General features: G+C 44.4%; 4 protein-coding genes across 5 annotated transcripts in view; all 4 read right to left on the reverse strand.

The window, feature by feature from the left end:
- SV2A (synaptic vesicle glycoprotein 2A) overlaps positions 1-1,713 on the reverse strand; it is a gene marked incomplete at both ends in the record, with an annotated part of 8,509 nt that extends 6,796 nt beyond the window's left edge. The window contains one exon of the mRNA XM_079696960.1: positions 1,092-1,713. Within this exon, the coding sequence (XP_079553086.1) occupies positions 1,092-1,713 (622 nt within the window). The remainder of the gene's footprint in view (positions 1-1,091) is intronic.
- A 12,146-nt stretch (positions 1,714-13,859) lies between these two features.
- On the reverse strand, positions 13,860-18,351 carry SF3B4 (splicing factor 3b subunit 4; the record flags this gene model as incomplete). The annotated part of the gene is made up of 6 exons (XM_079698085.1): positions 13,860-14,263; positions 14,465-14,638; positions 16,154-16,360; positions 16,896-17,438; positions 17,692-17,820; positions 18,318-18,351. 6 exons carry the CDS (start codon positions 18,349-18,351, stop codon positions 14,076-14,078), a joined length of 1,275 nt encoding a protein of 424 aa, XP_079554211.1. The 3' UTR covers positions 13,860-14,075.
- Positions 18,352-19,891: 1,540 nt separating this feature from the next.
- On the reverse strand, positions 19,892-27,438 carry MTMR11 (myotubularin related protein 11; the record flags this gene model as incomplete). Of its 2 annotated transcripts, none has more annotated exons than XM_079697289.1 (17): positions 19,892-20,127; positions 20,430-20,723; positions 21,155-21,337; positions 21,739-21,912; positions 22,209-22,375; positions 22,911-22,981; positions 23,174-23,240; positions 23,701-23,825; positions 23,911-23,999; positions 24,159-24,246; positions 24,497-24,632; positions 24,759-24,837; positions 25,308-25,450; positions 26,074-26,134; positions 26,359-26,480; positions 26,923-26,998; positions 27,373-27,438. In XM_079697289.1, 17 exons carry the CDS (start codon positions 27,436-27,438, stop codon positions 19,981-19,983), a joined length of 2,088 nt encoding a protein of 695 aa, XP_079553415.1. In that variant the 3' UTR covers positions 19,892-19,980. The 2 variants fall into 2 exon arrangements, with proteins under 2 accessions (XP_079553415.1, XP_079553414.1); XM_079697288.1 differs by having other exon boundaries at positions 26,923-27,013.
- A 6,228-nt stretch (positions 27,439-33,666) lies between these two features.
- OTUD7B (OTU deubiquitinase 7B) lies at positions 33,667-54,538 on the reverse strand. Its single transcript, XM_079697422.1, has 11 exons — positions 54,439-54,538; positions 50,428-50,616; positions 48,348-48,575; positions 46,802-46,903; positions 44,948-45,075; positions 40,353-40,465; positions 38,560-38,687; positions 38,103-38,252; positions 37,406-37,520; positions 36,360-36,444; positions 33,667-35,127 (listed from the first exon to the last, which is right to left on the reverse strand). The coding sequence occupies exons 1-11, from the start codon at positions 54,521-54,523 to the stop codon at positions 33,919-33,921; spliced, it is 2,532 nt and encodes an 843-aa protein (XP_079553548.1). The 5' UTR covers positions 54,524-54,538; the 3' UTR covers positions 33,667-33,918.
- Between the last annotated feature and the right edge of the window lie 17,079 nt (positions 54,539-71,617).

Here is a 71,617-nt window from a genome sequence, read left to right on the forward strand (position 1 = left end):
TTCAAAGGCAGAGATGCAGGTATGGGAGATCCCTAGAATTCTCCTCTTTCTTTCCCTCATTCCTTCTTGCTCGCTCTTACTTCTCACTCTCTTGCTGTCACGCACACACATGTACACGCACACACATACATGACACCCCCATCTCTGGCTTGCCTGGAATGAGGAATGGATCTGCCTAGATTCCCAGACCCTCCCAGGGTCCCCTCTATTCTCTCTGCCATGATGCCCTCAAAGCAGCAGGTGTCTCTTATGTTCCCTGGGAAAGAGGCTCCATTGCTTCAGTCTTCCCAGGAAATCCCACCCACAAAATCCATCCTTTACTCTTTCCAGCTCCAGTACTTCTGGTCCTAAAACTCTCCTGTTTCTTCCTTCCTTCATAAAATCAGAGTCGGAATTGACCTTAAAAGTCATCTACTCCAAACTCTGCATTTTACCCAGGCCCAAGCCAAGCTCCAGGGAGAAGGGAACTGCCCAAGATCTCATGCCAACTTGGCGACAGAGCAAGACCTGATCCCTTCTGAGTGAATCTAGGGGATTTCCTCCGTCCGGGTCCCCATCAGGAAGGGCCATTAAAGACCAGTCGCTGGCCCCTGAGCACTCCCAAGACTAACCAAGAGCAAGTGTGACCAGCTTCTCTGCCTGAAGGCCGAGGATTCTTCCCCTCCCCCCACCACCCCAAACTGACTCTCCTCATGTAAACCAAGAAATTTGGATACTGACTTCTTGTTCCCCCCAAAAGGGGAATGGATCAGGATAACAAGAGGGAAGGCTCTGAAGAAACATTAAATGGGGGCCCATCCCACCATGGCCACCTCCTGCAGAACTAAGCAGACCACCACCCAACCACTGGCCCAAGCCCCAGCCCAGCTGCCCTCCCTCAGGCCTCTTGCACAAGCAACCTCACCATGACCCAACCTCCAGAGGAGGGGGTGGGGGTGGGGAGTTTGCAGAGGAACCCTGAACCCTCTGGGGACATCTTGGGAGCAGGGTCCTTAGGAGCCCAGTGGTGAGGACAGGAACAGTTCCCAGGAACAGGAGTGTTTCCAGAGTTTGGGGCAGGATGGGGCTAGAGTGCTCGTTGAGAATCTTACCCAGCATGCCTTTGTTGGAGTCAGACAGGCACATATCTTTCTCAGCACTGGGCAGCACGAAGCCCACCACAAAGACCTCGACACCATCAGCCATCAGCGCCAGACCAAGCACGAAATACAGTGTCCACTGGAAACGGCCATGGCCACACTCCCGTAGGATGGCTTCATACTGCTGGGCCAGTTCTTCCCGTTCTTTCCGCCGCTGTGCCTCTCCCCGGCCCCCAGGGGGGGCCTCCCCATCACCCAAGGCCCCCCTCACTCCAGCCAGGGGTGCCCCATCTGCCATCCGCTCGCCTTTGCCCCCAGACTCTGCCCGGGGGATGCCCTGATATTCCCCCTCGTAGATCTCATCATCCTCGTCATGGCCCTCAGTGGCATCACTAGATGCGCCACCTTCCTCCTCATCCTGGGCCCCTTCCCCGCGGTAATAGCCGTCAGCAGAGGCAGGGAAGTCATCATCATCCTCCTCCTCCTCAAAGCGGGAGTAGGATCTCCGGGAATATTCATCCTGGACTCTGTCCAGGCCCTTCACCACCTTCTTGGCTGCGTGCTTCTTGACTTCCTTGGCAATGTCTTTGGCCCCACGGATGAAAGCTGCCCGGTCTCTGAAACCCTCTTCCATGATGGGGCTTTGGGAATACTTCACCAGATCTCCTACACTCCTGATTCAGATTTTGCTCAAGGACTCGTGGCGTCGGAAAGACCCCGTCCCCCTGTTACTTAGATGAAGTGTGTTCGAGTATCTTTGGGCACAGAATAGGAGAATATAGGGCCTGGCCAGTGTGTGTTTAGGCGGGGAAAGGAGGGAGAGGAGCTTTGGCCCACACCCACTTCAGTTGGGTGCATCGGGAAGGGAGAAGGGGAGATGGGGAACAAGAAGGGGAGGGGGACCCAGCTTGCGGAGGCTAAGCTGGGGAGCCAGGATAACTCAGAAAAGGCTGCTACTTCTCTTCCAGGAGCTTCTGGAGACCTAGAAAAAAATAAGAGGGAGAAGAAGGAGGTTGTGAGGCCTAAGACACTGAAGAAGGCCGACATAGAGCTCCTGCTGACACAGAGCCCCACCTGGGCCATGTGTTACAGAGATGGTCTCCTTGCCTCAAGTCCCACTCGGTAAAAAGGGATGACTACCTGGGCCTACTATGGGCCATTCAGTATAAGCCCTCTTACTTTGACCTTGGAGACTAAACCCATGGGATTTGCTCCAAAGTTACAGTCATCGACCCAGAGCCCTTCTCACGACCCCCTGCCCCACATCAAGATCAGACCTTTTGCTTTACCACCAGCCTGCCAAGAACACCAGAGGAAATAGAGAAACCAGAACTCCCTACTCCAGTCTGGTCTGGGTTTCTTACTGGGGGTGGAGCTTGGGGAGAAGGTAGAGAAGGAGCACTGAGTCCTCCGACCTGTTGCCTTCAGCCCACTGATGGCATCTGAAGGTGGGGCTTCCACAGTCCTTCCCTCAGGTTTCATGTTATAGGCCTCACAGGGAGGGGTCTTCTCCCAACATAGCTCAGTGGGTGAAAGCTCAGCTTCCAGAGTCAGACACACTTGGGTTCGACTTCCTGCTTCAGCACTTACTAGCTAAGTGACCACAGGCATGTCTCTGAACCTCCAAACCTTAGTTGCCTCTTATTTAAGCAGGGAAAAGTAAGGATTAAATGACATAATGTGTGTAAGCTCTTTACCATAATATCTGGCACGTAAAACTTGATGAATAAATATTAGTTATTACTCTTCACAGCGATAACAATGTACGGAGATGCCCTCTACTCCTTCACAAGATGCCAGAACAAAAGCCCTGTGGATGCTCTTTAGGGTGAGCAACAGAAAGGGATACTGGCAAGGAGAAAGCTGGTTCAGTGCAAAGCACATGACAGTTACACGACGTAAGTTGAAATCCCAGCTCTGCCATTTACTAACTGATCTTGAGAAGGTCACTTAACATCTCTAAGCCTCAGAGTCCTTATATTTAAATTGGGGATAACAATCTCTATTTCTCCAAGTTGATGTGAGAATTTAATCTCACAGTAGACATTCTATTAGTTTCCTTCCTTCCTATTAGATTGAAAAATGTGAAAGAAGCAGCAAGCAGCCAGGGCAAAGCAGGGGAGTCATACTTGGATGCTATTGTATCCTCCCAAAACAGAGTCCCAAGACCCCTCTGTCTGTGTGCAAACGAATTCCAGCAGCTGGACCCACACTGTCTCCCTCCAGACAAACAATAGAAGACTCACAAAAAGGGAGATCCGGAACCTAAGGTCATGGAAAAAAAGGCAGATCAAAATCTAAGAAAGAGGTGATGACTGGCTATTGCCACCTTCCTTCAGGATATCATAAATAGGCCCCCCTTTCACTGGTGGGGGTGGGAGTTGAAATGACTGATCAAACACATACATTTCCAACATGGGGGTCTAAGGTCTATGGTTGCACCTCATTCCCCCATGGCCTCCCTTCCTAATCCCCCTTAATCCTTTCTGCTCCTCCTCCAGGAGCCAAGGAAAAGGGAGTCCATAAATACCGCATTGCGTAGGAGGCTGATGTAGAAGGAAGGGGGCCTTGGACCTCCCCACCACAAAAGACATCCTCCAGAGGCAGGCATAGGAGAACCCCCTCTTCCTTCATAGAAGCAGAGGAAGCAGGACTAGATTCTGATCAGAGATCATTCCCCTAAAAACATCCTGCCTCCTTCTGCTCCCACCCATCCAGGGCCTTCATTAAATATCACACACACACACACACACACACACACACACACACACACACACAGTGGCCCTGGCAAAGGGGGTAAGTAATGCTATGTAGTTCAGAAAGAAGCACTGGCAAGCAGAGTCCTACCCCTCAGGTCAGATGTGGGCACTGGACCACGATGACCAGAACCAGTGACCCCTACATCACCTTCTTTTCTTTGTGGTTCAGGACCCAAACCATCCCCCATGAAAGAAAGGGAACAGTGGAATCCCCTTCATGCATGCAATTTGCTTGCCTCTCCTTTCTTTCCCAACTAGAATCTCCCTCCAAACCCTGCAGGAGGCAGATGGACCCACCAGGAGCCATGCCCCTTGTTTGTTAACACTATCCACCCCTGAGAGGTACGAGAAGGGTAGGGAAGGCCCCCAGAGCCACAGCAGGATATGATGGCTCAACAGCCAGCTCCTCCAGGGCCAACAAGCCCAGGAGGTCAGGAGGGACAGAAGGAAGACAAATTCTTTGAGCTGGTGAGGAAGTGGTGTTATTTTTAGCCCCGAAAGCAGCACAGGGTGGCTAAGCCTGTGGGAGAGGAGACAGGACTCAGAGAGGTGGGGGTTAAAGGAGACAAGATTCAGGGTTACAGGGCCCTTTAAGGTTGACTGGCTTCACCTGACCGGAAAATGTGCCCAGGAGATTTTCTGCAGAGGATGGAGGGGCGGGGAGACTCTGAGCAAAAGCTTCCTTTCAGGATAACTGAATCAGCCCTGGATAAGTGGAGGAGGGTCCAGAAGCCCCCTCCCCCCATCAAAACCCCTGACTTTGGAAGCCACCTGGATTCCCCAACCCACCCTAGCCCAGGTGACAAGGTCGTTAAGAAGCAGTCACTTATCAAAACATCCATGGAGGGGGAGGCTCTGGAGCACCCCTCCCCATTACAGCTGGGTGACTGAGCCTCGGTCCCCACCCCAGGACAGCCAAGGCTGCACCTCCCCTCCCTACATGCTACCCTAGGGTTAGGAAGATGGAGTATCTGAGGGAAGAAGATCAAGGTGTCAGCTGAGAATGCCCAAGACGGAATACGGAAAGGCAGGGGCGCAGGGGGAGAACTCCACGCGCACACGCGCAGAGACTGCCCCTGCCATCGTCTGTGGCGACCGTCCCCATCCCGCTCCGCTCTGGTGTAAGAGACGAGCCCCTAGAACGGACTGAACCGGTTCTCTGAGCGCCTCCCCTCACCCTTGATTCTGCTGCTGGACGAGTGCCTACTCAACACCCCTTCCCCCCACCTCGGAGCAACTGCCTCCATCCCCCACCATCCGTGCCCCTAAGCTTATTCATCTACCATCTCTACCTACCCAGCGTTTCCGTTCATCATTCCCTTCGCTCCCTCCTTCTCCTGCCCTTCCTCCACCCCCCACCCCCCACCCCGCCACCGCGCAACTCGAGTCCAGGCGCACAGACTGAGGCAGCATCCATTCTCTGGCCCCAGCCAAGGTCATTTATCACTCATAGGGGGAGGCAAGGAGGCGGGGGCAGATGAGTTGGGAATTGGAGTTTGAAGGAACCCCGTTCCACCTTACAACCCCCCAGCCTGTTAATATCTGAGGAGGGTAGTAGGGACTTGGTTAAGGTAGAGAAAAACACCCCTCCTCCCTATGTGTATATATATATATATATATACAATGTTTTTTTTTCTCTCCTTCTCTGATCAGCACAGCAACCACAATAAACGTCCATTCAAACCACCACCAATTCCCTCAGCCTTAAAGAGGGACGGTCACCCTTCCCACGAGCAAAGCATCGGAGGATAAAATGGCTGCAAGGCAAGGCGAGGATGCTTCTGTCCGGGGCGGGGTAGAGCCGAGAGACTGAGAGAGGGGTCTTACCTGGGCTGGGTCCCCCGGATAAGGGAGTCCGGGTGAGGGCGGGGGTCCCGGCCGTGGGGCTGGCGGCAGCGGCGACTGCTCTGGGTACCAGGGGAAGCGGCAGCGCAGACCTGCCCCCCAGCAGCCTCCGGCCCCGCCTCCGCCCTCCCCCCCCACCCCCCAGCGCCACTGAGCATCGGGAGAGACCATTGTTGGGGGGGGGCGGTGGAAGAAGAAAAGAGGATGGGGAGGGACTCGGGGCTCCACGGAGAAGTGTTGACGGGGCTAGGGGGGCTGTCACAGGGACAGCTGGAGATGACACACAGCCCCTTCTAGTTAAAGACTAAAGGATCTAAGGAAAGTAAAACTGATATCAGGGAGGCAAGTGGGAAGACAAAAAGGGAGATGGTGAACGAGGCAGCCCCTTCCTCAGCGGCCCAATCCCAGAATGGCAGGACCGACGAATTTCAGGGGCTCTCTCTTCCTTCAGATCGCCTCCCTTCCCCTTCCTCACGGTTCCTAGCCAAACTCCTTTGCACAACCCTCTCCCAAATCCGGAGTGCTCACACTCCAAGTTTACCTGGCTGTTTTAGAGGAAGCAGGAATAACAAGGTGTGGTTTCTATCCCGAACTGCCAGAGGCAGAAACTCCTGGATCCCTGCCATCTCTTTCCAGAAACAGTCCAGATTATTTATTTCCAATGCAGACCTCCCTGTCCTCCTCCATTCTGCTGGCGACAGCAGAGGTCGGTTTAACAGGCCTGACCAAGTGGGCATCTATCTCCCCTTCCATTTATTTGCTCCAATGACTCAAAAAAGAACTCCCTCAGTACTCTTCCCCACTTTTTCTTACTACACACACACACATACACACACACACATACACACACACACACACACACACACACACACACACTCTTCTCCTTCCAGGGCAAGAAGGAGTGAATTGGTTTCAATTCTTTCCTTTATCTTTCCTTTGCCCCTGTACCAGTAACCTGGGCTTAGAGATCCAAGACATACCACTTGGTGAAATCTTTGCTCCAGAGGTGCGGGGAGCAGGGTGCTTTGGGGATGTTCATACTGAATGTGTCTACCTATTCTAGGTAAGGTCTTGGGTTATCTACACAGAGCACTGACCAGGGGCTCTGACTTGGGTTCTCACTTCCGATAAGCTGTAGGCTCTTGGTCCAGTTCTCTGCCTCTCTGAACCTCAGTTTTCTCATCTGGAAAATGAGGGGCTTGGACTAGATGCTGTATCGGATCCCTTTTATATTTAATAGTATGTGATTCTGTTCTCCTAAACATGGAGGTTTCAAAATGCTGGGATATGTTACGTGGAGAGGGCTGGCAGGCTGTGTCCCAAGCAACCTCACAGATGGCATCTGTGGTGTTGAATTTACCACTGACAAGGATGTGGGCCTTTGGAGTTTTGCATACTCCAAAGCTACATCTTGGAAATACTGTTTTGTGCCAACAAACTTTACAATTTACTAAAATATAAAACCATAATACATAAGCATTAATTTACAGTGAGAAATTTAACTGTCACTCAGACTGAAGGAAAACTCATGTCTGCACGTCCAGCACATTTTCTCCCTTAAACCAAATCAGAATAATAATGTCAACATATAAATGCACAATGACATAACTGAACAGGAGTAGTTGTATCTTTAATGGCATCTGGCCATCCCCAGCAAGGAGTCGTGCCAATGGGTTCAGAAAACTCTTCTTTGGCTACAGTTCTCCACCCCCATCTCTAAGCTATGGGCAGCCTTGCCAATGCTCCTGGACTACTCTAACTCTGCTGGTTAAGGCACTCTTTCCAGGATGACTCTTGGAAAGGCTGTGCCCACGTGGGCCTCATGGACTCTCCCTTTACTGGCTAGCATTCACTGCTGACCTCTCTTCAGGTTGACATATTCTTTATTGAAATACGTTAATATTTTCAATTAGGTTATAGCCAAGTCCTGCTGGCAGGGAGCCATCTCTTCTCTTTAAGGTAACTTTGCATACTCTCTACTTATCCATTACTAAAATAGAAATCTTGTACTCTTAGAGAGAAAGGTTGTATATATTTTTCAAGTTCTGAGGAAAGACCATCATTTTTCCCTAGAACCAAGGACCCATGCACCTCACCAGCTACTCCTTCACAGGCCCCTTTTCTGGGTCCATTAACATTAGAGTTCCTTAGGGGCTCAGTCCCAGGCCCATCCCTGCGTCCACCTACTCTCTTCTCCTTGATCACTTCAGGTGGACCCATGACCTTAATGCTGCCTATATGCTATTAATTCCCACACTTCTATCTCCAGTCCAGACCTTTCCACCAAGCCCAAACTCAGAATCACCATCTGTCAATTCAACATCATCACATGGGTATCTAAAAAGCATCTCAAACTTAACAGACTATAAACAAACTTCTGAACGAGTTCCTCATCTTTTTACCAAGGTGTTCAGGCCAAAAACCTTACAGTCATCCTTGTTTCCTTTCCTTCTCTTATCCCTACATCAGCAAGTCTAGTCAGCCCTACCTTCAAAATCTATTCTGTATCTGCCACTTCTCCACCACTGCCCCCTAGTCTAAGCCACCATCATCTACTTCCTTAGCTACTGCAACAGTCTCCTAACTGGTTTCCCTACTTCCAATCTTGCTTACTTAAAAACCATTATTCTCAGCAGTCAGGGTGAGCCTTTAAAAACAAATCAAATCTGATCCAACAAATACGCTCCCAAGAGAAATGAGTGCGTATGTCCCATAAAAAGACAAGTACAAGTATTTTTATAGCAGCTTTATCCATAATAGTCAAAAACTTCAAATGTCTATCAGCCAAAGAATGGTTAAACCTGGATAAACAAACTGTGGTATATTCATATAGGAAATACTACGTTACAAACTTTTAAAAGACAGAACTACTATATACAACTGCATAAAAAGATCTCACAAAATATTGAACAAAAGAAGCCAGGGCTTCCCTGGTGGTGCAGTGGTTGAGAGTCTGCCTGCTGATGCAAGGGATGCGGGTTCGTGCCCTGGCCCAGGAGGATCCCACATGCCGCGGAGCGGCTGGGCCCGGGAGCCATGGCCGCTGAGCCTGCGCATCCGGAGCCTGTGCTCCGCAGCTGGAGAGGCCACAACAGTGAGAGGCCCACGTACCGCAAAAAAAGCAAATTAATCTACTGTGAGAGAAAATAGTGGTTACATGGTGGGAATGTGTTACATTTAAATCTAAATGGTGGCTAAAAGGGTGCATACAGATGTAAAAATACACTTAAGATCTGTGTGTCTTTCTGAATGTATTTTATACTGCAATTTTTTTAAAAAAAGCTTTAATGAGATTTTTCCACTGTCCTTTCCTCAGATCCTCCAATGGCTTCTCATTATACTAAAAATTAAATCCAAACTCCTAACCAAGATCTATAAAGCTGTGCATGTTCTGGCCCCTACCTGCTCCCTCCAACCCTCTTTCCTAGGTCTCTCCCAGGCTTCAACTCTGCTTTACCTTCACTGGTCTCCCTGCTGTGCCTCCAACATGCCCACATCTGAGGACCTGGGCAATGGGGGTCCTGCTGCCACTGCTGGGAACTAGTCTAGACTTGTTCTTACCTCCCCCCACCAGACAGCTCTCCCCCACAAATGGCTTAAATTGGGTGTGGTAAATAAGATTATGGAGTAGAAGGTGATCAACGAGTGTATAGTAATGATGTTTAACATTGTCAGAGCATTTACCTGACTTGGGCACTTTTCTGACCACGTTACATTAACTCACCCCACCTCCTCATTAACCTATGAGATGATCACCATTTACAGATGAAATTGAGGCACTGATTAGTTAAGTAGTAACTTGATATAATCACACAACTCAAAAGTGGCAAAACTAGGATTTGAACCAAGGCAATATAGATGCAGAGCTCTTATTCTTTTTAAATGCATCCATTTTAAGTGTATAGTTCCATGTGTTTTAACAAACGTATACACCCATGTAAGCAACCTTTTGATCAAGATAAAGAACATTGCCCCTAAAAGTTCCCTTGTGCCCTTCTGCAGTCAATCTCCCCATCCTTGGCAACCACTAATCTCCTTTCTGTCACCGTAGATTAGATTTGTCTATTCTAGAGTTTTATATAAGTAGATTCATACGGTATATAGGTCTCTGGCTTCATAGCTCTGGGTTTAAGAGCTTTCCAGGGTTTTTAACCACTGCCTTATACTACCTCCTGGTGTAGCTTCTTTCACCACTTACCTATCAAATTGGCTACTCCTTAGGACTTCCCTGGCAGTCCAGTGGTTAAGACTCTGTGCTTCCACTGCAGGGAGCATGGGTTCGATCCCTGGTCAGGGAACTAAAGATCCCACATGCTGTGTGGCATGGCAAAAAAAGTTTTTTTAAATGGCTACTCCTCAACATCAGCCACCCATCTATATCCTATCACTGCTTTTACACACGCCACTCCAAGTACACGAGACTGTCAGAATGGGGAGTGTAAAGAGGGACAAAACAGGGTCAGTGACAGCCCCTCTAAGATACCATAAAGTTCCAGTGAGAGATGCTAACAAGTGAAGCACCAAAATTCCTATCCTTGAAGAGCTTATAATCCAGTTAAAGAGAGGGAATAGCTTATATATAAAGCCAATAAGTCGCAAGGCAAAACATTCATTCATTCAACAAGGACTTATTCAGTAAATATAAAATAGTATAATGTGACTAAGCGATTGGCTCTGGAGTTCAGACAGATCTTACTTCATCTACCACTTCTTAGCATGTGACCTTGGTCGAGTAAATTAGTATCAGTTTCCTGATCTTAAAATTGTCATAACAGCAAAATCTACCTAAGGGGTTGTTTTGAGGATTAATTGAGATAATGCATACAAAACACTTAGTACAGTACCTAGCACATAGTAAGAGTTCAATAAATATTAGCCATTATTATTTTTACAATTATTGTATATGTTAGGCACCTTTCAATACTCTCGGGAGATACAGATTAATAGAATGAGATTCATTAAAGGTTCTTAAGGGATTCAGTTTAGTGCAGGGATACTTAGACCGGGATCCATGAAACTTCTGGAATTTTTGCTTCAGGATATTGGATATATATGCATGTATGTATTTTTTCTTGGGTAGGGTCCACAGCTTTTGTCATATTCTCAAAGGACTGTCCCATGACCTACAAAACACTGAGGACCCATCGTTTGGAGCATGCATTCTCAATGGGGGTGGTATCACCCCCACAAGAAGTCAAAAATTGGCTCAGGGATGGGAATCTTAGATATTACAATGTTATGTCCTTCCAAAGGGCCACAGTACATATGCAGAGACACAGCATATTGGTGATATTAAAATTTCATGCATAGGGGGAGGGCAATTAGGAAAAAATGTCAGAGGATGCGCAAAAACTAAAAAACAGGTGTGCAAACTGAAGTACCTAGTACAAGCAATACTAACTCTGTTCAGAGAATTGCTGAGTACTAGAGTCTGAAAGAACCAGAGGGCGGAGAGATAAAGGAGAGTTTAGGGGAGTCAAACTCAGTGAGTAGAGGAGGCACTCAAGAATCATTGAACGAAGAAAAGCTCAGAGATTCTGAGAATGAATGCCTGAGAAAAAAAGTGGCTCCAAAGAGAGAAGTAAGGAATTCAGCAAAGGCACTAATTTACTCTATGATGGTGTGAATTCATCAACACGATATCAGATAACAGCAGAAAATACCACATAGGGGGAGTTCCCTGGTGGCCTAGTGGTTAGGATTCCGGGCTTCCACTGCCGTGGCCCAGGTTCAATCCCTGGTCGGGGAAGTGAGATCTCAGAAGAGTCCATTCATTTGATAGGTAACCTGAAGACAGAAAGGACACAGAGACTGAAAAAAGCCTCCCACCACCTGGGCCTGCTTCAGTGCTGTGCCGCGTTCCAAGTGCTCCTGGGACCTCAGCTTATGACCACATACAGCAGAACTCTGAAATTAAGAGGTCAGTTCGTCCCATTATGACTCAGAAGACTGGCATCCAGTCATGATGTGAAACATCACATCTAATCTTCCGAGTTTTTTTTTGGCTGTGCCACGCAGCATGCGGGATCTTAGTTCCCCAACCAGGGATTGAACCCATGCCCCCTACAGTGGAAGCGGGGAGTCTTAACCACTGGACCACCAGAGAAGTCCTTCCCCCAAGCTTTTGACATATGGAATCAGACATCCACTAGACAACCCAACCTGCATATCTCACAACACACCTCAAAGTCGACATATCCAAAACTGAACCTATCGTTTTTATCCTGCCCCCCTAAATTCTTCCTGCTGCATACCCTCATCCTTGATGCCACCCTCCCCTTCATTCACTGTATCCAATCTAATACCAAGTCCTAATTTGCCTTTTAAATATCTCCCCACTGCATCTCTCCCTTTTCTTCCCTACTTCTGTCACAGCCCTCACTTAGCCCTCATCTCTCACCTGAATTGTTGCCAGATGCATAACTTGTGACCTTGCCCCCAGTCTTCATCTCCCCCATATCTACTTTCTACAGTGCAACCATGGTTCTAAAACACCAATTTGTCATCCCCTTGCTTAAATCCCTACTGTGGCTTCCCATCATGGATAGCAACTTCCCAACCAGTGTGCCTTGACGATGCTCAGTTATTAATTCCCTCAGCACTTTGGACTGCTAGGCAGAGCCTGGGATAGCTAGAATTCTTAAGCCAAGAGCCTCGAGCCTGAAGAACCCTCCTCTCTTTACCTCAGTGTGTTGTTTGAAATGGTTCTGTGCCCTGATGTGAAAAAGGGCTGAGAAGCACTGATCTTTGGGAGCTCCCTAACTGGCTCTGACCTCCTCCTGCCTCCAGCACCGAACAGTGTTATTAGCTTTAGCGAATTATATACCATGCTACTCGTCAATCTCCACTTCTGCTCAGAAACATCCCATCCACCTGCAATGAGCTTCCCTTCATCTTTGTCTGAGAAGCTTCTAACCTTCCTTTAAGATTATATTCAAGTATCACTTTTTTTTCCAGGAAGTTTTCATGGACTATCATGCCAGGTTAGATACCCTTCCTTACGGTCCCCAAAATATTTTGTTTCCTATGTGTCAGTGTACGCCCTCGGTAATGATCAGACAGCAGAACCGCCTTGCTCATCTTTGCATCTTCAGCGGCCACCAGCACGGAGCCCTTGTATGTACCATGTTACATGAATGAGAATGATGCAAAAGAACAAGAGAGCTAGGCTCACCTTTTCTTTCCTAGAGTTTAGTTCGTGGTTACATAAGAGCTTCAGAGAAGGGGGTGATATAACAGGATTAAATGTGGCAAAGAACAGAATAGGCCATTGGATTTGGTCTAGTTACTGCTCTAGTTACTGAAAGTCTGAGCACAGATTTAAATATGATGGAAATCAGGTCTGGAAGGACTGAGAATGAGGAAAAAATAGGAATAAGATACAAATCCCTTACCCAAGATACCTGGTGGTATGAAGAATGAAAGAAAATGACGGCTTACTGAGCTCCTACTGTCCCATTTCAATTGTTTTGCAATCATTTAAGCCATTTATATGGTTCCAAAGAAAACCACATTAACATAGTACACTCAGAGAAATCCAGTTTCCTCCATATCCCTTCCCTTCCCCCAGTGGTAACAACTTCCATTAGTTTTTGGTTTATCCTTCCATTTTTAAAATATAGACAAATGTATATATTACGTGTCACCCCTTAGATAAGGAAACACACTATACATTCTGTTCTGCATGTTAGTTTCTTCACTTAACATATCCTGGAGCTCTCTCCAAACAGTAATGTAGAGTCTCCCTCATTCCTTTTTTACTGCTGCTCAGTACTCTACTGTATAGATTTACCAGTTTATTCCACCATTCCCTTACTGATGGATACGTGAGGTGTTTCCAATCTACTGTTATTACAAATAGTGCTGCAATGAATAGCCTTGTGCATGTTACTTTATATTTTTGCCATCATATCTCCAGGAACTTTACTTCTGTTCTCACTTAATACTCACAATAACCAACGCCATGGATACTGGGTCTCCATCTTGTGTATAAGCTTGATGTAAGGAAACAACTGCTGTAGTACACAGCAGTCCAGCAACTGCAACAGCACATTACAGAATAAGCCCTTAAAACATGGAATAAACACCCTCACTCCCACCTTACCATTCTTCTCCCAATATACACCTCTTCTTAGAGAAAAAGAAGTTATTTTGCCAAGTTAAACACCACAAAGAATAAACAAGGAGTTTAGTTTTATTTTCTCTGTGCATTTGCAAAACACTTAGGACCAACACAGAAAAAAATAAAACCTCCTGTGAAAAAAATTACACTTACAAAAGGAGGCCGGAGAGGGATTAGCGCCTTGGCCCCTGGGAGCTACAGCAACTCTGATTGGTCCAAGGAAGTGAACAGATATTGGGAGGCTATAACAAGAGGAAAGGCAATGAGAAATCACTGAGGGAGAGGGCCTCGAAGTGGGCCTCGAGGGGGAACTGGAGGCCGGGGAGTGGGTCTGGGTGGAGGGAGGGGCCCCCGCTGGTAGCCGTAGGGTGGAGGTCGTGGAGGGCCAGTGTATCCATGAGGGGGCATCAGCGGAGGAGGTCCACGCATACCATGCGGAGGCATAGGACCTGGGTGACCTACAGGAAGAAAAGGAAAAATTAGTAAAAACAAGAAACAGGAGACAGTTCACACTGGGACAATGCAGAGAGGACAGACAGGGAGACAGTGAAAAGGAACCTAAGAAAGAAAAGTAAGGAAGTGCAGTGGATAAGAGGTGTGACAAGAGAAGCTGCAAGAATGCCACGTGAGGATGAGGGAGGTGGCTAGAGCCTACTCACCCATGGGAGAGCCGAACGGAGGCCCTCGGGGGGGCATGCCCATTGGAGGAGGTCCAGGATGAGGCATTCCAGGTGGTGGTCGGGGTGGTGGCTGCCCCCCAGAGCCAGGGGGCCCAGCATGGGGGTGTCCTAAGCCATGAGGGCCATGGTGGGCCAGCTGCATCTGAGACATCCCTATGAGAACAAAACAGACACAAAGAGAAAGGAGACAAAAGGAAGTTAGACAAGGGGGCAAAGGAAACGAGACAGGAAGAGAAGAAAATGGAGAAGCAAGTGACATCAGGAAGAAGAGCATGGAAAATAAGGCTGGTAAAAAGTGCCCTTATCCTTGACTCCATTCCAAGAGAACAAACCAACCAACTACCCAATCAACTCGCTGCCCCCTGCAGCTCACTTGCTCCTTCCATGATTTAGGCACTGTAATAGTGCTGCAACAGTACATAACAAATGGCGTGATTATTCTACGGAGTAGGATTTGCGAAGGTAACAAAGATGCTGTCTGAGCGAAGGTCTAATTCTAAAGGATGAAAAGGAATTTTTCAGGTGGACAGCAGAATGGGAACAGAACATTCCAGGCAGAAAAGATTAGCATGTGCAAAGCACGTGCATGATCAAAAGCATAGTATGTGAAAGGAAATCCAGTAACTCAGTAATCAGGAGCAGCGTGCAGTCATAGGAGCAAGGGGCAGGAGTCAGATGGTGAAAAGCCTAGAATGCTACGGCAGTGAGTTTGGGTTTCACTCTGTAGATAAAAGGGAGCAACAGAAGAATTTTGAGCAAGGGTGTGTGAACATCTGTATTTTAGAAAAATTACCCTGTGGAAGTCGATGAAAGGTAGAGATAATTAGAGTCAAAGTGTCAGGATATTACTATAATAAATTAGGTGTGAAATAATGAGGATATGAGAGCCTGAACTAGGGCACTGGCAGTGGAGGTCGATGCCAGATATAAATAAGACTTGGTATTAAGAGTGGGGTGACAGGGAATAGTCAAACATAACTCCTAGATTTCTGAATCAAGCACCTGAAAACAAAGAAAACTGGAGAAAGAATAAGTTTGAAGGGGAAGGGCAGAAGAATGGAGCTGTCCATTAAACAGCAAGATTAAGGGTATGGAATGTTAATAACCATGGAACAGAGATACAGATCCCGGAGGCATCAGTGTACAAATAATGGAACTATGCAGAAAAGAGAGCCAAACACAAAAACCTAGGTACAAGCAGGGAAAAAGGAGCCTATTAAGGTGGATGAGATTGAGGATTCAGAGATAGATGGAGAATCCAGAAAAATCAAAAGAGACAAGATTTTCAAACAGGAGGACATGGCCAGTTTCAAGTATAGCAAAGGTCAAACCAGATAAGGAGCAGAAGTGTCCCCTAGACCTGGCAATTAGGTCACTGCTTTTGGGTGGAATTCAGAGGAGAGAATGGAAGTAAAAGTTAAGGAAACAAAAAATAGCAAGTATAGTTATACTCTTTGGTAAAACTGAAATAAGAAATGAAGACAGGGTGGTAGTTGTTACAGTAAACAGAGTAAAGTATCTTGTATTTACTTTTACAAAAGAATGTCTGAAAGAAAGGAGAACTCTGGGGCTATTTATTATTGCTGAAGGACAAAGAGCAGCAGCATAAGTGGTGACAGAGCTCCTCTACCAAGCTCATCCCTCTCCTTCCCAGCAAAGAACACTCACCTGGATGGGGCATCCCACCCGGTGGGAATGGGTGAGGATGTGAGTGTCCATGTCCAGGATGTCCAGCCCCTGGGGTTCCTGCTGATGGGGGGCCATGTCCTCCAGCTCCAGGAGGCATAGGTGGTGGGGGCATGGCTGGGGGTATCCCAGGTGGAAGGGCTCCAGGAGGCGGTACTGGGGGTGGGAAGGAGCCAGGAGGAGGCATGCCTATAGAGAAAATGTAAAAAGAGTTAACGACAGTGAGAAGAGAGTGCCTTTAGAGAGCCTGTTCCAATCTGGCCTCTCCAGGAATGATGAGCTCTTTCCCCCTCCTCCCAGCTCTCTAAAGTCAGAAGCAATGCTAGATGACTCAAACAACACCTTCTGGAGAAACTCAACAACTTGCTTCCCTCCACAATCATCACCCCTCAATCCCTTTCTTATCACTTATTGACTCAATGTCCTTCCCTTTCCAGGTTCTTTCTCCTTCTCCCTACCTGCCAGCCCCCCAACCCAAGACAAACATATATATATATTTTTTTGTGGTACGCGGGCCTCTCACTGTTGTGGCCTCTCCCGTTGCAGAGCACAGGCTCCGGACGCACAGGCTCAGCGGCCATGGCTCACGGGCCCAGCCGCTGCACGGCATGTGGGATCGTCCCGGACCAGGGCACGAACCCGTGTCCCCTGCATCGGCAGGCAGACTCTCAACCACTGCACCACCAGGGAAGCCCCCAAACATATTTTTTATCAAAAGCTTTACCTGGTGGAGGAAGCCCAGACCCCAGTGATGATACCACAGGATTCGGAGCAGAGGGTGGAGGGGGTGCATCTGCAAACAGCTGATGAGGGCGGTCAGCCTGGGAGAGTGGGTTCTGTGCTGCCAGAAGTCGTTCAGCGGCTGAGCCATGGCGTTCACCCTTGGAGTCCTTCTTGAAAGCATAGGACACGGTGATTGGGCGGTTACAGAGGTACTGCCCATTCATGGCCTCAATCGCTGCATCCGAAGCATCAAATGAAGCAAAATTAATAAAGGCATAACCTTTGGAGTTGCCTGTGTCAGGGTCCCGCATAATCTTGGGGGTTTGTAAGATGACCCCAAAGGCGCTAAAAGTATCATAAAGCAACTTCTCATCGATCTCTGGGTCCAGGTTCCCAATGAAAATGTTGGCCCCCACATCCAGGTTTTTGTTGTGAGCTGATGCCTTGTTCACCCGTATTGGTTTCCCATAGAGTTTGATCATGTTCATGATCTTAATGGCATAGTCAGCATCTTCCTCACTCAAGAATTCCACAAAGCCATAGCCTGGGGGAGTGGAAAGAAGAGGTTAACAAGTGATTCAAAATGAGGTATAACTCATTTGCCTTCTGAAGCACAAAGAACAAGCAATAATAATCTCACTTCAACTGAGAATGGTTCCAGAAACAAACTGTGAGTTAGGCTTAAGAGAAAAAAATCCTTAGTTTGCTCATTCCAAGACAGTTATGAATACTGCTGGGGGCCTCCTGGAGCAGCCTGTCCCCTCAAAACATAACTGCAGTTCTTGCCATGTACTCACCTTGGTGCTGACCGGTGACTCTATCCTTTGGCATGTGGGTGTTGACTACTGGCCCTGCCTGGAGAAATAGCTCCCACAGCAGTGGTTCGCTAACCTTCTCATCGAGGCCCCCCACATACACAGTGGCATCTGGAGGACAGGATTAGGAGGTTAGGGCAGAGATGAGAGGAAGTAGGGAGGGGACGGGAACATGAAGATGGAACCAGGCAGGGGATTTGGGGGTTGAGACAGGGTATAGGAGCAAAGAGGGAAAGAGAGAAAAAAAAAAAAAAAAAAAAAAAAAGACGTTAGCTTAAGCCCTTACACCTCCTCCTTTCCAGAAAATAGATAACCTTCTTAAGTCTAACTTAGAGTTATAGTGCAAATTCACTTCGTAATTTTTCTTTTTCTTTTCTTTTCTTTTCTTTTTTTTTTTTTTTTTGAGTGGGAAGGCAGCAGGGGATTGGACATAGCATCACACCTACAGGCCTCAGCCTGCACCCGTCCATCCCGTCCCCAGCAGACATCGGGGCAGGTCTGGCACCCTTCGGAAGGGTCAATCTCCCTCCCCGGAGTTAACACTGCTGACCCTAATCGGGGCCTCCCAAACTCCCTGAGTTCATTCCGGGCTTGTCCCCTCCAGTCACCCTGGTTCCGCTCGGAGATCGGCCCGGCCGCCATGGTGAAAAAGCTCCCGCCGTCTCCAGACAACGATCCCGCCCCCTGACCTCAGTCACAACTTCCACTTCCGGGGCGAAAGCTGACTTAGAGGCGGTGGGCGGGCCCTAGTCAGGGGAGGAGCCGGAAGCGGCCGCGGCCATCTTAGGAGCCGCTGAAACTTGAAGCGGCGGAGGTGACGGTGTTTGAAGTGCGTCTGGGAGTTGTCAGGGCGGGGCGGGCGAACGGAAACGCTCAGACCCTCCTAAGGCAGTGCTAGACGTTAAAGGGTCACACTGCTCCCGAAAATGTCAATTCAAGAGCTGGGAGAACAAAACTTCACTTTTCATGTATTTTGTAGCCTTCTTTCGTTTCCCAGAGAAGGGTGTGCTGAGGAACCCCCCAACGCAAGGCGTGGAGGCAGCTGTCCACCCCGACCCGCAGCCTTTGGACAGATGCGGCCTCACAGCCCCGGCCTGGGCTTGAGGTATTTCGTTTTTCCTCAGCGAGGGGATTGCGGAAGGTCTGAGCTCGCCTAGGCGTTATTGCATAGAGAGTGAGGGGAACCTGAGGCTCAGAGGTGGAGTGATAGCAAAGCTGAAGGGTGGTTGACACAGAAGCCCAGAGCCCTCCGTCTCAACGTCCAGAGCGCGCACCCTGACGCCCAGCAACCTCTGAGTGTGTTTTGCCCCATCTGCACGGAAGAGAGAACCCAAATTGCCTGTGAATTCTGCAGAGCCTCCCCTGACCCATCCGCTTATTTCCTTAGCAATAATATGGTCGGTACCTTCCTCTCTTGGGTCACACCCCCTTCGCCCACCCCCACCACCACTCTCTTACCTAGATTCCTTTATTCAGACACAAGAAACAATACCAGCAGCGTGTATAAATACTGTGCTTTAATGAACTCCTTAAATAGAAATGTCACGACAAAAATATACAATTGGGGGCTTCCCTGGTGGCTCAGTGGTTGAGAGTCCACCTGCCGATGCAGGGGACGCGGGTTCGTGCCCCGGTCCGGGAAGATCCCACATGCCGCGGAGCGGCTGGGCCCGTGAACCATGGCCGCTGAGCCTGCGCGTCCGGAGCCTGTGCTCCGCAACGGGAGAGGCCACAACAGTGAGAGGCCCGCGTACCGCAACAACAAAAAAAAAAAAAAAGAAAGAAAAATATACAATTGGAAGAGACAGGGTGTCTCCCATCCCCATAGAAAACTGTAAAGGAAGAAGTAGAAATCGGAATTAAAGGAGCAGCAAGAGGAGGTGAGAAGGAGGTCTGTAGGCCATCTTGTTGACACTGATAAATGGTGTCTCTGATCTCACAATTTACCAGCTCAGTATCCAAAATTTCCATCCAAAAGGGATGGCATTGCCCTGAAAAAAAGATGCGATCATATTCTGGATTGTTTTTGTTTGTTTTTGTTTCTTAATTCTTCAAATCACAAGAAACTATTTAAACCAAACAGGGCAGGGTAAGAGTTGGATACGGTTAGCACCACCCATCTGCAATGGAAACTCAAGTCAGTGAGCTTGTTTAAGGGCTGGTGTATGAAAGCTGAGGCAGCAAGACCAGGTAAGAAAAATTGAAGGATTAGACAAAACTCTCCCTCACCCCAGACCACCCTCTGCCCTGCCCATGAGAAAGTCAGCAATTTCAACGGGACTGGGAGAGAACGGTATTTGGATTTCTTTTCTTGGAGTGATCCTCAGGAGATATTCTTGGTGTCCATTTCCTTAATAACTCCTGAAGATGGGCTAGCTCAGCCTGAAGGCCAGAGATCGTGGGAGCTGAGAGTCCCATCTGGGGAGGGGGTGAAGAGAGGCAGAGAGGAATATTATTTGAGCTGTAGCTCTCTGCTCCTGGCATCCTTAATTCTCTTTCCCCCTCCAACTATGCCCTAGTTTCCACTTGATATTAGTCGCAAGCAGTTTCCCCACACTCCCAGACCTATCCACTTTGATACCAACAAGAATGGTACCTCACCTCCCAGACCCCCAGCTCTTTCCCTTTCCAGCTCCTGGAAACATCTGGTTTCTCCTAGAACTTCTGGTTCAGCAGTCAGGCCCCTTCTCCCACTCCCAGTCCCTGTTTTTCCTTCTCACCTGGACCTCAGGCCTTCCCCTCAGGTAGCAGCGTCTCCAGAGCCTGATTTGGGGTCCCAGATATCCAGGCAGCAGCAGCCCCGGGGGTAAAGGGCAAGCTCCCCAATGTGAGGGGAGCCCCCACTCCTGATCAGCCAGGCTTTCAGAGGAGATAGCAGGTCGAGGGAGCCAACGAGAAGAGACTGCCAGCAGGGAGGGACTGTCCCGCCAAGGACAGAGCTGATTCAGGGGGGTCAGGGCCCCTCTAGAGAAGAGCCACACAGAACTGGGGGGCCCAGGAACCATGAAGCTTGGCTAAGGAGGAAAGGGAAATCAACTGGCAACCTGGAAAACTGATGACCCCAGTTTCCCCAAACTGGGTCAGGAAGGAATGTCCAGCTGCCACCCACTCAACACTGCACGTGTGATCAAATTACAAGCCTCCACCTGAGAACTCTATCTGCTCTCCTTATTAGCCTTCAGACTAGGCCTCAGGACTGATTAACGTTGATTTTAGGGAAACATAAAAATGTTTGCGTGAGACAGGAAGACTAATAAGGATGAGGAGGACAAAAAAGATGCCTATGTTAACTTTAGGATTTCTGTCTTCCTGGGGACAGTCAGGGACTATAAATGACAGCTAACAGAAGAGGAGTGAGGAACTCAGACACTGTCTTTTCACTTCTCATCTAGTGAGATGAGCCTGTGAGAGAGTCAGAAGAATTTAGGAACTTTAGACACCTCACCTGCTGTCTAGGGAGCCATGAATCTGGGCAGTATTCTGGGTCATAGCCAAGATTATGGAATTGTAGTATCTGTTCCTTGCTGTAGCGTAAGTCCCAGTCCCAGACAGATAGCTGTGGGTTAACAGAGTTCCCAGCTGGGGGCTGGGAGTACCCTGCAGTATAGACTTGTGTATAGGTGTTGAACTGGATAGAGGAAACAAGAAAAGGATGGTTAAACAAGCAAAAATATATAATCCTTCTCCCAAGTCTAGAGAGAAATCATGAAATTCTCATCTCTTAAGAATCAGATATAGGGTGAAAGTCCAGTCCTGAAAGTGAGCACCAACCTCCCCCTTTCCCATCCACAGACCTCACTTTTCATAATCAAGACTAAACTTCAGAGAGTAGTGGGGTTTTTTGGGTTTTTTTGGTAGGGGGGCGGGCGCACTGCACAGCTTGCAGGATCTCAGTTCCCCAGCCAGGGATTGAACCTGGGCCATGGGAGTGAAAGCCCCAAATCCTAACCAGTAGTCCACCAGGGAACTCCCAGAGAGTTCTTCTTAATGGGGGGAAAAAAAGACAAGTCAAAAATGGAACTCACTGACCTGTCCACTCTGCTTTCCACGCTGCCAGGGAGTGTCTCTCAAGAATGTAAGGGTATCAGGAACCCTGACGCTGTCATGAAGAGCAAGAAGGAGGAACTCAGAGAATTCAAACTCAGCTGGAGACTGCTGGAGGAGCTGCCAGACGCAATCAAGGAAGAGGAGAAACACTGGGGCCTGAGAAGAGGGAAATTAAGAGGTTGGAAGGGGTTATGGGGACCTAAATGGGGAGGATGACAAAATAACAGGGAATGAGGGGCACAGGAACAGAGGACACTAAGGAGGTCAGGGAGTGGAAATCTCAGTTGAGGTAGGGGGTTGTGGTCCCTCACTCATCTGGGTCTCCCTTCAAGCTTAGCCCAATCTCAGAACCCATTGGACCTAATTCACCTCCGATGGATTTTACTATTTAATTTTCTCATCCCTGTACTTCTTAATAATACTCTCCCAGTACCCTCCCCAAACATTCTCACCTCTTCACTGGCCCCAGTTCCCCCAAGTCGGGTCAGGAAAGGATGTCCAGCTGCCACCCACTCTCGCTGCACTAGTGATTGGAAGCCAAGCAGTGTTCGGGCTTCAGGGGCTGAAAGCAGCTGGACGAGTGAAGAGAGGAGGCCATTGAAATCACGATCACCGCGCTCTGGGTCATAAAGAGGGATAAGGGACAAAGAAGGAAGGCCAAGAAACTAGGGCAGAAGAGAGTGAGAAAAAGAAACATGGCAAGAGGAAGTGAGCAGCACAGAGGGGGAAAGTTTGGGGTAGGTAGGATTGAGAGGGCACATAAAAGTGAAGAGAAAACAAAGACTTTGAGTGATTCACTTCATACACTCCACCGAGATAGAAATACCCAGCGTCACATGTAGGAAGCAGAAGCATAAATGTCCAACCAGCTTCCACATTTTCCTTCCCACCCCAACCCCAATCCCCATCCAGTGATGGAAGGACAGGAACAGAGGGCTGAGAACCCTTCTGTTAGGGACCACAAGCTTACTGGGGAGGCAGAGGTAGCACTGAAGGATGAGTTAGAGCTGATGGGTAGTTCCTAGCAAAATGAGAGGGTGCTAGCACTGGGAGGGGACAAGGAAGCTTGATAGGTCTCCCTCCCTGAGCAGAATCCAGTCAGATGAGTAAAGAAAAAAGGCGAGGAATGGAGTGGGTTGGCCCAAGAAACTCACCTTGAAGTACTACAGAGCGAACCCTGGATGTCACTAAGACTGAGATGTCACTGGCCTTTCGAAGACAAGACCTGGAGGGGTGGGTGAGGAAGAGAAGGGGAGAACAACAAGCCTGGAGGAAGGGAATGATGGGTCAGGGGATACAATAGAGACAGACTCCTAATTCCTGCCCCCTCTCCTTCTAAGGAGCAACAAATAACAGTCTTCTTGGGGAACCAAGGAGAAGAGTTCATGGAAGACCATTTAGGAGTCAGAGGGAGTACCTGACGTAGTCCAACCATCGTGTTCCATCCAGAGCTGAGAGCCATTTATCCTCAGCCACAGATGAATCTGAGAGAGAGCAGAGGAGTCAGAAGGGCAAAGAGATCAGGAGAGCTGGGAGGTCAGGATCCAGAATGAAGAAGGATTAATAAGAAGTTGGGTAGTGGTTGCTTAGGTCTGGGGATAGGAATGAGAAGTAACTATAAATGGCTATGAGGTTTCTACAATTAAGTTGTGGCGATGGTTGTACAACATTGTAAATATAATGAAATGTATTGAATTGTACACTTAAGATGGGTGAAGGGTGAATTTTATGGTACATAAATTATATCTCAATAAAGCTGTTTAAAAAAAAGAATATCTCGGGGTCAAGAAGACAGGAAATCAGTAAGTCTGTGGGAGATGGGAGTTGAGTAGAAAACTAAGGATCATTGGGTTGAAGGGGTACTCATCCACAGCAGGCAAAAGGGTAAACCAGGTTAGGGTCAGCAGACCTAGAGATGGGGTAAGGGGTCAAAGTTTATCTCACCAGGCAGGCAGAGGGCCCTCAGTCTCAGGTGGGCAAGTTGGACATCTGCAAGACTGGGGAGCTCATCCATAGTGTCTACCAGGACAACGTCTGAATGCCCAGCCTGGAGCATCGACTCCACTACTCTGGAGGGGAGAGAGTCAGAAAGTAAGGGAATGTGTCTGCCCTGAATATCTAACGCTTGATTCTTCTCATCAAACCTCCCCTCACCTGATATCATCCTTGTTGGGGTCACTGGCTGTATAGAAGCCACCACAGCGGAGAAGATCACTACCCCCAGGGTGATGCCAGGACAGGCGCTTCACGTGGATGAGAGAAGGATCACTGAGGGAGAAACTCCTAGCCCCACCCTACCCTTGCCCCCACGCTGACCTCACAAGGATCCCCTCCCTCCACAATGACCCATAACCTCCCATGACCCTCTAATTCCCAACCGTTACCCTCACCCTCACACTGACCGGTCCACGGTCCTGATGGAAGTGGCCAAATGCTCTCCTGACCTCACTGTCCAGAGTTCGGTTAGGGACCCAGAAGTAACGGGGGAGGCTGTGAAATTGAGAGTTATGTCACAGCTTGGCTCAGTGACCTCATTATAATGCAAACCTGTTATTACAAGGAAGCTGCTTAGGAGGGGATCATTCCAAGCGATCTCAAGTTTAGAGATCTAGGAGTTAAAGGGGATAGCTTTGCGGATGTCCTAGAAGGCTGGAGTTTGTGGGAAGTCCTAGTTTTAGAGGATCGGAGAAGTGTGGGAAGATTGAGGGGGCAGGAGGGGTTGGGTGGACTGGGGGATCACCTGGTGGCTACGTCGAACCTCTCGTTGACAGTGCTGACCCTCCAGCCCCTGGCCCCCTGCTTTTTCCGCTCAATCTCCCAGTCTTCTGATGTCTCCAAGAGGGGAATAGGTGGTTTTCTGGAACCAGAACTCTGGCCTAGGGCAGGAGGGAGGCACAGAGGAGGAGGAAGAAGAACCAGAGCCAGCTCAGCTCTTTTGTCTTCAGCCAGCTTCTGCTTTTTCAGACTCTACCCTTTCCTTATCCTAAAGCCTCCACACTTACCAGCCTTGCTCAGGGTTATCCCTGCATACTGCTGGGCTTGACTGTTCTGAGCTCTGGCTTGGACAATGGCCATGGTCACCTGTAGAAGAAAGGACATCCCATCCTTTGTCTCAGACTGAAGTGAAAGAAGGAAATAGGGCTCATGTGTTGCTCCACTGTCTTTGCTGCCAATAGAGAAGAAAAGCGAAGGCAATCCCTAACGAAGGGAGCCTCCACAGGTCATGGGGACTGGAGTCAGGGGAACACGTTTAGGACCACAGAATGACAGAATGGTAATTCTGGGAGGAATCTTGGGGATAATCTTATGCAACCCTCCCTGTTTTTCAAAGGAAGAAACTTGTCTGCAGTTACACTCCTGATAATTGGCAGAGCTGGGCTAGAATTCAGGCCTTTACTCTCATTATACTATCACTTTAGTCACTCCTTGAGAAGAGAAGCAGAGAGAATGACGAGAGGGATCTTGGGAGACAGGGGACTATTGGGAATTTCCAGGGAAAGGATGCCAAGGTTCTAAGGGGAAGAGGGGTACTTGGGCTGGAGGCCTCTTACCTGAAAGGCCTGTGGCTCTAGTCCTCCAGCCTCAAAACCAACTCGGAGTAGCCGGAAGTCTTGGCCATGAATCAGAATCTCCTCAGGGATAAATTTAAGCAGGGACCCTGGACGGAGGAGCTGGACTCGGGACAGGCCATTCACTGAAGTCAAGAGTTAGAGAGCGGAGTGAAGTAAGTCAGAAAGAGAAAAACAAATACCATATGCTAACACATATATATGGAATCTAAGAAAAAAAAAATCATGAAGAACCTAGGGGTAAGATGGGAATAAAGACACAGACCTACTAGAGAATGGACTTGAGGATATGGGGAGGGGGAAGGGTAAGCTGTGACAAAGCGAGAGAGTGGCATGGACATATATACACTACCAAACGTAAAATAGATAGCTGGTGGGAAGCAGCCGCATAGCACAGGGGGAGATCAGCTCGGTGCTTTGTGACCACCTAGAGGGGTGGGATAGGGAGGGTGGGAGGGAGGGAGACGCAAGAGGGAAAGGATATGGGAACATATGTATATGTATAACTGATTCACTTTGTTATAAAGCAGAAACTAACACCATTGTAAAGCAATTATACTCCAATAAAGATGTTAAAAAAAAAAAAAAAAGCTAGAGAGCGGTATAGCCATGGATCAGGGTCCCTCTAGGAGGAACTCCTCCAGCCCATCCCACTCCATCCACTCAGGCTGTCCTCTGAAAATAAAGGAAGGATGAGGAGGGGTTCCGACACCCCCAGTGAGCCCCTTCACCAAGCTCCCACACTTACCAGCCTCTAATCGCCCAATGTTGGCCAGGGAAAAATCATACTCACTGCTCAGGGGAGTCTCCTAGAGGAAGCACATGAACTGATGCTAAAGACATCTGAAGTCTCATTCTTTGTCCTACCTTGGCAGCCCTAACCTCCCTAGAGATGGTCCCCATGGACAATCCCTGATACTCTCAGAAGACAGCCCTTCAGCATAACTCTCACCTTGTCACTTCCTGTCTACGTCTTCTAGACTCACCTACCCACTTCCCACTAGTTGTCCTTTGCACTGCCCTACCTTCTCACCTCACTCCGCTGCCATCCACAGGGCTGGAAGGTGACCCTCAGGTTGCTGCAGATCAGGGTTCCAGGCAGTTCAGGTTCCAGCCCTTTCCTCACCCCTGGGGCCCATGCTAGGATCTGCTCCCCTGCAGGGCAAGAAGGGAAGCCAGGTTATGACTGTTCCCAGTGCTGACCACACTTGTATACACCCACTCCTCTCAGACAGGAGGATCTAAAGAGGGAAGATTAAGATCCTCCCCTAACCCCGCTAGAATGAAAGCTTAGGAGGAGAGAATTTATATTCTTTTACTCTAGAGCCTAGAAAGTGCCTGGGACATAGTAGGCACTCAAATATTTATTGATTAAGTAAATGAGAAGAGGAGTAACAGGGTCAAGAAAACAGAGGGACCATCAAGGTCCAAGCTGCCAGCCAGCCCTGGACAGAGAAGAGAGCAAACCTCAGGCAGAAGCACTTTGAGCCAGGAGAGGAGTACAGAGGTACCTTTGATGAGGTTTGAAACAAGGTCTGAGGAGCATGAAATTTGGAGGAGTCTTTGGAGATCAGAAGTATTGGAAGGGCATTATTACCTGAGAGGCATCCAGAGGCCAGGCAGCTGCCAAGCTGATGACTCCTGGGCTCTGGCATCCCACTCCCCTGGACAGACTTTGGTCCGGAGAGCTGCGAAGAGTGTAGGGTTAATCCCTAGGCCTCTCCAATCCTGGGGTCTGGGGTTACTTCAGCAACCACCTCTGGAGGCCTACACTCAGACACTCAGGATAAACTGAGATCAGTGGCTGTGGGGAGCTCAGCACGGGGTGGGGGGGGGGGTTGGCAGATAGTTAAGGGAGGGGCTGGTTAATGGATAATGAGACAATGAACTTGAAACTGCAAAAAAGACCAAGCTCCATCAACTGAGGTTGATATGAGACACACCCTCCTCCTCCTCTAGATCCTTTTCTTCCCTCTTTCTCCACACCATCCCCATTCACACCCTGTTGCCAACGCCCCCCTCGCGCAAGCCCATTTCCTCTCCTTACCCCCATCTCTGGCTCCTCCTTCTGGGGGGCGACGTTGAAACTCTGGCCCCGGCCCCCCCACCACATTTCTCTGGCTCCATCCGGGGATGGAGCGGTCAAGGGTGGGAAACCTCGAGGATGCTCAAGCCCCTTGGGGACAGGCTGAATCTTGTAGATGGGAGGAGGGAAGTCAGGGAGAGGGGCAGGAGGAAGATTCAAGGCAAAGGAGCATTTGAGGTGCAAGGAGCACGCTTTGGGGTCTTTTGAAAGGTGTGTCCAGCCCAGCTAGAGAAGGCTCCTCGGAAACTTCAGTCGACTCTGGAGAGGGCGGGAGAGATGCCCAGCCTCTTAAAGGAGAATACACACAATTTTGGAAAAGTGGAGAGGAAGTGGAGGAGCCTAAGAAAGGTGAGGAAAAAATAGGGAAGTGAGAAAATACCCAGATTCCCCGCTTTACCCCAAACCCACATCCTGTTGTCTTCCTGTTCGTGAGCATTGGAGACTGTTTGAGGGGAGCAGCAGTGCCAAGTATTAAACTGGAATCATTGGGCCATTTCCCTGGACTCTCACTGATGGCTTCCCTGGGAAGCTGGGTTTGTATTTTTGTCTTCTTAAAGGGGGTGGGGGTGGGGGGAATGTTAAAGTAGTGCAGACTTCCTTGCTGCCTCCCCTTACAGACTTAACAGAAGTGGTTGAGAAGAAATTTATTAATGGAAATTGGCCCTCAGGATATTTTTGCCTGGGGAGGGAATTAGGGAGGGGGGTGAGTTAAAGTGTTTTTGTGTATCCTTCTCCAGAGAGCACGAAATATATCTCATGTGAAGGGTCCAGTGGAAAAGTAGGGAGAGAAATTGAAACATCTGCAGGATACAGACACAGGTACAGGTATGTTTACATGCAAGTTCTAGTGGTGGGGGTGGGAGGCTCAAGGAAAAGATCTTACCACTTAATCCAACACACACACACACACACACACACACACACACACACACACGCACACAACCAACCAGCTGGAAACTAGAGCCCATTCCAGGTACAGGAGCCCTCCCTCCAGCCCAGACATCAGATCTCCAAGTTAATGATTCATGTTAAGGACTTTGAAGGCTGAGGGTTGGAAACCTCTGTTAAGTGCAACAGTCCCTTCCCCCCACCCTCCCCCTTGCAACCCAAGAAGCAAAGATGGGTGGGGAGGGCACTAGGAGGGAAGTAAAGGAACTGTAGGCAATGGTGACCGGGTAGGAATGCAAAAATCTAACTTTAAGTATGAAAAAGACAGAAAATAAAATACAAAGTAATGAATTCATGAGCTGCTGTTTTATTGATTTTGAGTTTGTACAGAGGCAGCAATTCTTAGGTGGGGGCCCCAGTTTTCCAGTGACAACTCTCTGTTCCCCCACCCCAGCACACACACCCTTCCGGCCTCAGCTTTAAAAGTTCCCTGTCTTGGCTGCAACTGTGGAAATAGTGAAGATATTCTGAGGCAGGGAGTCAGTCTGGAACAGAGAGGCATACACCTGCTAGGAAGGTAGCCCAGAAGCCTAATTCTAGAAGTCTTAAAAGCTACCAAGCCCTGCCACCCCCACCTGCATTCCATCAGCCTCAATCTCTTGGGGGGGAAGAAAATATTTCCCAAGGTCTGTGGCAATAGGAAGAGCTGTGCACCACAATTTAAAAATCCATCATCCGCTTTCCTTCTCCCCACCACCCTTCATTCAAGAGCCTCATTCTATTCTTTAATACTTGAGGTGTAGGAGCAGCAGAGGAATACAGAGAAAAAACATCAGGGAAATGGTGGAAGGTCAGAGGCAGAAAATAGATGGGTGACTTGGATCAGCGCCTCACCAGGAATGCAAAGGGGGCAGCAGCTGAGGGTTAAGTAGCAGGAGGACCCCCTCTGTCCATTCTCCACACACCCAGTAGAGGTTTAGTGGATGAAAGGAGGGGTGAAGAGGCAAGGGGCTGTATCAGATTTTTCCATTTTCAGAATCCTGGTCTGGTTGCAGGTTTGTGCCAGGAGTGAAGGCTGCTGGGAGGGGCAGCTAGAGGAAGGAGGTGGAGCTGAGTGACTCACAAGATGAGTCACAGATCCAGTTATAAGCACAGAAAAGAGGCCAAGGTCCTCCCCACCCCCACTCCTCTCTGCGCCACTGTCAGCCAGCTTCCCTTTCTCTTTTCTACTGCCCCTTACCCAAGTGGCTGGTGAAGGGAGGTGGCATGGAGAAAGTCTCCATGGGGGATGTCACGATCTTTTGCTAGTCAACTTAAGTTCAGCAGGCAAAACAGCCTGTAATTTGCAGACCAGGTATCTACAGAGTGAAAGAGACAGACTGCCTACATGAGTCACTGAATCTGTTGTTGAAGGGCCTGGAGGGAAAACGAAATTAGAAAAATCTGGGGTGCAGGTGATTCCAGGCCGAGAAGGGGCTTCTGATTCTGTCTTCTCACCTGTGGTTGTGTGTCTGGGGCACTGACTCCTTAGAAGAGGACACAGAGTCCAGAGGTGTCCGAGTAACTGGGGACAGTTATCTTTGAACCTCCTTTATTGGGAAAGATAAAATGTGACTGGAACCTTGGACATGTGGCTGTTTAGAAAGTAGTAAGAATAGCAAAAGCTAGGTTCTTAGAAGTCATTCAGAACCAGCTCCATTCTTTCCAGCTCAGTATCATTCCCAAATATACAACAAAAAGTCATTGCTAATTTCTGTTGTGTTGGTCTGTGAGCTTGTTTCACTTGAGAAGAAACAGCCAACAGGAGGGGGAAGGAACTTCCCTCCAGGCCCTGTACAGCACTGAGTTAAACACCATCCGCACTCCATAAAGAGACTGAATCTTTAAAAAAAAAAAAAAAAAAAAAAAAAAAACTTTTAATATAATCTTTTACTTTTGTTGTAGAATCCAGTGTGAGGGAAAAAACGTTTGGTTAAATCTTGTAACTCTCAATAAAAACAGCACAGATTAAGGGAGGAATCTGGAGGCCTCTCCTATAGTATACTTGCTCCATCAGGGCTGAGATGGAGAACGTAGGGTGGAGGGGTAGCACTGTCTTAAATCAAAAGGGGAAAAATAAGAGCCCTGAAAAATCTTCCCTCTCCAATTAAAACCTCAGTAGGTACCCCAGTGCCTGGAGTAAAGGAACTAGGTGCACTTATTTAAGCCTGAGGGATATCATCCCTCAACCAGGGTTGAGGGGTCTGCCTCCCCGCTTCACCCACACCCTCCGTAACTAAGGAATATGGCTCATTTTGAGTGCACATCATGTACCCTTCTCCTCCCTTTTCCCCAACGCAGTAGTTGCATGAGCTTGCCTCTTCCACCCCCTCATCCTCCCCAAATACCATAAACCAACCAGAGTCTGTCTTCATTTTGCAGGCATTATTTTTTCACCACCCTCCCATTCCACAGCCCTCTCAAAGGATGAAGCAAAACAAACTTTACTCATCCCTATGGAAAAACATCCATTGACTCAGCGTCCCTCATCTTTAGAATAGAGAGGGTGTTTTTTTTTTTCTTAATGTGTCAATAAATAGTTACCTTCCCAAATTAAAAAAAAAATTATTTCTTAATGAAAAAGCTACGGGCCTAAATAAAGCCCTATTTTACCATATTCACCTAGGCCACCCACCAGAATTTCCACCGTTTTTATTTGAAAAGAAGTCAAAAGCAATTGGGATTGGTTCATTTATAAATCAGAACAAAAGCAAACATGACACAAGGTTTCCGTTTTTGTTCATTTGTCCTCAGTTTTTAAAAACAAAAGTATTAACTAGAATCTAATAACAGGTCAAATCCAAACACAGCAGTCCAGTGGAGAATCAACTTTCCTGGTTTTATTCTCTGGGAAAATCCCTGGTCTGTTTCCATTTCTATTGGTCCAGGCCAAAATCCTATGATATAGATGGATGCCTATGGGAAAGCTAGGTGAGCTACGCAGATTCTCGGTGTGAGCTTGAGCCACCTGTTGTTTGGGTGCATGTTAGGGGACGAAGATCATAAGGTGGTGGTCTCACCAGTGTTGTTCTAACCCCGGAAACAGGGTAAGGTGAGCAAGGCACTCACTTTGGGCACAAAATTTAAGGGGTGCCCCAAAACCCAGTAACCAAGATACTATTTTAACACAGTATATTTTGAAAATCAAAACTAATGTAAAAAAATCCACAATGAATAAAGTATCAAAATTTTAAATAAAGACAGGATTCAACCCGTACTTGCTCAATTCAGTGTTCCTTCCCTCACTCTAACCCCAGTCCTGTTGGATTCTGTCTTTTTTAAGATTCTGATATTTTGCTCATCATGGATTTTTTGCATTAATTTTTTAAAATACTGCATTAAAAGTATTTATCTTGATTACTAAGTTTTTGGTATCTCCTTAAGTTTTGAACCTGAGGGGCCTGCTTGTCTCACACTAGTCCCAGTCCTGCCCAGAAATATATACATACCCTCCACCCTCCTTTGGAACCTATCTCCTTTGACCTCATTGCTTCCTTAACACCAGGTTTGTTTTCAAATAAAAGCCTAAGAATTAACAGCCATGGAAATTATTAAATCAACAATCAGATTTAGAAAATAAGTGACTTTTCAAGTTTGTTGAGGAGAAAGGAAACTTTCTAAATTGTGAGCAGTTCCAATGAATAGGACAGTCTTGGCTGGCTTTGTTACCAAGGGGGAGATGGGATGACAACTTTCCTGACTGGGCAGAAGCAACACAGGGCAAAAACGATTCCCCCTAACACACACACCCAGCCCATGTCTGCCTTGGATCAAATGTGGGGATCACATTCCACAGGATGGTTTATGAGTACATACCTCAAAAGAGAAATCCAAATACAGAAAAATAGCCCCAATTAACACTCTGGACACTTAAGTACACTTATTCCCCTTCCTCATATGCACCCAGGAGTGTATACAATTGCATAGTTGAGTTTTTTTTCCCCCAGAAAAAAAAAAATTCAAAGAAAAGGGAAAATTGGCCCAGGATAGGTCCTCCAGTTTAAAGCTCTTAGAAATGGTGCTGGCCAGAGTATAGGCTGTCCAGACTTGTGCTTTGTGCAAAATGCAAAGGAGCTCCCCCCTACTGTGTCCACAGACCCACTCCCACCCTCTGGGGAAAAGGATGGGGGGGCGGGGGGGGAGGGAGAAATCCAAAGACAGATCAGCTCATTGGGAGTAATCTGTGATCTGTGGTTATAGTTCACTAAAATATATTTCTCTACCTTTTTATAAATTGCCCCTAACCCTACCCCAAGTTTCAACATCAGTCCTATTATCAAAAATATCTCTTCTTACAAAGTATTTTTATTATTTTAATAAACTAACCACAGATTAAGGTCAGCTATGGCTTAACAAAAGAAGCCGGGACGTTAAGTTCATTCTCCAAAAGTAGAGAGGAAGGAGAAAGAATCACTTAAATAGGAGGGAAAAAAAATATTTTTTAAAATGTTTTTGCTTGCTGGGGTCTTTTTGTTTCTTTTCTTTAAAAAAAAAAAAAATTCCAAAAAATAAGTTGCTTTCTACAGAAACACAGCAGCAGAGGATGGTAGTGCTCTATTTAGGTTTTTGGTTTTGTTTGAAACAGTCTGGCCAAAAGTCTGTCCTCCTCCCACCCCCCTCCCAAGGCGCACTCAAACCCCAATATGTGGTTATTGCTAGTAGTTAAAAAAAGATCACCTGTGCACCAATTCACCTGGAGAAAATTCCACACACACAGCTGCTCTTATCATTCTCTTGCCTTCCCCAGAGGGAACTTTTGTTGTTGTTGTTTTTTAATAAAATTAAAGTCTTAAAAAAAAATCACAACCTTCTTAGCTCAGCCCTCAAAAAGGATGAGAAAAAGATAGGGGGCAATTGGCAATCTCCTCTCGAACTAGAAGGGATGACAGATAGCTGTTTAGAAGGAAATCAAACTCAAGAGGAAGAAGATTCCCCTTTTAAGTTCCTCCCTTTCCCATCTCACTAAACTGATTTAAGCCAGCCCCCTCCTAATAAGCATCCATAAGCACACGTTACTGCCTTGTCTTTCCAGATCCTTCAGGAGGAAAAATTTATCCAACACTAAATTTCTACCTTAATTCAACTCAATAGCAAATTTGACTAATTTCCCAGTTTCCCTCCACACTCCCAACTCCACCACCATGTGTTTTCCAACCTAAAAGAACTTTGGTCTGTTTTTTCTTTTATTGACTGAGAACCTCCTTTGCCAGTTCCTCCCCCAGACTTCTGCCCACCTCCCCACCCCCTCACATCAAATCTTCCCTTACACTTTCCCTTAGGTCCTGGGATGGACCCAAGGGGTTATGACACAGAATTACCATCTTTCCCCCCTTGTACCTCCTCAGTACCATTAAGTCAAGATGGGCAAAGGACCAGTACAGCCCTTGAGGCACCATCCAGCCCTGACCTGCTCTTGCCAGCCTGGCAGCTCTCCAGAGCATACACACTTAAAAGTTTCTGGCCAGGCTCACACAAACATTACTGCATTTGCCCCATCAACATGGGGGCTGGGTCTTATGAGCCAATTAATTGAGCTTAACTTTCTTTGTTTAGCCCCCTTGCCCTCCAGGGTTTCCCCATTCAGAACCTGTGCACCAGCAGCTCCCCACCCGGTTCACGTTCCCTTCTCCTCAGTTCTTCCCTGTAACAGCAGGAGCAGAAGTTGTTTGTCTCAGGGTGTCCATAGAAGCTGCAGTTCGGTTGTTTGCATTTGGTCTGGGTTGGGGGAAGCCCCCGGGGACCTCCAGCCCATCCATCTGGCTCAGGGGGCTCTCTGTAGCCGTTGCTATAGGAATCAGCCACGCGGAAGTGGGGTGGTAACAATGCACCCCTGTGAACTCCATCCTTGGAGTGACTGCCTGGCTCCAGAGAAGGGATGCTGTCCTGATGGGGGTAGGGTCGCCCAGGAGGGCACTGTCTGGGGAAGGTGGCATATGGTGGCAGGCCCCCCCCACATGGCCCCCCTGCCATCTGCCTCCGGGGCTCCTGGCAGTGGACTCCACCCCCAGAAGGCCGAGGGATAGTAAAGCCACCAGGGTAGCCAGTAGACAATGCCACCGCCTTGGACTCTGCTGGAGGGGCAGTCAGCAGCTCCTCCCCGCCATCTGGCTCTGGCTTTTTGGCTGGAGGAGGCCCACTCCCTACCCCTCCATTCATGATCTTCCTCTCTGCCTCCTTCTGCTTCTGCTCTGCCAGGAATCTCTCCTCAGCATCAGAAAGGTAGCGTTGGATCATCTCCTCCTGATATTGGTGACGGTGACCCATCTTCAGGGTTCCAACAAAAATAAACTTTCCCTCCCCTTGCATTGCAATCCTCAAAATGCTCAGGCTTTGCATCACCTCCTGGCTATACTTGCTCCCTCCATTACCAACAGACTCAGATGTGGGCTTCTCAGTTACAGGCCCATCCCCAGCTGCCTCCTCCTTGCCACCCTTCCAACTCTTCAGTGAGTTTTTCTTCTTCTTCTCCAGTGTCTCAGTGCCACTGCTTACCCCCGACCCTGTTCCCATCCCTCCAGGCTTAGAACCCTTGCTGTGCATCAGGCCTCCCATGTTCTTCTTGAGCTTGCTGCCCAAGGTTTTGCCAAAGCTGCCCAGTTTGTTAGCCACAGAATCTGCTCTTTTCTTGTCCTTTTCCCGATCTCGTTTTGACTTCTCTTTCCGCTTGCTGCCCTCATTGCTGGCAGAACTGCTGCCAACTGACTCCTTGTCTGATTCCCCAGACTCAGGAGTGGACCGGGGCTCATCTCCAGCTGAGGCTGTCGGGGACTCAGGCTGGGCCAGGGGAGCCTGGAAGAGACAAGAACGTGGCTGACAGATATAGGATGGATAAACAACAAGGTCCTACTGTATAGCACAGAGAACTATATTCAATATCCCGTGATAAACCATAATGGAAAAGAATATTAAAAAACAATGTGTATATGTGGATAACTGAATCACTCTGCTGTAAAGCAGAGATTGGCACCACATTGTAAATCAGCTATACTTCAATAAAAAAATGATTTTTAATTTAAAAAAAAAAAGAATGTGACTGACAGTTATCCCATTGGTCTGGGTTGAGGGAAGCCCCCAGGAACCTCCAGCCCATCCATCTGGCTCACGGGGCTCCCTGCAGCTGTTGCTGTAGGAATTAGCCATGTGGAAGAGGAGTGGTAACATCCCTATGAACTCCTTCCTTGGAGTGACTGCCTAGTTCCAGAGAAGGGTTGCTGTCATGACAGGAGAAGGGTCACCCAGGAGGGCACTGTCCTTCCCCAGCTCATCAGCTCTCCCATGAACCAGGGAAAGAGGTATCTAATATCTAACTTTTATCTCACCCCCGGCAATTTGATGCCCTTCTGTAATAAGGAGATACCAAAATGAAGCCTGGATTTTGCTCTTCTAGAACAATGAGCAACTATACAAATATATGGCCTCTGGGTGAGGAGGGAGAATATTCTATAGACACTAGAATGGCCTTTATTATAAATTTCTCTATGCCAAATTCTGCTCAAAATCAATCTCAAGGAAGTCTTGAATAACCACCCCAAGTCTTAACCATTCTGCATCCCCTCAAGTTCTAGACATTCAGCACTGGAGTCCACTAGTTGGCCCTTGCTCCTGTGTTCCTGTTCTATGGATAATTATAACATCCTCAGAACCTACTGTATCAGGAGCTCTTTAAGCTATTCTGTCTCCTCTGGTGCCCAACGCAGAGGTCTATGTACAGAGGGCTTGGAACAAAGTAATAACAACCTCAAGTTCACCAAAAAGTTCAGAAAACTTTTCTTGAAGAATGTGTTTTAGTATCAGAAACAAGAGCCTGGCCGGTGAGAAGATATAGAAAACAAAGGGCACTAACAGGTAGAAAGGCAAGAAAAAGTGTTGTTTGGAATTTATCTGATATTTTCTAGTTATTCCTAACCTTGAATCATAAGCCACTACTCAGAAGAGACTCAGAAGGAACCACCACCAGATTTCCTTGTTCTCCCTGACATGAAAATGAGGACACGCAAGGGTTGGGTGGGAGAAGTCCTCACCTGTGCATCCGAGGACACTGGGATCCACTTCACATTCATGTAGCCATGCAGCAGATGCAATTTGACCTCTAGGGACAGGATTACACTGTGAAAAGGAGAAAAAAAGAATTTCAAAATACTGTGACCTTTAAAAGGCAGAGCAGTGTGATCCATTTGGGAGGTAGGGTGGGAGAGGGCTACATGGCTGGGAACTCAGGGCTGAGTTTGAATTAGGGCTCCACCAATTACTAAGCTTTATGACCGTGAGCAAGTCACTTCAACCTCCCTGAAACTCAGGGAGGGGTTGATAATGGGTATAGATAATAATATCTATCCTGCAAGGTTGCTGTGAAGATTAAAATAGTATTTGAAAAGGGCCCAGCACAGTGTCTGGAAACTAGGAAATACTTCCTAAACGGCAGCCACTATTATTGTTGTTGCTGTAAGTATTACTCTGAAGGAGCTTTTCATAATTAGGTGAGAACTTATTTAAAAAGCCATAAGCGCTGGGTTTTTAAATCAAACCGTCCCAGTTGGGTTCAGTTTTAGGAGCCCGAAGAAGGCGGCACTGGCTAAGAGGTAAGGGAGGAGCTTTTACATTCATAAGCTCTTACAGGAAGTTTGGAGGCAGGAGGAAGCCAACTTCTGGGAGGTGGCAGGAGGGCGGAGAACATATTTTTCTTGCTGTTTAAGTTCCAGAAAGGCAAAAGCCCAGAGCAAACTGTTTTGGTCAGCTATTTAAAACCCTTCTCATTTGGGCTGGGAGAAGAAGTGTGATTTGATTATCTTGATTTTCTGAACACTGTTTTGGGGATTCTGCAAGAACACTCCTCATACTGTAAGGAGATCCCAGGATTCCCTTGTCTTTCACAGGGAGAAAAGGCAGCTGCAAGAGTCCTGGTGCCCAATCTGTCTCCCTCCTCTCCATCTTCCCAAAGACACTGGAACTAGGATGCGACTGTCTTTGCCTCTGAGCTGAGGAAAAGTCCCCAGGAGACGGACATCGGACATCGTATGTGGAAGAGATCGCAGCTACAAAGCAGATAGAAAGGCTAGGCTTGCCTCACCTGGCCAATCGGACATTGTCATTGTCATCTTTGCCCCACTCCCAGCCCTTTCCAGGGTCCACAGCAAAGTGCAAGGGCAGCAGCTTATGCTCTGAATCTGTAAGTGGGATCACAGCTGGGAAGGAAAGAAACATGATCAAGGAGTCTCCTTGAGGAGAGAGGAAGGCAACTGAACACAGACTGACTTCAGTGAAAAGGAGGCTGAACCATACCAAAGGTCTCTAACTGCAGTCACTTCTCAGTTCGTAACATGTGAATTACCTTAGCATTTAAAAACTTAACAGGGAGGTTTTCCCTTGTAACCCAGCATACAATTTAGGCCACTAATCTCCATGACTTCCCACCAGTCAGCTAGCACCCATGATGTTCTTGCCAGTTAACAGAGATTCAGGGAATTCAAAGTCATTATCAAGACAAATATAGCAAAGCATCATTTGGAAGGTACTATGACCTTACTGTATTAGCTCTTTACTCCAGAGCAGGGAATACAGGCTGTGTTTTTCTCCAAACCTTTTTTTTTTTTTAAATTTTAAAACCTCTGTATATCTTATAGCTTAGTAAAACAGTATCAGCATGCACTGTCTGAGCTTGCATGTCACTTAATTCTTTCCTCCTACATTCTCTCTCATTTCAGTTTTTCGAAGTGAAAATAAAGCAGACCAAAAGACACCAGAGACACAGACATTGCATTCCACACCTTGTTCCTTGGCATTCTCCTTCTGTTCCATGGACACAAGTGCAGAAAAGTGGGCCTGATCGTAGGCGAGCACCAGAGGGGAGCGGTGACACTGGCTGGCTGGAACCTCCAAGGGCAGATAGATTCCCCCAAAGGGAATAGGGGCGAATGCTGCAGGAAACCACGGAGATTATTATTAAGGCTATATTCTTGCCTAGTGGGAAATCCCTCCACCCCACTCTGCCAATTGAGCCCCCTCTCATTCAAACCCATGTTTAATAATTCTTTCCTAAGAAGCCACATCAATTAACCTCAGCTGCTTTACTCTGAATCTCATGAGAATTTTGCCTTGTTCTAATTTACACCTTGTTTTTTTCCCAAGGGTCTATATAACCCCTTTCCTGCCTTCCTTCCAGTGCTTAGCCCAAGGCTCTGCAAATAGGGCTGCTCAGGGTAGAGTGAGGACTGACTGACTCACCTTCCCCTCCAGAGTCCCTCAGCATGGTGTCTGCCACAACGACTATGGGCCTCCTAAGCACGTGGGCAAGGACGAAAACATGGAATTCTTCTAGGCTCTCATACACAGGCTCTTCTGAACTCTCCACCCTAGAGTTGCAGGGGGCGAGAGAGTGGAAGGGGTGCAGTGGAAGGGAGAGGGAAGAAAACAAAGCAAGAGACTCATGAAGACCAGCTCTGCAAAGAGGAAAAACCAACGTCCCTTCCTTGTTTTCCAGTCTTAAGGCTGCCACACACACAGCTGATTATTTTATGCTACCATGGCTGTTTCTACTTCCGTTTCACAGATGGGTAAATACAAGAAAAGAAATATGAAGGTTCAAGAGTAGTGTTAGGAATCAGCACGTAATCCCTCTCTTAATACCCATCTTGTTCAACAACCTTCCCCAATTCTTTGTCCAGTAGCTCAGTGTACAGCTGTGTAGCTTCATCCTGCTTATCACTTTACACACCACAACCACCCACACATCACACCATGTCCTATCAAAACAGGACAAAACAAAACACAACAGGAAAGAAACAAAAATCCCTCCTTCTATGTTCACTTACTGGAAGAACAGCCTCACCCATCTGCTTAGTAGCCTAATCAGAAATCTGTGAAATATTTACTGTTCTTTATATTTCATCTTCAATTAATCACCTGGCTTGACCAATTCCATCTTTTAAGTGTCTCTTGTAACTGTCTCCTCTGGCCTATCTGCAACCCACCACTCTTGCTCACACCCATTACTACTACTCCCCTCCGCTTCATCATCCACTCTGCTGTCAGTGTGTTCAAATACATGAATTTGCTCCCGTCACTCACAAACTCACAATTTAGTGGCTTCCTGCCCCCTAAAGCAATGTTATTCAACATTGGGTGCTTGCTACAAATGCAGATTTCTGGGCCTCACCTCAGTCCAACTCAACTGGACTTCCTTAGGGTGGAAGTCCAAAAATCTGCATTTTAAACAATCCTCCCAGATTATTCTTATGCCCAATAAAGTTTGGATAGGTTATAGTTTTTTTTAACTTTCTAACTATAGAAAAATTTAAATTTTTAACATATTCAAAACTAGAAAGAATATTATACTAAACTCTCATGTATCCATCACCCAGCCTCAACGATTATGAACACATGGTCAATCTTGTTTCACCTAGACCTTGATATATTTTCCTAGGGATGGCCCCCACACCCACGCCACCCCACCAGATTATTCTGGAGCAAATCCTAGACATCATATAATTTCATCCATGAATACTTCAGTTTCAATCTCTAAAAAATAAAGGACTCCTTTTAAAAACGGCCACAATACCATCAATACCACACTTTAAAAACTTAACAATAATGTAGACATTATTCACATTTCCCCAACTGTCTTATAAATGTCCATATATTCCAGCTGGTTGATGTGTCTCTAAAGTGTCTTTAAACTTAGGTTCTTTCTCCCTTTTTCTTTGTCTTTATTTATTGAGGAAACCAGGTCATTTGTCCTGCAGTTTCCCAAAGTCTGGATAGAATACAATTTTAATTCCTTAGCATGGCACACACAAATCTGGACTGCCTAGCCTCATCTACTATTCTGCGCCACATACTCTATATTCTGGTAACACTGAACTACCTGTATTTCCTAGAACGTACCATGCTGTTACACCCTTCTGTGCCCTTGCCATGGCTTCTTTCCTCTCCTTCTAACATCCTCTTAGCACAGAGCTCTTTGGACACTGAGGACTCAGCAAAGATTATTTCCTGCTCCTCCAGTTAGACACACTTACCCACCACAGTTGGCTCCATTGGTACCTAGATGCATGCGGGGTTCACTTGAGGCAAGCTTGATCAGCTCATTCCATTCCTTCTGCCACTCATCCTCTGTGTATACCAGCCCCGACTGTGTGAAAGACAGGTAAGGAATATCAAGCAATTAGAGGCTAGGTTCAAGAGGCAATTGCCATTCCAACTCACTCGTGTTACTCCACTCCCTATTCTCTTACCACCTGGCTAACAATTTGTACTACAAAGTCCAATCTCTTCTCCCTTTTATAGTCAGGATCCATGAAAGAATGTCTATGATCGCTCACACTTCTTCCATTCTTTTCTGACCCACTGCAGTCTAGCTTCTGTATCTGCCCTCCAGCCTATGCCCCCTCCCTCACCCCCACAAACTACTTCACCTAACTGACTCTAGCAAAGACAATTACCTTCTAATTGCCAAATTCAGCACACTCTTCAGTTCTCATCTTTCTTAGCCTTCATGTGGCATTTGATCTCCTCAAACTGTCTTTTCGCTTAGCTCACACAACACTACTGTCTCTTACCTCTCTGAACTGTCTACCTCAAAAATATTGATGTTGCATCAATGATTTTAGCCTTGGTTCTTTCTAGGTTATGTTTTCTACTACTATAATCTCATCTACTGCTATCTACATGCTCAGGATTCAAAAACCTTCTTCTCCAGCCCAGATTTCCTCTTAATTTCTATGTTCACATCCAGCTACCTACTGAAGACTGCCACCTGCCCATGACTACCTCAAACTCTGTGCAGTCAAAACTGAACTTCTACCTCTTCAAAAACCCTCTCTTCCTGTTTTCCTACCTTTGTAAACAACACTATCACCCAAACACCCAACTAGAAACCAGGGGGTTATCTACGACTCCTCTCCTTTCACCCATCCCATACCTGGATCCTTTAGTCAACAATTATTAAGCATGAACTACTGCAATGGACCCTTAATTGGTTTTACTACTTCCAGTCATACATTCTTATGATCCATTTTCTACAATGCTACCAGAAAGATTTTTCTAAAATTAAAATCTGATGATGTTTGCTTCCTGCTACAAATTCTTTTAAGACCCGTCGTTACCTATTAGATACAGTTCAAACTCCTTAAGCATAGCATAGACTCCACTTCCTGGCTCCCAACCCACTTCTCTAATACCGTTTAATTAGTCATAGTTCCTTGAATGCACTGTGTTGTTTTATACTTCTGAGCTTTTGTCTAGGTTGTGCCTTCTGCCTGGAGCAGCCCACTCCATATCCACCTGGTGAATAATTTCTCAACTGTCAGGAAAGAACTCAAGTATCACTCCTCTATGAAGCCCTTCCTAAATCTCCCTGGTACATCAACCACTCACTCCTTCCTTTGTGCCCTCCCTCCTCAACTGCTATGTAGACTTCTATCATAGAAGTCATAACCTGTTAATTTGTTGCAATTATGTATTTACATGTCCATCTCCTACTACTACTCCTAAGAACCAGGACCATGTTTTATGCAATATGCCTAGTACCTACTATGTGATCAGTAATCAGTAAATACATGCTCAGTAAAACTATTAATTTTTATTAAAGGAGCGGAAGGAGTAGTACAAACAATCTTAAAATACCATATTGGCTTTAGGATGTACATGATGATTTGGAAGAAATTCTATATTATTAATTATATTTGGCCTATATAAGTGTTAAAATGAGTTTATACTTTAAACACACATTGACATAGTAGAAAGAATCACACTGCAAACATGAGAGGTATCAGAACAAATTTAACAGGAATTAAAGAGCTATTGTGACCACATTTTACTTTAACAATAAAAAAAAGACAAAGCTATTTTCAATGTGTAAAATTCTATCACAGATTTTTTCAACTAAAAATACAAAAGAACAATGCACAGGTTATATATGGGGTGCTCTGGTCACTCTGATAAATGGTCCCTGATACACATTCATGAGGATCTGTCTCCCTCTTGCTCTCACCTATTTTTGTTTGCTGTTTTTATACACACAGCCACTAGGTGGTGTACCCTCCTAGGCTGAAAATGTTCTTACTGTGTTTTACCACCATTTTTAACAACAAAACAAGGAGGCCTGGGAAATCAAAACCAATTTAGTTTGTTTGGTGTTTGGTACTGGCTAAAAGTAGCTCCCCAGTCCGTCACCCACTTCCCCACCCCACTATAATGCTATGAATGGTCTGAGCTAAAACAATTATCTCGTTTCCATATGGAACTTTCAATGTGCTGAGCAAAAGGAGTAAAAAGATCGCTCCTTCAATATCTACTATCCTCCAGGCATGTATTTCCATTTGAGGACTTTGAGAGGGAATAGATGGCCGATCAAGAACAGGACTTGGGTATTTCTGGGTCTCCTGGCTAAATACCATCATAATCTAACCTCACCTTTAAAATAGTAACTATAACAGCTTAATATAGCTGGAATTGGGCCTACCTATCCTCCGACTGTGGCTCTCATGCCTACTTTACTAGCTGGCATGATCTGGTTTGGTGTTTTCCTGTCTCTAAAGTGGTCAAATCTAAGGTTCAGCCTGAATTCAACAATGAGGAAGGCAAACTCTAGGCTGGCTCTAGCTCAGGCAAAAAAAGCTCTCCACATAGTCCAGCTCAGCTCACCAGACTGCCAGGGGGTTTGGTGTCAATAAAGAATGCCGTTTGGGGCTTCCCTGGTGGTGCAGTGGTTGAGAGTCTGCCTGCTGGTGCAGGGGACGCGGGTTCGAGCCCTGGTCTGGGAGGATCCCGCGTGCCGCGGAGCGGCTGGGCCCGTGAGCCATGGCCGCTGAGCCTGTGCGTCCGGAGCCTGTGCTCCGCAACAAGGGAGGCCACAATGGTGAGAGGCCCGCGCACTGCGATGAGAGGTGGCCCCCGCTTGCCACAACTGGAGAAAGCCCTCGCACAGAAATGAAGACCCAACACAGCCAAAAATAAATTAATTAATTTAAAAAAAAAAAAAAAAGAATGCTGTTTACTTGGCCTTGCCCCTGTGCATTTCTTTCCCTCAGGAATCTTCTGGGGCAGACTGGCTGATCAAAGACCAGATTCTGATCTTAATATCATCCTAATTTTAAGGTTGAGTTCTTTATTTTTGAGAAAGAAACATAACACATTCTACTTCCATATTTCAAATCTTGAGAACATAAAATTCTAATAACTGAAACAAACAAAAATCTGTTAGTTCTATATTATGGCCAGTTATGATAGAGCAATAAAAAGAGAGGGAAAAGAAGCTGGAAATTAAGTTTCTGAAGAGATATTCCCATATTAATGCCAGAAACACCCAGCTTTATATACACGGCAAAAATAAAAAAGATATACATGAAGAGCAGGAGATAAACATAGAAGACAGAGAACCAGGGCAAAAGGAAATAGGAAGACTCATTATCTTTATTTAACTGTATAACGTCATTATTAAAGGGAAGGGAATTGGCAAACTTTTTTCTGTTAAGGGCCAGACAGGAAATATTTTAGGCTTTGCAGTGGGGCAATGTGCAGCTTCTATATTCTGCTGCTGTAGCACAAACACATGTAAATGAATTGAGTTGGGGAGGCCGTGTTCCAATAAAAATATTTTTTTAACAGAACAGTTGGTGGGATTTGACCCACAGGCCATATTTTTTTTTTTTTTTTTTTTGCGGTACGCGGGCCTCTCACCGTTGTGGCCTCTCCCGTTGCAGAGCACAGGCTCAGGACGCGCAGGCTCCAGACGCGCAGGCTCACGGGCCCAGCCGCTCTGCGGCACGTGGGATCCTCCCGGACCGGGGCACGAACCCGCGCGTCCCCTGCATCGGCAGGCGGACTCTCAACCACTGCGCCACCAGGGAAGCCCTACAGGCCATTATTTTGCCCAGCCCGTTTATAGGGGTGGAAAGTACAAACAGTCCAGTGTTGCTTTTTTTCTGTTTTTTTTTTTTTTGGCTGCGTCGTGGTGGTGGGGACTGAACCTGGGCCATGGCAGTGAAACCGCCAGAGTCCTAACCACTGGACCACCAGGGAACTTCCCAGTGTTGCTTTCTTATACGAAAGCAGCCTCAACACTTACTAAACCCCTGAGAAGTACCAATTAAACTCAACTCAACATCTGCTGAACTTCTAAGAAGTACCATTCAAACTCATGCCTTTACAATTTTTTAACAGATAAACTGAACATACGAAAAACAAACGGTATATATGGCCAAAACTATTTTTATGCATTAACATTTCTATAATGGTTGAAAACATAAGTCCTTAAAAATTGGTCTAGCCTTATTATAAGCAAAAAAACAAAACAACACAAAAATCCTATGAGCTTGTCGTATTTCATTTTGCAAAACACTGCCACTAAAGGCTTATTGAGTGCCTATCGGGTAGAAAAGCACAACGTTAGATACCTCCTCTACAAGTCTCCACTTCCCCACACCAGTTCTCATAACTCTATCAGAAGGCATGTACCCTATGGTGGTATCTGAATTTTCAACCATTTCCAGGATTACAAGAGGAGTAACACTGACCTAAGCACCTAAGTAGGAGACATTTCCTACTGGTAGGCACTGAGCATTTCCCCTAGGTAACTTTGGGAAACAAGGTTCTCCTGACCAAGCTCCCTCACCTCTTTATTCTGCTGAGTTTGCTGCCACCTCCAGCGCCGTTTTAATGCTTCCTTCTCCGCTCCCTTCTCCATTAGTGCATACAAAGCTTTCCGTAGCATCAAGTCCCGATCATGGAAACCCCACATCCCTATGGCAAGAAAACATGATGGTTAAGACACCCTACCTTGACTCAACTCCACTTATTAATTATGATACACAGACCCTGGCATGAAGGAAATCAGGCTGAAGCCCAGGTTCAAAGAAACCCCTGCTGTGACTTGGGGGAAAGGTAATCAAGAAAGAAAAGATGTTCCTATTCTGGAGGTTCAGAAACTTTGAGAACCTGAAAGTGGGGTATATACCACATCCTACAAACTCCTGACAAGACGCCTTTACTCGTGATACCAAGTCTAACAAATTAAAATACAGAGTGGGAATTCCCTGGCCATCTAGTGGTTAGGACTCCTCGCTCTCACTGCCAAGGGCCTGGGTTCCATCCCTGGTCGGGGAACTAAAATCCCATAAGCCTCGTGGTGCGGCCAATTAAAATCAAATTTTTTTAAATAAATAAAGTAAAATACAGAGTAGCAGCAGATAAGATGGGTCTGGCACATGGCAATCAGCATCAAAGCTTGAGGGGTGGTTGGAAAATGGGGACTTTTTTTAAAAGCTAAGGCAAATAATATATTGAATTATAAATAGGTATAACAATTTAAAGAAAACAAGTCAATAATTATGTAATATTTTTGTATGGTAACTACACTTAACGTGGTGATCATTTTGAAATATATAGAAATACTGAATCGCCATGTTGTGTGCCAGGGTATAACAGTGTTGTAGGTCAATTATACTTCAAAAACAAACTCATAGAAAAAGAGAACAGATTTGTGGTTACCAAAGGCAGGGGGAATTGGATGAAGGTAGTTAAAAGGTACAAAGTTCCATTTACAAGACTATTGAGTACTGGGGCGCAATGCACAACATGATAAATATAATTACACTGCTGTACGTTATATATGAAAGTTGTTAGGAGAGTAAATCCTAAAAGTTCTCATCACAAGGAAAAAAGAATTTTTTCTATCTCTTTAATTTTTTTTTTTTTTTTTTTTTTTTTGCGGTACGTGGGCCTCTCACTGTTGTGGCCTCTCCCGTTGCGGAGCACAGGCTCCGGACGCACAGGCCCAGCGGCCATGGCTCACGGACCCAGCCGCTCCGCGGCATGTGGGATCTTCCCAAACCCGTTTCCCCTGCATTGGCAGGCGGACTCTCAACCACTGCGCCACCAGGGAAACCCTCTCTTTAATTTTGTATCCATGAGATGATGAATGTCCACTAAACTTACTGTAATCATCTCATAATGCATGTAAGTCAAATCACTATGCTGTATAAAACTTATACAGTGCTGTATGTCAATTATATCAATAAAACTGGAAGAAAAAAAGAAAGAAAAATACATTATTCTAGATTAGACATACATTAAAAAATAATAATAAACAAGTTTCACAGGGAACTGATGAAAATGTATCTTTTTTATATACCAAAAGAATAAATACTTAGTGGAATTATATGCATACACATACAGTATACTGCTTGCTTACTGCTGCGCATTACTTCTGGGGGCCAGTTCTCAGAGTGGGACTTGTGCTAAATCCTATGTACTCCATACGATTTCTCAGCAAGACTGAAAAACCAGGGCAGGGCTCTCTTCCATCTCCTCCTGCGCCAGTGAGCGTGCACGCACACACACACACATAGCCTTGCTCTGAGCCATCACTTCTGTGTGAGATCAAGAATGGTTGGATCAAGTCCTTCACATGAGATTTAACTACTGCTTCCTTTCTATGAGGGAATGAAGGACCATTTTCAAGACTCACCAAGAGAGGCTGCGTGCAGGAGGCAGTTTCCATCTCCAGTAGTTGCCAAAGGAAGGAGCCTCTGACAGGTGGGGTCCACACTCACCCACCAGTTCAAACGCCCTACAGAAACAGGAGGAAAAGGAGAGGAGCAGATGATGCATAAAGTTCTCCCTACTTCCCTATTTCTAAAACAGACTCCAAATTTGCCTCCTCTAGGAAGCCTACCTAAAATCAAACCATCACTCTATTACTCTGTGTATCTTCTTCACTTATATCTGGTTCATCAGAATCTGGTGAGCACAACTGGTTAGATCAGTGGTTCTTAAGTAGGGACAATTTCGTCCCCAAAGGGACATTTGGCAACGTCTGGAAATATGTTTGGTTGTCACAAGTGGTGGGGGGATGCTACTGCCATCTAGTGGGTAGAGGCCAGGAAGGCTGCTAAACACAATATAATGCACAAGGCAGCTCACACAACAAAGAATCATCTGGTCTTAGGTGTCAGTAGTGCTAAGATTGAACAACCCTGGGTTGGATGATGAGGCCTAGGTCATAGGTCGAAATCTGTGTTGGCTACTTGGTCTGGCTCTGATTTCTTCACTCTGGTCAGGAGACCAGCAGACACTGTAGCAATAAAGGTCAGCACAAATCCATCATCAGTAAAAGAAAAACAACCCAACACGTATATTCAAAGTGTCATGCAAGTATCATCTGCATATATGACAGTAAGCATGTCATCATGTATGTGGTACGACTTTAAAGACATGAGCAATAAGACAAAGTACTTAAAATACCCAAGAAAATGAGTCTCAGTTCTGTATATAAGGAAAATATTTTATGAATGATACTTAAAAGTTTTTTTGAATTACTGGACAGTCTACTGAAAGAAAAACTGGGCTATAATCACAGCAGTCAGATAAATGCTTACTACTTAAAAAATTGTAAATAGATGCACACGATTAGTATAGAAGGGCACAAAATGAAAAACAAGACCTTCCTTTCTGTGCCCCCACCTCCCACACCCAATCCTTCTTCCATGGGAGGTTTTTAATAACTGACTAGCTTTCCCAGAAATCTCAGCTGCCTCACCCCATCATACTAACAAATTTTAAATATAATTTAAGACAAACAATTGTAAAGGTAAATAAGTCTTTTGGGAAAGGTTCGTATAAATAAATGTGACTTAGTTTAATCACCACTGTGCATCATCTACAGCATTGGTTCTTTCTGTCCATAAGGTGTTCCAGAGCCAATTATAATTCATTTGTATTTTTTTCATGTATTGATTTTTAGGTATTGATCTGTAGGCCTTTCACATGTGTATCTGGTTTCCCTTCAATCAAACAGAAAATTTCCAGATGAAAGTGTCTTATTTGTGTCCTTTCTTTAACTTGAAGAAGCACCTAGCTCAGTATATGTCTCTCTGACTGACTGCCGAGTTTGACTGCAATCAATCAGATCACAGGCTTAGACTAGAAGCTGCTTGTCAAGCCCAGCCCCTCCACGTGGCTGCCTAGAGGTGGAGAGCAGAGGGAAGAGCATGGGAAAGGAAGTACTCACTGACCTGCCTGCTCCAAGGCAACCAGCATGGACTGCTCAATGAGGTCTCTCTCTATGAAGCTGCGAAAGTCTTCATTGTACACAGTGAGATCTGGAAGCTGGAAGGCACAGATGGGCATTTCCAGGGGGTGCTCACTGCTCCCCCCACCCCCACCATTGGAGGAGACATGGGACCGGGCCAGGGAAACAATGCTGGAGCTGGCGTGGGAGATGCCCCTAGACAGGCGTTTTTCTGCAATGAGAAATGGAGTCACCTTAGAACAAACACAACCCACTCAGAGAACTTTCCACTCATGAGGTGATGGTTACCTCTTGACAAGGTTTCCAGTCAGGGAAAAACTGTAAGTCTAACTGGCTACCAAATTTCATGACCCTCTTTCTCATGCCAAATACAGTTGGAGAAACACAGAAAGTGGCATTTTCACAGGCACTCACATTAGCACCAAATATACATTCCTCTTTCTACCCTTTTGCCTGAACTTCTCTCCACGACACTGTCTTCTTCCACTTCCATTTCCCAACATAATAGGGACCCTTCATTTGGCAACTTAGTCATTGTTTGGTGGGAGGAAGAGGGAATAAGGGAAATGGAGTTTCATTTGGCTACATTGAGTCAAATAATCTCTCTGATAATTTTCAGGGCCTTGGAGAATGTAGAAACGGATTTCCATTATAGAAAATTAATGACAAATCTTACACATTCAGGAACTTTCTTATCTACCATCAATAACTTTATTTACATTATTTACTACTTTTCTTGATACTCATATTTATCAGAAATTTATAGGTACAGTCAATTCTTACTTAACATACTACAGAGGAAGGTGGTAATACAGATAGTGCCCCAAATTATTTCATTTGTTTTGAATACATGGCACTTATAATTCTCCAGCAGATATTCCAGTGTGATAGTAATTTGCTCAGTATAGTATTAAAATTCATTTGCATGGCTTGAGTTATATAATGACTATCAGAAAGAGCTAAAAATTATATTGGGTATCAGGTCTTAATCCAATATCTGCCAGGGATGATGCATAAAGTAAGTAAAGTTATTTTATAGTGTTATTTTTTAAACTCTTTTTAAAGGTATTTTAAAAGTACCACATGCCCATGGTAAAAAATCGAAATACTACCAAAAGGTTTGAAGTGTTACAAAGAAGTGTCCCTCTCATTCAAAATTCCTGATCCCTTCCCCAGAGGCGACGTTTTGTATCCTTCTAGAATTTTTTTGCCGTGCCGTGTCTTAATTCCCCAACCAGCGATTGAACCCATGCCTCCCTGCAGTGGAAGCACGCAGTCCTAACCACTGGACCACCAGGGAATTCCTAGAATTTTTTATGCACATAGAAGCACAAATAACTTTTATAATAATTTTTAAAAACATAAACAGGAACATGCTATATATACTGTCCTGCATCTTACCTTTCTCAATAGATTTTAGAGATTTTTCCAAAATAGCACATCAAGATCTACTTAATTCTTTCTAATGGCTGCCAAGTATTCCATAATATGGATGATTACAATTTATTTAACCACTCTTCTACCAATGGATAATTAAAAGTTGTTTTCAAGCTTTAACTTTCAAGCTTTACACTACATGTCTTTGTGTCTATTTATGAATTAGGTATGTATGTATTTATTTAAAAGGATACACACCACACACAGACACACACACACAACACATATATGATAAATTCCTAGAAACAAAATTGCTGAGAAAGAGTATACATGCATTTAAAAATTTTGACAGATACTAATAAATACTAACAAAATGTCCTCCAAAGGGGTAGATGATAGTGATCCTTTGAATTCTATCTTTATGTGTACCTTATCTCAACAATTAGATCGTTATTCTTCTTCCTCTATCTCTTTGAAGAAGGCATTTATACAGGATGGCACTCAAGATGCAGAAAGTGAGGGGTTCCAGCATCTGGACAGACTGAGGTCACCTCTGATCATTTGGCTGGGGAGGTGGGGGAGGAAAGGAATCATCTCCGAAAGATCACTAAATTCTCTGACTGGTCAGCAGCTGCCTCCCTTTCTTTCTACTCCGCTTACGGAAACAGCCCTCAGCACCCGAATACCTTGAACGATGTCATCCTGCCGCTGTAGGGTGGGTCGGGGAGGGCGAGTAGACTCTCTATCAGAAAACCCTTTCTCAGGGGTCCTGGAGCCACCACTCCCCTCACTAAAGGGTGGGGGCAGGTTCCCAGCATGGACCTGACGTAGCTGTTCAAAATCACTGAGGGCGGCGCTCACATCCCAATTCTTTCCTGTCAGGACACAAAGCAAAAAGTGAATTGGGCACTGAGAGTATAGAAAAATTGAGGAAAGATACAGAACCACCATTCTAAGCATCTTATCAAAACCAGAAAGCATATACTCATGCACACTTCAGTCATTCTCCTTTTCCTTCCCTTACTTTAATTTCCTTCATAACACTTCGATCTGGAATACCACAACTTCTTTATTTACTTATTGTCTATTTCCTAAGAAAGCCCCGTGTGCATACAGAATTTGTCTCTCTGAATTGAAAGGGCCCTTGGAGACCTAGTAACATCATTTTACAGATAAAGGAAATGAAGCCTAAAGAAGTAGAGTTACTTGCCCCAAGTCACGGGTAGTTCACACCAGGCCCTCAGCTGGACTCAAGCCCAGGTCTCCTAATTCTGAGATCCAGAGAGTTGTGAGCCTAGATGTGCTCTGGGGTGTCCTAAACCACCTGAAACTGTATACAAAGTTATAGGTATGTGCGTTTTTCTAAAGAAAGAGCTGATAGCTGCCATCAGGTTATCAAAGGGAATTGTTAATTCCCCTCAAATTTAAGAATCACTACTCTGCTGAAGAAAACACCCGAAGGATACATCTGTCACAGCAGATTTTTCAGTTGCTTTCTCCAGTTAAATTAGTCAATAAATAACATATTGCATAATTGTTCACACTTCTTTCTGTTCTATTCCATTTGTCACCACCTTAATTCAATTCCTATATCACCTACTGTCCCACCTCCAATCTACTCTAAAGGATCCCATGAGATTAATCTTTCTACAGCACAATTCTGATCATTTCAGTTCCATAATCAAATTTTTAGTGGCTTACCACTGCCTACAGAATAAAGTTTAGCCTCCTTTGTCTGACGTTCAAGGCTTTCTATGACCTAACCTACTTTTCTAACCTTTCCTCTGTGCTTCAACTTCCCTGGCTATGAAAGTGGAGGTGATACCACATAGGGTTGTTAAGAAGATTAAATTAACTGAAAGCACTCAAAACAGTGCTTGGCATACAGAAAGCATTATATATGTATTTACTGCCATTGCTGTTATGCTTCTTGTTATAATTATAATTCTCCAGTTAAGCTGTATTAATCATCCACGCCAGATGAATTTACTTCTGAGCCATTAGATTCACCACCTGCTCCAACTCCCTTTGCTCACTCTGGACTCTGCGTCAGTCATACTGGCCTCTTTGCTGTTCCCAGAAACGTGCTAAGACTGCTCCCACCTACAGCCTTTCCACCAACTATTCCCACTGCCTAGAAGGCTCTTTCTCAAATATATCTACACAATTCCTCATCTCCTTCAGATATTTGCTCAAATGTCACACTCTTAATAAGGCCTACCCTGACTACCCAACTAAAAATCACAACCTACCTCATCATTCCTCTTACCATTTTCCACAGCATCTAACACCTTATACTATGTACTTTACAATTTACTTGGTTATCATGTTTATTGTTCATTGATGATCTCTCAGGCTAGAATGTTAGGGCAGAGATTTTTGCTTGTTTTGTTTTGTTCAAGCATCTAGAAGCTAGTGCATAATAGGTACTCAATAAATATTTGTTAAAGAATGGAGGACTTTTGTTCTGAACCAATGAATGAATAAATGATTTGTCTTGAGCACTGGATAGTTATCTCCAACTGTCTGCTAAAGTCCTTAAAATCAGGTCCTCCTAACAGTCAACATGTCTACTGAACGTCCATCATCTTCCCTCCTAAAGGTTGCTTCTTCTCCTTCTTCTACAGTCCCTAAATCAGTAATGGCATCACAACCCCTCCAGGCCAGAAACCACAGTCATTTCAGCTCTTCACCATTCCTCAGACCCCACTCCTCCTCTTCCCTCACTATCTACTCAGTTCTCAAGGTTGTTTGTACCCTTGAAACATTTCTCAAATCTATTCTTTCTTGTCCATTTTTATTGTCACTACCCCAATTCAGGTCCTCATATTTTCACCTGGTCTTTTGGGAGGGGGCTCCCTAGCCTCTCTACTCTTAGTCCCTCCCCTCTATAATTTGTTCTTTACACTACAACCAGAGTTAACTTTCAAAGGAAAAAGCAAGAGACAGAAAGATGGAGACAGAAAATGAGGATCAGGTCCTTTGGTTCTCTTTCTAAATTATACCTTAAATCTACCCACTTCTCACTCTGCTGTTACCACTGTAGTCCAAGTCACCATCACCTCTCACCTGAACTATGGCAACATTTGTAACTGATTTTACCACTTCATCTCTGGCCACCTTCCAATCAGTTCCATATCTTTTATCAGTACACTGTTCAGAAACTCAAACGCAATCATTTCACTCCCCTGATTAAAATCCTTCACCAGCTGCCCACCGAACATACACTGAAATGCACAACCCTTACCATGGCCTACAAAGGCCCCCCATATTCTGCTTCCTGCTTATCTAACCAGCTTCCTACCACTCTTTCTTGTACTACTCTTCCTACCTCGCTCACTATCAGTGCCAAACTCTCTCCCACCTCAAGGTCCTTGTATAAGCTACTTTTCTTTACATAAACACTCTGTGCTACATCCCTTTGTCTTGCTACTCCTGTGCATCCTTCTGTGTTCAGTTCACATGTCACTTCTTCAGAAAAAGCCTTTCTGCACTCTATATTCAAATTAGGTTTCTCTCTTAAACTTCCACAGCACCCTCAACTTTTCTTTCATAGTATGAGTGTGTGTGCACATGGGTGTGTGTGAGAGAAAGAGAGACGACATGCAAGAATTTAACTTCTTGGACCTCAGTTTTTAAGCGGTAATACTGGGATAATAAAACATATTTTGCAGAATGGTTGTGAGAATAAAGTAATATATTTCAAGTGCCTCACACATATTGAATATTGAACACATAGAAGTGTTCAACACATGTTACAAGAGGAAGAGTAGGCATTTGAGCTGAATCTGGAAGGATGAGGAGAATTTCAAGAGAATAATGGAGGAAAGCACACTACAAACTTAGGAGACAACTTAATATGATCAGGGAAAGGAAACAGGTCAGGCCTGGCTGGAGCACAGAAACTGTGGGAGAAGGTAGTAGGAGATGAAACTGAAAATACAAGTTAAGGGCAAAGCCATACTGAATTAGCAAACTAGAATTTAAACCCTGATCTTCCGTTTCCAAACCAACACTATTCTCACAGGTGCTTAAGTAAATGTCGTATTGCCACACCTTACTAAGGGCTGAAAACCTAGAAAATTACCTATGTGTGCTAAGAACTTGCTCCTTCCCCCACAGGCTCACCTATTTGCGTCATTATATATTTTCACCAAAAAGCATCTGTTAACTATGACTCCAAACAAAGAATCCTACTGACATGATGCCAAGCCTAAAGGACCTTAAAATCTAGAACATTCACACTTACATATACATACAGAAATAAGTAAACAAAAGCAGCTAAATGAAAACATTAAATTAATCCACTCTATATAGAATGACCCATACAAGTTAGGGAAGGAAAGACAAAAAACATGAATGATCCCAAATATGAAAATCTAATCATTTATACATAAAAAGGAAGTCTTACACATCTAAAATTATGGTTTTAGTGGACTAATATCAAATTTCACTTGCATTACCTGAGCTTAAATTGACAGTGGAGAAAGCTACCCAAAAATTCAAGGTGAAAAGGGAATTTTGCATTTTAAAATTATGGTGGGTCATACACAAAGTAGATTATTAGAAGTAACTTAAATGTAAGGCCTACCATACACAAAGTGTCTTTCTGATCACCTTAAATGTTCCAAATCATCCTAACAATAAATATCACATCTTATTTTCTCTCTTCTCATTCTCCCCCAAAGACTCCTTACCTTCCAGGAGATCTCGGGCCAACCCTGGCTCTGCTCCTGTGGAACGGACAAAATCTGACAGGACAGCATCCATGTCCAGGGTCATGTGATCATTAAGTGCTTCCAGGCAGCTGATGTAGGGAGGACATAGATCAAAATTCAGGCCTCCACCTGAGGAGGAAATAAACACATAAGGCCCAAATTACACTGGAATGGGATGATCAGAGCCCAATTTCAGCAGCTTCCTAACCAAAAGGGGAAACTAATTATCCTAGCTCATTCATTTCAGTAGAATTTATTATAAAGAGTAACATTTAGTTTCCTAATTTCTCATTAACATTAGTTTTTTTTCCTTTTATTATATAAGTTTCAGGTGTCTAGCATTACAGTTCAACATCTATAAACACTACAGTGATCACCATCACAAGTCTAGTTACCATCCCTTACATACAGTTCACCCACTTCACCTATATTAATTTCTTAACTGCTACATTAACCACAAAACCATAATACCACTCCAAATAATGCTCTTCCTCTACCTTTCTAGAGTATTACATTTCTACTCATCAGTTTGCTTATCCAAACTAATGGAAGGAAGCAACAGACTACCACCCTGAAGAATTCCCCACCTGCATTATTCTCTTACATAGCGCCTGTTTATTTCCTTCTTGGCACTTGATATACCCTGAAATTATTTTAGTTGGTTGCTGTCTAGCCTCCTCCTCCAACATAAAAGTTTCTTGAAAGTACAGAGCTTGTGTGTTTTGTCCACTAATGTATCCCCAGCATGTATCCCTTGGCACAGTGCTTGGCACACGGCTCTCAGCAAACATTTTACTGAATGAATGAATGAATACTATACACTGAATAACTTTAGAGTTGTCTAGTACTCTGAGGAAATGGAAGGAGCAAACTGATATCTAAACTTACTCAAAATAGGGACTTCCCTGGCGGTCCAATGGTTAGGACGCTGCGCTTCCACTGCAGGGGGCATAGGTTCAATGCCTGGTCGGGGAACTAAGATCCCACAAGCTGAGCAGCGTGGCCAAAAAAGTTTTTTAAAATAAGACTACTCAAAATAAAACAATCTGTGATTATGCAAAGCAGAGTGGAGATCCCAAAGGTTCATAACAAAGGTCAATCTTTGTCCACTAACTTCATGAACCCAGGAAACATGCCTTTCTCCACCCAGGACAAATGACCACCAAGTAAGTTCACCTGAAAAAGATCGCTTCTTTCAGACTTGACTTTGGCAGAAACTATGTCCCTGACCTGTCTGCCTGGCACCAATCCACATTCCTCTGAAGTTAGCAGTCCCAGAGGAGGGAGCAATAACCGAGTGAAGAACAACTTCTCACCAAAATCTGCCACTTCAGACAGGTTTACAGTTCTCTGTAAAAGAGGACTTGTTGGTAAAGTCACCAGGCACATACCTGCCCCACCACAGCCACCAGTCCCCTGCTTTGGAGGAATACCGAAAGTAGAGTTCTCAAAGGCAACAGGGTGGCTCAGGTGACTGTCTCTTCAGAAGCATCTCCTTCTAAACAACCTAAACTCTAAGGGTAATTCTCAGGTACTTTTTCATCACACCTCCCCTGACCCCAAGACACAGCTTCTTTAGTGGTGTGATCATCAGATCCTAATTAGCTAAATTCCTTAGAAATAGTAAGGTAAATAAACAGCAGTGATTTGTGGGTTATAAAACCAGTAGGCCACTAACTTAATAACTTCATGTAGAATTTTTTTTTTGGAGAGAGATGGCAAAATAGAAAGTATTCCTTCTCGTACTGTTCCATGAGTACAAGAAGTCCAGGAGCAGAGGGACATGTTTAATTCCTATTTGTAGCCGCAACGTCTAGCACAGCATCTACATTACTGTCGACAGTCAACAAATGCCTGATGAATAAATGATTAAATGACTAACTGAACCTCCACATCAGCCACCACCAAACCAATCAATTTGAGGTTTAACTCAGAAGATCAGAAATGTGAGGGTGGGACTTCCCTGGTGGCGCTGTGGTTAAGAATCCGCCTGCCAATGTAGGGGACATGGGTTCGATCCCTGGTCCGGGAAGATCCCACATGCCATGGAGCAACTAAGCCTGTGCGCCACCACTACTGAGCCTTCACTCTAGATAGCCTGCGAGCCACAACTACTCAGCCTGCAAGCTGCAACTACTGAAGCATGCGCGCCTAAAGCCCGTGCTCCACAACAAGAGAAGCCACCGCTGTGAGAAGCCCACGCACCACAGCGAGGAGTAGACCCCGCTCACCACAACTAGACAGAGCCCGCACCCAGAAATGAAGATCCAACATAGCCAAAAATAAATAAGTAATAAATAAAAACAAAAATAAATTTAAAAAAAAATAAAAAGAAGAGAAATTCAAGGGTACTTCATCTTTCGCATCACCCCACTATTTCTAATGGTCTGTCCCAGTCCCAATCCATCTCTCAAAGTTTTACAAACTCTCCTTTCTAAAGAGACATCAACATACTGTCACTTCCACCACCCATATATCAGAAGAGTTCTACCTACACTTATATATATTAGCTGGGTGACTTTGGTCAAATTACTTACAGGGTGTCAGTTGCGTCTTGTATATCCTAGACTTGGATTCGATGACTTCTAAGATCCTTCCCAGGTTTAAAAAATGAACGTCTTTAGTTCACTACAGCCTCAGAAACTTATGATCCTTACATTCTCTTTTGGTCTGCATATTATCAATGTCTAATTTACTTCCATTTTAATATCACAACTGTCAGAAAAGACTACCATTACATAAAGAACTTCTGGCCTAAGATACCTCAAATTCAAAATGTTGTTGTTTTTAAACAACTTAGTTCCTCAGATAAAATACTTAAGAATTAAATTCCTTCAAAATTCACAGATGAATGAGTGGTTTCCCTTTCCTCTAATACAGACAAGAATTCCTTCTTCAAGCCCATTTTAGTCACTGTCTTAGGTCACAGGGCATGGTAGCAGCCCAAATAACTTAAACACATGAATAATCCAAAACCAAGAGCACAGATGCAAAATGAATTTCAACCTTCTCTCTTAAAAAAACATGAAAAGTAACTTGGTAAAGCCACTCTAATAACTTACTGAAAGGATGTGGGAAATATACAGTAAGTACACAAATAACAATCAACAAAAAGGTACTCAGCAGAAGAGAGTTGATTAAGCCACAGGCTTATAGGCAATTTCCCAGCCAGCCAGAGGCTTTTGAGTGAGAGAAGCCAATGAAAACCATCAATGTCATGGCATCATAGACCTCATATGCCAACGTAGTAGGATATTCTTTTTAAAAAAATTTTTTTAAATAATTTCCAAAAAAAGGAATTAATTCTGAGTAAGTCATCTGAAAAATTAATAAATAAATAATTTCAAGGTCCAACATTATCTAGAATGACTTACTCAAAAATTCGAAGCACTAAACCAAACTTCTTGGCAACCCATTCTTATATTTGATGTCTCCAGGTGCATGCCATGGACTCCACCCTAACCCCACCCAACAGGTGAGGACTGCAGTTTTTGTTACATCACTACCAACACCTGGCTTGAGCTTCTTAAATTCCAAATGGGAATATCCAAGGTAATGACTAAGACTCACAGTCCTTGACTCTCAGCACACAGGAAGGAAAAAAAAAGAAAACAAAACACTGGCTTTCAAACTTTCAAATGAAACAGAAGAGGTACTCAAATATTTGTTGATTGAATGGTGTTTAGACAAATCTAAACTGGAGTCAACATCCTCCAACCTTCCAATTGGTGGGACTTTAGCGATTATTTAAACCAATGTCTGCCCCAATGCAAGAATCCTTCTATTAAATCTCTGACAGATAAATCATCCAGTCTCCACATGAATACAAGCTCTGATGGAGACTCATTTCTTTGCCACAATGTCCATTTTATTGTTGCACAGCTCTAATTGTTAGAAAATGCTTTTTTAAACTAAATCACCAGCCCCCCTCTCTCTCTCACATAATGGTCCTTGATCTCTTCTCTAGAACAATAAAACCTACTCCCAGGAATGATGGAATTTTCATGGAAAAGGAACAGATAAAGCATTTCTTCCCATAAAAATTTGTTGTAGGTCAACACTGCAATGTTATCATAAGCCAGCCAGTGCCTTTTTTTTTCTTTTACTAAATTCTTCCTTATATCAATACTTGCTTTTACCTGTATTCATTCATAAATGTTTATGCTGACCCTACAGTACAAACTCAACAAGTGGAATAAATGAAGTCATGTACCTTGTTCAAAATTCACTTCTGCTGCTACCTTTGCCTCTCATCCCTACTTCCACACTTTCATGCCCTCTTGAAGTGATGACAGCAATCAAGAATAAAAACTAACAAGTTAATATTAAGTAAGCACTTTCAAAACACTATCTTATTCATTAACAACAAAACCCCTAGAGCAGGCTTATTATTCCCAGTTTACAAGTAGAGAAAGGTATAAGGTTTGAAAAGTCAGGTGGGTTACCCAAAGTCTGAACCCAGATATTTTGAACACATGCTCTCTCTACTGTACTATGATGCTTCCCTAGGGACTAAGTCATTACTGATTCCCAGAACTGCACTGATTCTTATTCATTCAATTCTTTCACCATAGGAAAGGGCTGTGCCTATCTCTCAGTGTTTATTAATGACTTAGACACCTGCCTTATATTTTCCTCACTTCAAATCCTACCATCTTCCTGAGCAATTTCAACCCCCACCTGCATAATCCATCCAACATTTCTGCCTAAGAGTTTCATAATCTCATCAAATGCAAAGACCTCCATCTCCACTTCAACAACTCAGTCCTGGACCCTGCCATGCCCTGAAACCATTCCACCTCTAAATCTTCAACTCCCAACATCTTACTCTGGCTACAACCTCATCTCCCTCCAGATTTTCCTTACTACTAAACCTGCTATCTCACCTCAAGACATCCTCACCTCAGACTAAGACATCCAATTCCTTAACCACCTTATTCACTGATTCAACAAAAATTCATGGAGTGCCTACTCTGTGTCAGGCACTACGGTCAGGACTAGGAACACAACCATGAACTAGACATAATCTCTATCCTCACAAAGCTTCCAGTATGGAGGAAAAAAAACAAAAAATTTCACAATTATAATCATAATAGGGAAAAATATTGGGGGGAGGAGTGTTATAGCCTATAGGGAGTCAGGAAAAGCTTTCCCAAGAAAGTGACATTACACCTGAGAACTGACGAACGAGTAGGCATTGGAGGCACACTAAGAAAGAAAGAATGCTCTTAGCAGAGGAAACAATATCAATGTTCCGTGGCAAGGAGGAACACAGAAGTGAAAATGGTGCAAAATGAGGATGAAGAAAGGGCCTAGTGGACCCTAATGAAAATTGAGATTTTATCCTAAAAGTAATGAGAAGGCTTTGAAGGGTTGTAGGCAGGGATAGGACATGATCAGATTTAAATCATTAAAAGATCACCCTGGCTCGGTGCTTTGTGACCACCTAGAGGGGTGGGATAGGGAGGGTGGGAGGGAGGGAGACGCAAGAGGGAAGAGAGATGGGAACATATGTATAAGTATAACTGATTCACTTTGTTATAAAGCAGAAACTAACACACCATTGTAAAGCAATTATACTCCAATAAAGACGTAAAAAAAAAAAGAAATTATAGATGGAAGGGGAAAAAAAGATCACCCTGGTTGCAGTGGGAAGAATAGTTTGTAGGGAACACAAGTGGATTTAGGGAGACGTGTTTAGAAAACTACTGGAAAAGAGATGATGGTGAGTTAGACTAGGATGAGAGTGGAGAAGACTGAGAAAAACAGATAGATTCCACTTTGTTCCTTCTTACCTACCTGAACATAAACACAATGAGTGATGACTTTATTTTCCTGTAAAAACCTATCCTTATCCTACCATTTAATTGGCCCAACCTGGATGGACCCCACATTCAACTTCTCTGCTACTAAACAGGGCTACTGCACAAGACAAGATCACATAATACTACAGAGCAACGTGACTACAGATATATGGTGTTCCATCTCATTCCTTTCAATGAAACACTGCAGTCTTTTGCTTGACTTTGGTACCTCACCAGTCTTCTCAGATACTACCCCACAACTTTGCCATTCTCTCTGAGCCTCCTACCAAAACCTTATTACCTCCCTTACTCCTGGTAGATGACCTTCCCTCTGACTTCACAGAAAAAATAATGAAACGAAGCAAGAGGAATTCCTTCAGGTTTCCTCCTCTGCCCTACCTGCTGGCTGCTATTCTCTTCTTCCCTGCAAAACTCCTTAAATTAGACTACAGTCACTGATGCTACTTTCTCACCTTATGGTCAGTCCTCGACCTCCTAAAATGGGCGTCTATAGAAAGACAATGGCACCACTGTCTTATAGATAAGATTATCATCCTCCTCCTTACTGTTTATCTAAAGTATCTCTTTGTAGGGACTTCCCTGGTGGTGCAGTGGTGCTCAAGCCCTGGCCCAGGAAGATCCCACATGCCGTGGAGCAACTAAGCCCATGTGCCACAACTACTGAGCCTGTGCTCTAGAGCCCATGAGCCACAACTACTGAGTCCATGTGCTGCAACTACTGAAGCCCGTGTACCTAGAGCCCATGCTCCACAACAAGAGAAGCCACCACAATGAGAAGCCCACACACCACAACGAAGAGTAGCCCCCGCTCAGCGCAACTAGAGAAAGGCCGTGCGCGGCAACAAAGACCCAATGCAGCCAAAAATTAATTAATGCATTCATTAATTTTAAAAAATGCATTCGTAGTCCCCAACTCTTTCCAACTCACCCAGGAATCCCATAGGCACTTCAAGCTCAGCACATAAAAACATGAGCCCATTCTCTATCTCTGTCCCCCACCCTTTGAAGAAGAAGCTATTCTTCTTCTGGTATTGTCTATTCTAGCAAGTGGTACCACCATCCCTCCTATCACTCAAGTCACAAGCCTGGGAACCACCCCGGATTTCTCTTGTGCCTTATTCTCGCTCACAAATAGTCCTTTACTAAGGTTTACTAATTTTAACCTTAAAAAATTCTCAAATCCATCCAACACCTTCAGATGTTCATAACCTGGACCCCAGTAAGTAGCTTCCTGATTTCTCCCTCTTCCTCTCTCCAGCCACTTTTCACAGTGGTTGCTTGTAGAGGCTGATCAATCTAAAATACAAATATGATAGTATTATATCCCACTGCTCTGAATTCTTTATTGGATCCTCAGTGACTAAAGCTTAATATCCAAATTCCTATACATGACAAACGAGGCCCTTCATGATCTAGCTCTACCTAACCCTCCAGCCTTATCTACCTCCCATCGTTCCCCTCCTTGTACTGGTAGTTCCCCAAGCATATACTACGTGCTTCACATTTCAGTTCCTTTGTGAATGTTGTTCCCTCTGCCTGGAATGACTCCTGGCCTAGCAGGTGAATTCTTATTTCTTCTTTAAGGCTAACTTAAGTACTACCTCATCTGCAAAATCTTCCCTGGCTTCTCAAGCTAAAGTGCCTGCTTCCTCCTTGGTGTTACATCTTGTACTCTACCTCTATCATATTCTTTATCACACTGCACAGCATTTGTGTTTATTTACATGTCTGTCTCCCCACTAAACCATGAGCAATTTGAGGGCAGGAATCTTGTCTTGTTCATCCTGTATTCCTAGCATCCAAGCACCTGGTAGGTATTCAATTTTTGTTCAGATGATCTGAATTCTACTTGTACAGTATCCCACTACACACACACACACAAAACAGTATTGTCGATAAACAGATAATCAGTGTTGTAAACAGGCAAGTCATCTCAAAGTGTTTACAGTGTTGTAAACGCTGCTCATCTCAAATACATTTGCTTAAGATTGTAATATGATCTTATTTGCAACAGATTTCTCTCCCTAAACGTTTAGCCCAGACTAATATTAAAACCAGTCTGCATGATCTGAGTGCCCAACTACGTAGTAACAGAGAAAAGTGACTTAAAATTAAATACCGACTGTAGATAATACAGCTATGTTAAAATGCGTGAGAAACTACTGACCCTACATTCTCTCATCTACAACATCCCCCAAAGTGTCCACATTCTCACACTATACCCACTCTCCTGGTCCCACTGATGCATTACAGCTGTGTCTGAGTACTCTCCAACTCCTCCCCAAACTCACTGGAAAACCACAACATTCAAGACTGTCAAGAATTTTCAAAGGTCAGCAACTCCTCCACGTCTATGATGTCAGTCCCAAGGAATCCAGACAGGGAGAAAGAGAAGGGACAGAAACCCTTAGACTTTCACACAATTCTTGACTAGGTGGGCGGGAGAGATGAAAGACTATCTTGGCAGATTGTTTTTAGTTAATATACATCCTTCCAAGTGAAAGAAACAGAATATAACCTTCTTAGAAAAAAAATAATTGACCAAGTTCCATACTAAAGAGACCTATATATCACTAAATGTTATAACCCAGAGATAATAAGATGGGTCTAAACGGAAGAAAAGAAGGAAAAGGAAGTAATATGTGTTAAAGTTTTAGACACTGTTTTCACTTAAACTTCCAAACAACTCTTAGAGGTTTGTCTGTATTGTTAACTCCATATTATAGATGGAGCTGCTAAAGCTCACAAAGGTTAGATAATCTACCCAAGGTTATACAGTTTGAAAAAGTGGTAGAACCAGAATCTTTATGAGTCCAGCCAATCTGACTCCCAAGACCAGACACTTGCACTAAATCACACTTAGTCCAGGGAGGAGGACTGAGCAAACACAGGCAGTCCACCATGTGAAAGTCCACCCTCACTGCTTCAACTCCTTTCAACTCCACCTGGAGAGAGAGAATAGGCTCTGGATTCAGACAGATCTAGGTTCAAATCCCTGGTCTACTACTAACAGTGGTGCAATCATGGGTAAGTAATAGACTGTTCTGTGCCTCTGTTCCTTCATGTTAAATTGGGGGAAATACCTACACTTCAGACCTCTCGTTAGGATTAAACAACTTAAGATATGAAAAGCCTTTAGGGCAGTGCCTAGCACACAGTAAGTCCTCAAAAAATGTCAGTTGCTTTCTTGCCTAATTCCCTCCCACGCGCTCTGCCTCACTCCACTGTATGCCCAACACAGCCTCTGTATCTCTCCTTCAGAAGCTCCCCCTACTTCTCCAAACCCTCCAGTCCTACAACTGTTTCCAAGGCACAGTCTTAACATATACACATTGTACATGCTCTATCACTCCCATTTCAGTGTCTGTCAACTCCTCAAGTCCTCAAGAAAACGTCGTAAAGGGAACTCCCTTAGTTGCATCCTCTACCAGATGGTCCCTCAAAAAAAAGAGCAAAAGAAAAATGTCTGTCCTCTCCTAGAGGTACAGACATAGCTAAAGAGCTCCTTCATCCTCAAATCTCCAGGAACAGCAATTTCACACATATTGACTGAAATTCTAATGCCTTAATCTACCAGCCCTATCTCCCCACCTTACTACTCTCCTCATTCCAGATTCAAAGACTCTATAATATTCACCTAATCTCATGCACAATGTCTATTTTTTGGATTATTGGAAGGAATAATTCTACTCACCCTGCACAATTCTGAGATGTTTTCTACCTCCACTACAGTGTATACTTGGGTAATGTCTATTTTCTCCCCCAAAAACAAACTTAAGAGAAAAAAACTTAACCCGATCATACAATTTACCACTCCCAAAACAATGCTATTGTGTATACACACCAGTAAGGACTCAAGAACTGAAACAAAAACAAAAAAAAAACAAAAAAAAGGCTTCCCTGGTGGCGCAGTGGTTGAGAGTCCGCCTGCCGATGCAGGGGACGCGGGTTCGTGCCCCAGTCCGGGGAGATCCCACATGCCGCGGAGCGGCTGGGCCCGTGAGCCATGGCCGCTGAGCCTGCGCGTCCGGAGCCTGTGCTCCGCAACGGGAGAGGCCACAGCAGTGAGAGGCCCGCGTACCGAAAAAAAAAACAAACAAACAAAAAAAAAAAAAACAAGAATTGGCCCCTGGACTTTATCACTACAACTGGTATGTGTATGAATCAGAACAAGATTTAACTATTTCTTTTCAAAAGTTTCTAGTTTTGGGCTTCCCTGGCGGCGCAGTGGTTGAGAGTCCGCCTGCCAATGCATGGGACTCGGGTTCTTGCCCCGGTCCGGGAAGATCCCACATGCCGTGCAGCGGCTGGGCCCGTGAGCCATGGCCACTGAGCCTGCGCGTCTGGAGCCTGTGCTCCGCAACGGGAGAGGCCACAACAGTAAGAGGCACGCATACTGCAAAAAAAAAAAAAAAAGTTTCTAGTTTTTATCGGGCTACAAACAGCAAAATAAATTTCTAAGAGACAAATCCCATAAATAGCCAAATGCTAATATACAAATGAGACAGAAGTTCACAGAGAACTCCTTATGAACTGGTATTTGTCTTTTCGGTGCTACTGATAAAAGGCTCCCCGGATTACAGTTATTTGGGAAATTTAATAATTTGGAAGGCTTGTACAATGGAAGTGACCTTTGGAAAAATAAGGGCAGAGACAGTCACAGAGAAAGCCTATTATAATATTGGCACAAGAGTAACTTGAATAGAAACAGAAACCATGTTAATGTTTATTTTTTTTAGATCCAGACCAGTATGTCTATTTGCCACACACAATGAATTTTTTCTTTTTCCTTTCAGCTAAGGTCAAGGATAGCCCAAGGTTTGATTCTCAATAAGTTCAACTTTTAAAAGAATAGCCTGTAAAAACAAAAGTTCTACTGAGCCCTTAAAAATAGGACTTCCCTGGTGGCGCAGTGATTAAGAATCCACCTGCCAGTGCAGGGGACATGGGTTCAAGCCTGGTCCAGGAAGATCCCACATGCTGCAGAGCAACTAAGCTGGTGTGCCATAACTACTGAGCCTGTGCTCTAGAGCCCACGAGCCAAAACTACTGAGCCCGCATGCCACAGCTACTGAAGCCTGTGCACCTAGAGCCCGTGCTCCTCAACAAGAGAAGCCACCACAATGTAAAGCCCGTGCACCACAACAAAGAGTAGCCCCCGCTCACTGCAACTAGAGAAAGCCCGCACAGCAATGAAGACCCAATGCAGCCAAAAATAAAAAATATATAAATACATAAATTTATTTTAAAAAATTCTCATTACTGAACTTTTGACATGAGAGAAAAATAAATACTACAAATCAACAGAGGCTGGTCTAATAGCAAAACACACTATTTCTCTAGAATCAACCCTCAAATATTCAGTAGCTGACAACCTTCTCTCCCCTTCTTGATTCCTAACTACTGGTCATTTCACTGTCAATTACAGAACTTCCATTCAAGGGAAGAAATAGCAGAAGGGAAAAAAATTCCAATTACTATCCTATCTGAGATTAGTTATCCACAGGAAATTAATTCACTTTGTAAATTCCTTCTGATAAATTAACTTCCTTCAGCATACAACTACTAATTTTTATAAAAGCCTCAATTAGAAAATGTAATTTGCCTTTTATAAAATGATATAATTCAGTTCAAAGAAAGACACTTTTTATTAGTATTATTATTTTTTTTAATTCTCCATCTGCAAGTTCCACTGTTCCATCTTTCCTGGCTATATCTAAACCTCATTGAACTCCCATAGGTACAATATGTGAAAAATTCACTGGCACTTGCTGTTATCATATACTGCCTTATCATATTAGTTGGCCTTCCGGATATTTACCTCGCCAATTTGACTAACAGTCATTCATTCAAAATTTACCAAGCCAGGTCCACCACAGCCTGGGGATACAAATGAAGGAGAAGCCAGAGTCCTACCTTCAAGGCACTCCAGTCTGCTGTGAGAAATCTAAACACGTTTTAGTGCCCAGTGGGGTAGGAAGAGGTATTGGGAGCAACTAGTTTACCTTGATGGGTTAGGGAAGTTTCTCAAACTTAGTCTTTAGGATGTGTAAGGCTGGAGGACAAGATACATTCTAGGTAGAATTAAGATCCTTGAGCTTGGCACCTTTCTTTTATACTTTTAAAAATTCTAAACAGGCCTAACAAACTGCTTGGCACATAGTAGATGCCCAACAAATATTTGTGGTTCTAAATTATTCATGGTAGTCCATGTGTGTGGTTAACTAAGAGCTCATCTATACCTAAAATAGGCTGGTGAATATTCACGGGTTTCAAATGTCACCATTCACCCCATAGATATGTAAAATAAAGGTCTATATGAACAAATACATTTGTACACTGTCTGTTCACTAAGAATAGCTTCTCTTTCGCTGTAATTTTTTGTTTTTAAAGCACTTTCACAAATATGGCCTCATTTAATAACAATTTTAAAAATTATATACCCTTTGAGATTTTTAATCCCTTCTTTTCTGATGGAAAACACATACAGAGAGAGAAGCTTACAAAGCTTGAGTGATACCCAGATAGCAAGGAGCTTGGACCTACATATTCTGAATTTGAATACAGGGTTCATATCAGTTCTCCAGGGATTTAGAGCAAAATGAAATCAGTCTAGCCATGCAAAGTCCACAAGCTGAAGAACTCTTTAATACTTTGCTTTTATAACTACTATCCACATTCACCCACACTGTCTTCTAGCCACCACCACCCTCCCCATCCCCCAGCAATCCTGCCAACACACACTTATTTCTATTTCCAGGTTAGAGTTAAGAAGCAGAAACTCCAACCCAGGGTATCCTGAGCATTATTTGGGTCTCTTTCACTTGTATAGGTTGTACCTTTTGTGATAATAATTTCTCTTTTAAAAGCAAGCAAGCCTCTGGTGGCACAGTGGTTAAGAATCTATCTGCCAATGAAGGGGACACGGGTTCGATCCCTGATCCAGGAAGAACCCACATGCCACAGGGCAACTAAGCCCGTGCGCCACAACTACTGAAGCCCACGTGCCTAGAGCCCATGCTCCACAACACGAGAAGCCACAGCAATGAGAAGTCCGCGCAACGCAACGAAGAGTAGCCCCCGCTCGGCACAACGAGAGAAAGCCTGCGCACAGCAACAAAGACCCAATGCAGCCAAAAATAAATAAACAAACAAACAAACAAATTTATTTTTAAATAAAGCAAGCAAGCCTCATATTTATGCACGTAAAATTAGTTACAAGCATATAATACAATCTGACAAGTCTAGTCTACCTGGGAATATAGGTTATACACTTCTAATATGTACATAATTAACATTTCACATTCAGGTCTTATGTGGAACAAGGCTGGTGGTAAGGTACAGAAAGTCAGTCTATTTTCCTTGTTTGGCACTCTAGAATTATGGACCTTAGAACTAGGATATCAGAGATCATTTCATTCCGTGCCCTCAAGTTACAGATAAGAACACTGAGAACCAGGTGAGTGAGATTAAGTGACTTGCCCAAAGCCACACAGCTAACTAGCGAGAAAACTGTGTGTAGAACATAAATCTGTTAACTCCCATCCCAGAAATCTTCACTTGACTTCATATATATTGATAACTTTCAATTCTCCATGTAATCTGCACTGTGGATTGATATATGAAAACGTCTTTTCCTCCTGCCACCCAGATAAATCTCTTACTTCTACAGATGTATATCAAAGAAAAAAATGTGTACCTGGGAAGTTTAATCACTTAAGCAAACCATATTGGATAAGGGAAATCATCTATAAAGAAGATCATGAAAACATGCTCAAATCATCATTTTTGTTTTGATCGTCACCACTAAAAATATAAATGGATTTGAAAATACTGTATTCTTCTAGCCTATATCCCTAAGGTCTGAAGTTCTGTAAAATTTAAGTTTTATAAAATTATGTATGACATAGGGAGAGATTTTTTCTTTTTCTTTTCTATTGATAGCTTGAAGCTATAATACACTTCTCATACGTTAAGAAATCACAGCAATAACTAAATTTTGAACAGAATAAAACATAAAAACCAAGAGAGAAAGCACCAACCTTTAACACATTAGTTCTCCTTGTCCAAAAATGTAAAATGCCTGGAAGCATCAAAGCAATCACTTTCCTCGCATTCACATTTATTCACGTTTATTTGCAGAAAAGTTACATTTCTTCTTCCTCTTAGGAAGGGCCACCATCAGCACAGCAGCACCGAGGTCACGCAACTGTCCCCTTATGAAAACTTTAACCTCCTGACTCAATCATTCAATAAGCACTTATGAAGGACCCACTCAGTGCCAGGCAGTCTGCTAAGTGGAGGGGACACATCATGCATCAACTAATAAGGCATTATCCCTGCTTTCTAGAAGTTCATCTAATGGGCTGGTTCCAGAGAAAACCCTAAGATCGGTATCAGCTAACTTCCTTTATTCAACAAAGACTTACTGAGTGCCAGGCACTAGAGACAGAAAAGGATGGCAAGGAAATTTTTAAAAGTAAGAGGTCTTTTCAAAATTTACTGAACAAGTTCCTCTTTTGGATTATAAAAATCACATGTTCTTCTCTAAGAACACCAATCATCAGAAGTCGACTGTAAAGTCTTTTAATGATAACACCTAACCAAATATTTTGGTCAAAGGCACTGTTTCCTCAGTCTTCCTACACTGGGAGGCCAGGCAGATACTATCCTGGACCAACATAATTTTGTTATTTATTATAAGATCCATAATATAGGAATGTGGTTGATCTTACCAATAAACTGGATGAGTTGTTTTCTATGTAGACAGATGCTTCCAGTAAAATGTACTATAAGCCTCTAAGGTCAAACAGATGATAAATCCTGTTAAATTTTCTTGCCACCACAGAGCACATCAAAGTAGTATAGGTAACCCTTCACGAAGACATAGCACCAGGCCAAGTTTTCAGGGTGTCAGGTCTCTGCTTTTCCTTCTCCCTTCCACAAAAACTACAAAAGGAATCAATTAGTACACAAGTCACCTGGCAAATATCCCATTGTCCTCTGAGTTCTTCTCCTTGAAATTAATCCAGGAAACCAACCCCTGTAAAAATGAATCCCATTCCATTAATATTTTTAATGTTATTCTTAGTAATGATGGTGGTGGTGATAGCAACCACTAGCTTTGTGGTTCACAAAACACTTTCAAATATATTATCTTATTTACTAAAAAAAATGGAGAGGGGATAAAAGGAAACATCATAGGCAACTATCAAAAATCAAACCCAATTTAACTGGAATTGAAAAGCAAGCATTTTTAATTCTACCAAAGAGCCAAGAAGTTATTTCTATCAAAAAAGCAAAGGGTTGACTCTAGCAAAGCAAAATCACAAATACCCCCTTAAATGCTAGGTCTAACTGATTCAATTTATAAATGTTAAGTCTCAGCAAGAATCTGATATTATAAATCTTTGTTACCCCAATCCCTTTCCCAAATGCTTTACCCACAGTTAAAGGCTCAACAAATACTCTTCTAAAGAAGGAACAGTTAATGATGAGGAAGCTGCCCTAGGAAGACAAAGTGATAATACTCAGCATTCAAGTACCTTTTTAAGATTTAACTAACGTTTATTGTGCACCAAATCAAGTATCAAGCACTAGGCTAGACACACCCACATAAATCATCTCATTAACCTCATGAGCCATGCCCAGATATTCCTGGAATCCAAATACTAAATTGACTGGATCCCCAAAACTAAATAGTTTTGACACTTACAACCTTGATCCCACCTTATTAATCCCTAGAATTCAACTCCTACTGGAATTTAGCTCATCACTCTCACAGACTTAAGCATCTTTTAATGCTTTCTGCTAGGTAATGCTCATGAAAAAACTCCCTGTGCCTGTTTTTAAGCTCCTAACTCCAGAATACCACTCATTCCAGATATGGCACATGGTGATAATGGCCATAATCTAACAAGTATTCTCTTGGATCACACTTGCTAAAGAATAAACCTAAAATGCTAACAAAACTGGATTTCAGCTGGGCAGAAGACATTGAATATTAACAGTCTTCTCAACCTCGAGACTATTTTCTAGTCCTCTGAATACAGAAAGTCTTCTCTATTTGAATGAACTGCGAAAAGCAAGTGTGACCCAAGAGTCACATACTCATCAGAAAGAACCAAGGGAAAAAGAAAAAAATATTCCAACTGGCATGACCACATCACAAGGTTAACAACACATTACTCATCATTGTCCTACAAGAAAGAACTTGCAAGCAGGCAAGGAAGTCAAGGAAACAAACAAAACTCTCCCAGTGCTCAAAGCACAAACACATCCAAATGCCAAAGGAGGTCTCACTGTCCAGTTCATGCCCAGGTATGAGTGGGTTCAGAGAGAGTGGGTAGAGGGGAGGGGAAGAGAGGAAAAGCATTACTGTGCAGGTGTGCTTGCCAGCACCAAGGCAGATTTCTTTCTCAGATTCATCAAGAGCCTTTTTAAAAAGAAATACTGGGGGAACCCACCTATTTTTATAGCTTGATTTGTGCAATTACAGAGAACATGTTGTATATGTAAACAGCAGCATATTGTACTGATAATAACTGTTGCAGACATTCCCTTTGGAATCCATCGGTTCTATACCTAAATCCTAGATCTGCCACCTTCTTGCTATGTGACTTTGGGCAACTTATTTAACTTCTCTGTGCCTTAGCAGAGACTTCATCTGATATTCACTGTGATATCCCTCAGCACCTTAAACAGCGCCTAAATATTCTGGTGAATTAATATTTTATTAACATAGTAATAAATACTTTGGATGAATTACCTGCAAGCAGGTATAAGAATATCTACCTAACTTACGGAATTGTTAATCAGTATTAAATGAGGTGATTATATAAAACACTTAGTACAGCTCAGGGTAGGGTCTTCACTATTAAATAGCAAAGTTTTCTTCCCTTTATTCCCCAGGCAGGTCACAAGTTATAAAAGAAGAGTAGTCATGGTAAGGATTAAAATGGGATAAGAATTGTAGAAGCCAAACCATGGAATATGTTGACTACAAGGGAGCTAACATAAAATCCAGGAATATTTAATCTTGGCTGATGAAATTACATAACAGTGCCAGACCCTTATAGTAGATACATAGTGTTAGCTGATCCAGAAAATGCTATTTTGCATCTGTAGGTATCTGTTACCAGATAGATAAAAGCCTGGTAGAAAGGAAAAGGCAAGGAAAGGAAAGGAAAGGGGGAAAAAAGGGAGTAAGAAGGAGTCACTTCTTAAATATGCCTGACTACATATTTAAAAACAAAACATAAAGAATTCTTCAGAAGGCCATTCAATTCTCTAAAAACACACCATTAGCAAAAATACCCTATTGATTCACAGTA

Source organism: Hyperoodon ampullatus (genome assembly GCF_949752795.1).
Source record: "Hyperoodon ampullatus genome assembly, chromosome: 2".
Lineage (NCBI taxonomy): Eukaryota > Metazoa > Chordata > Mammalia > Artiodactyla > Ziphiidae > Hyperoodon > Hyperoodon ampullatus.

Excerpts from the sequence above, each read along its gene's own strand:
- OTUD7B (XM_079697422.1), bottom strand. The coding sequence starts at position 54,523 with ATGACCCTGGACATGGATGCTGTCCTGTCAGATTTTGTCCGTTCCACA. Across the intron at positions 38,253-38,559 it reads GAGGGACTCTGGAGGGGAAG|CATTCGCCCCTATTCCCTTT; the intron begins GTGAGTCAGTCA and ends GGTTTCCTGCAG. Across the intron at positions 37,521-38,102 it reads GGAGAATGCCAAGGAACAAG|CTGTGATCCCACTTACAGAT; the intron begins GTGTGGAATGCA and ends TTTCCTTCCCAG.